We start from the raw sequence: 60948 nt of genomic DNA on the forward strand, positions 1-60948 counted from the left end.
GTTGGGTGCTACACTTGAGCACGTTAGCACAATAAATGACTCCTTTTTGGACGGTTGCAATGATAGAAATTTGTGATATTGCAAAATATTTGAGCAAATTCATCATCAACTGATAAAATATGACAGACATTCAACTTATAGCTGATTTAATCAAAGCTTCTTTTTTTAATCAACTTGCAATCCAGCCTACAAGTAATGAGGGACAGTAGATTGCTATAGGTAGCTAAAATGAGCAGCACAAGGCAACATTGGTGAAAAAATCCAATGGGTTTCAATTCCAGCTGTGTCATCTCCCCTCTCTCTCTCTCTCTAACTTAATTTCCTGTCTTGTCTTAGCCATCCACAATCAAAATAAAGGCAAAAATGCGCAAAACATATTAAAAGATTTACAAGTGATCTCTGAAAAAAAAAACACCTCAGTATTTAACATAAAAACTAAAAACAATGTAAAGAAATGAACATCCTCCTATAAATACATGAAACTGAACTCATAGGGAGTAGAGGTTCAGGCCTGGAAGACATTCCAACACACACATACACACACACACACACACACACACAAACACACACAAACACAGAGATTAAGTAGTCTCAGCAGCACACACACACATTTATTAAGGGGGGGTTCACAATACGATACACCCACCACCACCACCTTCCACCGAGGAATGACATCTTATCGTTGGAATGTGGGGAATCTGGGAGACATACAATGAAGAAACCAGTGAGCTGCCCCCTCCCCAAACACAGACACACAGACAGAATAAGAGGTGACCACAAAAAAAGAAACAGGAGCTCACTTGTGCGTGCGTGTGCACACACACACACACACACACACACACACACACACACACACACACACACACACACACGCTCTATAGACAGATTAAGCAACACATACTGCAAAAAAAGAGACCCGGAGTGTTTTAAAGCAAGCAGTCTGGATGTGCAGCTCAGGTCACTTTACGCTGATGCAGACAACTGGCAGTTTAAAGACTTGATCTATTTTAGACTGAGGTCACACGCACACACACACACACACACATAAGCACACACACACTCCTACATCCCTTTCATACAGGAGGTTCACTGGTCCATTGAACACGCCTGTTAGACAAAGCAGAGCAGCTGTGTTCAACCAGGTCCGGAGGAGGGTTGTAAAGCCAGGTGATATGATGTATCGACCCGTTCACACCGACACTGTGATGTCATTTAGATCTGTAAGGAGTAGCCGACATTTGAGCAAAAAGGACAAAAACATGAATGAAAGTGAAATGGGGTAATAGACCAAGGGAGCCACACAGATCCTTTTTATTTCATGAATATTTATTGATGACAATGTTTCCCAAAATAGAAATTGAATACAGCATTTGGACATGAAATCTTAATGTCCTACTCTGTGTCCTTACGGCATTGTTTGCTTGAGAAGCAAGTCATCAACATCCCAGATGTTAACACTAGTGTGGTGATTTCCCCACATTCATTCAAACCTGTAGTTTCGTCATTGCTTATCCATTAAAAATAAACATATCCTCGCTTTGTCTGTCTGATCTCTTTACGGTTTCATTCAGTTTATGTGTAAATGTGTAATTTTCCTTTTTCCTGCCCTGTAATTTAACCATAAAAGTTTTAATTCAACCAGAGTCACTGTGAACCTGTCTGGTGCTGACACGGTAGACCTGTGTTCTTTTATATATATATAACAGGCCCACCAAGTAACGCATGTCATACACTCTATGGTGTCTTGGGTTTCTGCTTGGTGCATTCACAAAAGAGAAGCTGTCCATCTGATCCCAGATTTGTCATTTCAGGCTCAAAACAACGTGACCCAATCCCCTGCTTCTGAGATCTGCAGCTCTCAGCCAATCATGGCAGTGGATTTCTAGGAAGTGATTATTCTCACAATGTCAGTATTGTCTAGCAGTTTCCTTGGCAAAAAAAATATAAAAAAGGGGGAAAACCATGACCCTCTTTTCACTAATCAGGAACACACTCGCACTTAGTCAAGCTACTGTGAGTGTGTGTGTGTGTAGGGTTGAATCTGGGTTGCTGTAATGGTAATGCTGGTGGAAATGCATGTTTTTCTACACACACAGGCAATATGTACAATCTAAAAAGTATCTAGCAGAACCGAGGTGCCTTGAAAATAATCTACAAATTGAAAATTACAAAAAAAAAAAAAATCAATGATATAAAAACAGTGGTGAAGGGGGAGGAATCAGACAAAAAAGATGCTCCTCCCTCTGGTGTGTAAAATTTGAAGAGGGGAAGAGACTAATGCCAGGGAAAGAGGGAGGGATTAAGAAAGGAGAGAAGAACAGATGAGAGGAGGAAAATAATGACATGAGCAGAAATAGATGAAGGAGATAAAGAGAGGGAAGCACAGATCAGATTGGAAAGCACAAAGCTGGGGCGGGAAGAAAAAAAAAAGAGTGAGGACAGAGGTGTAACAAGTCATCTAACATCTGCCCGATACATTCAGTGTCCCGGAATCACCTCTTAACACACACACACACACACACACACATATAAAATCCCCTACATCAACTGTAGGCACACATTGCCTTTCCATGAGTCAGCAACACACACAACCTGTTTCCAATTAAACCACACTACAATCATTATAAAGTACACTAACATGCTTATCAACACACACACGCACAGATACATCTAATGTGATGTAATCCCTAAACACGCACCCTCAGCACTTTGTGAAGCATCTTTCAGCATCTCTCTCGGCTCTTTTGATTTGCTGGATGACTTTATTTAGAAGTGTGTGCCAAAGCACTTGAGCGTCTTCATCTCTCTGACTCGCGCAAACACACACACACACACATACACACACACACGCACACACTCAAAGTTCAGGATAACACTTCTCGCTTCTAAATAAACAGAGAAAGGGAAGGAGAAAGGTCAGTCATTTTTTCCCTGTGAACACACACACGCACGCAATCTCACACATAACTTGGTTGTTAGCACACACATCCAAAGGACTCAAAGCCATCAAGTTAGATTTATGCGTGTGTGATAAAATGCTTCACTCCCATGGGTGGAAGGTCTAGACTACATGCAGTATTTTTAGTCATATTAGTGACTTTGCACAAACACATGACGCTTTAAGATTGTAATTTTATTTAACTCCTCCCTAATAACATGACCTAAAAACAGCACTAGGACCATGTGACACTTTCACCTCTCACTGAGATCGATGCTAATGAAATTCTCTGAAGCAGGGTGACTTGACCTCATTATGCAGTATTAGGGGAAACTCTGCTATAAACACACTACACACAAGGAAGAGCGGGGATGCTTTGCATTATGAGGAAGTGTCAGCTTCTCTGTCTCTCTCTTTTTGTTGGTCACAGCTGGTTGCTGACATGAGACAGACTAGAGCGAGTACTAACTGAGGCGGGGGAACGACAAAGCAAGCGGAAGACTACGCAATACAGTAAGAGAATGAGCAATAAAATGAATGAAAAAGAGATTTCCTCCATGCCCTCTCTGTATCCTCTCTCATCACCGGATTATTCAACATCAGAGCTTGAACACCAGGTGACCTTTGCCTACAGCATTTTCCTGTTTTACCACTCATATATCCAACCCGCTGGGCTTTGGGGCCTCTATATATCAGAGCTACACATCTTGCTGTGTGTTTTGAAACAGGGTAGGGCAGATAGGTTTGATTAGTTGGAATGCCGTTTGTGTAAAATGTTGGTTAGGGGTCTATTAGGGGTTAGCGCAGTCACACTTTGACTCCCAAGTCTTAATAATTCCCTCCGACACCCTTAATCAATGCACTTCACATGTTTGTTCATGGTGGCTGCTAAGATTTCGTTGTCGAGATGCAGCATTCACCCGTTTTACAAGTAGATTTATTAGAGAACATTTGACAGCTTTATGAGTGACGTTATCATGATGACGGATGGCTGAGCTACACAGTCGTACAAGCCTTTTAAAAACAAGCATGGTGGCCCTGCTGGTGATTTTCCACCCTGAGTACAGTTGAGAAAGTCATTCCAGCTATAAATTCTTTAACTACTCGGTCCACAAAACCATCTGTCTGTTTGAAACAAGTAATATCCTGCAACTTCTCCACAGTTTTATTAAAACTAAACAGCTGAGATCAACAAATGAGCAATCTCCAATGCTAGCTGCAGCATGTACACTACAGCCAAACACGGCCGCTGCATTCTCACACAAACTCATATGCAGTCTTATATTGACATGCATATGCACACGCACGTGAGCTTAATTGCTGAAAAGGAACTGAGTAAATTATTTGTAGCCATTTAAAACAGTTACGAGAAAATGCTTAAGCAGCGGGCACACTTACCATCTCTTCAAAGTCTGTGTTTTTTCGGAAGGGGTGAGGGGTGGGGGGGGTGGGGGGGGTGATAGTGGTTAAAACTGCTTTATAGCAACTTCAAAATCAATCAACAGAGAGAACCTGCCTTTGCCGAAGGGCCGACACAGCTGCAGTCTGCTGTTTTGTCAGGGAAATCTGAAACTCCAGTCTAACGGTTTCACCTCGGCCTTGCTGCCCTGGAGAAATATATGATGCAGCTTTTACACTCAATTCCACCTCTAAACATTTACATGATGTATTTCAGCAAGTCGAGCAGCGTCGTTTGACCTAAAAAAAACTCTGCAGTAGAGTGTTTTTAAGCTCATAATATGTCAGATATCACTTTTTGTAGGACAAGATAGAGTGCAACAGAGCACCCATTGTTCGCTGGAGATGCCTTTGGGACATCACATCTTTTAAACGCCTTATAAACTATCTTGACCAAAACATCAATACCTTCTTCCTTCTTCCTGTTACCCCTTATTTCATACCTCCCTCTATATGCCCCCCCCCCTTCCTCCTTCCTTCCACCGTCACATGGACTGATTTCAGGCCAGTACCAGGTTGAATTGGGTCATCGCTACCAACAAATAGCCGCAATGCTAAAATTGGACACTGTGAGCCATTATTAACCTTGTTAGGTTTATTTGCTTGATGTCAGGATACTATGGTGATATGATTAAGCAATGTTTATGATTTAGCAATATGACTTGCTTCACAGCAAGTGTCAAAGTATAAAATACAATAATAAAATGTTGATGATTTTCAGAAAGCGAAACATGTGTTGGTGCAATACTTGAATATGACGACAGAGCTGTGTAAGCTCAGAGGCCAGTTTCCCCTCTTATGACGAGCCCAGAACCCCCCAAAGAGTTTGTGTGTATGTGTGTGTGTGTATGTGAGTGTGTATATGTGTGTGTGGGGTGGGGTGGGGGGGTGGGGGGGACTAATCCGCCTTGTGTTGCTGTTGAGAGAAATTTGAAGGTCTTTGAGAGCCAGTGAAGCTAAGAGACTAAGGTCACACACAAACACACAGGGTCCCCTCTTCTTTTCGTCCTCAGTTTCTCCTCTCCCTCCTCCTACTCCCTATTCATTTCCTTTGTCTTTTCCCTCGCACTTTTCCCTCCCTCCTTCTCCATGTTTCCCCTTTCTCTATTCTCTCTCTGAACTCCGTCTTCCTCAAACTCCTGCTCCCAATCTTTCTCTCTACCTTCATTCTCTTCTTCTTCCCTCTTCAGCCAAAAGTTATTTCTGTCATTTTAGTCAATCTAATTCTCTTTCTGCTCTTTACATCTCACTCTAACCCCCCCCCCCTCCTCCCCACCCACCCTTTTTGCCAAAGGTGGTCGAATGCTAGACAGGCTCTTAGTGACAAAACAGGGCTGAACTTTGACCTTCACCCCTCCTCCTTCTATCATGCATACGTGCCTGTTCTTTCCCTCCTGATTTTTTGAAGTTCTTCTTACTGGCTTGTACTTACCTCAGTCTCATAACTTAACATCACTTTAATGGAGCGTAGATACAAATCTGTTGTCACTTATTGGAAGTTGTTTTGTGTCTCTGTGCCTAACAGGAACAGACAGTCTAGAAGTATTTTTCCCTACAAGCCACAGTGATGGCTTCATCCCAACAATCTTTCACCGCTTTCACCATTTCACGAGCCACAGTGTCAGAGATAGTTCATGACTCGTTAGATGCCAATGACTGACTCATAAAAATCTACCCTGAGTCATTTCCACCCATTTTCAAGACACTGTATGGCTTTTAAATGATTTAAAAAAGTTTTAATAAGTTAGTAACTCTTGATCAAACTGACCCCTTTTCCATTTTATCTCATTCCAGCAAGGGGGGGGATCAGCCTCCTCTTTTCTATCCATCATCCAGTCTAACAAGGAACTTTAAGATAAGCTACCGGGTGACCTCTCTCTCTCTCTCTCTCTCTCTCTCTCTCTGTGCACTCACTCTATCTACTCATCAATCGAAATTTCTTCACTAAAGCTCAAGCAAACTATCTGCTCTATCTCCTTCCTCCTTCTCCACCCCCCAGACCTCCCCCACCCCCTTCCTCCCTCTGTCTATCCATTTATAGATTCCTCTTAAAACAAAAGTTAACCTGCTTTGGATCAAAATGCCCAAGAATGTAAAGACAACCTCCCCTGACAACCCTTTACATATATGTATTCATGTTATATTTTGCTTTACTAAGTTAAGAAAGCAATGTTTAACTCAAGACTGTTTTGCCTTTCACATAAAAGAATGATCCCATTGTCTGTGAGGCTACATATCATTAATTAAATCAGTACTCGGTTTTGGCTGATAACCAAAGGGAAGGTATCGGTATCTGGACTAAAAAAGGGCAATAAATGCATCCCCAAAACAGACACTAGAATTTAAGTATGTGCAGCTTACTTCCATAAGTATATTATAATGACTCAAAGGGACGGACAAATACTCACACACATACACACGCATATGTAAATCTATGCATTTGTGCATACAGAAAAATGGACAAAATCATGTTGATCCTGGCTCCCACAGATCTCCAGTTGCCATGCCCACCCAGTGAGTGACTGTGATTGGTTGTAGCGTGTGCCTATGTGCGCGTGTGTGTGTGTGTGTGTATGTAACTTTACTCCTACCATTCTGCCACATGTCAGCAGTTGCTCAGTCATCTTTGACACTGACACAGGATTATAGCCTGGCTCTGTAAAAAACTACTTGTCTCTGCATGCATTAGTCACCACATGCCTTCAATACCCTTATGTAACACACACACACACAGTATATAATGTTTAATGGAACATTTCATTCCAGTAATCCAGGCTATATTAAATAACATACTCAAATTTGAAAAAAGTGATGTGTCAGCCGGTTTACATTTCGTCTGCATCTGACCTCCTTGATATAGAACCTTTCTCAGAACTTGCGGGGTTTCCTCTTATTGAAAAGTACGGGAGAGACTGAATAAGAGAAAGAAAGAGGCATGTGTGTCAGAGGGCGAGAGCTCAACAGACGCATGACGTTTGTTTTCTGATAAACAAACTGGTGTTTCCTAGACGCGGGGCATCAGGCGAGGCTGATTTTAGCAACTGGGATTCAAGAAGACCTAAGGAGCATCTTGTGATGGAGATGACAGCAAAACAACCACACACTCCCACAGGAAAAAAGAATCATACACGGAGAGAGTGATATTGACAGAAAAAAACAGATCTGCAGAGAAAACATTTCACTGAACAGTCTCACCTTGTCTGACTTTTCTGGTTGCTTTAAGGATCATAGAAATGAGTGAGGGGAAGGGACCACAACAACTAACCTGTCCATTCAAAGGAAAAGGAGGAGTTTAGGAACAGGTTAGTTTTGCATTTCAACTAATATCAGTTATTCAGTTACTTTTTCAAACAAGCAATCAATTACTGTTAAAATACCATAGCAGGCCAGGGATTCACTGTGGCAAGAGTTCAAGTAGACAGATGATCTCACAACACAACGGCGTGGTTTTATTGATAGCAACAGACATCAACACTATGATGCCTTCTCACAACCAACACCAAATATGCATTCTTTCACAACAGTGAACTACTAGAAAACACTGTACAGCTTCACAACATGAAGAACAGTAACACTAATGACTGTGTACCAAGTAACATCTGTGAAGGTATCCACAGAACTGAGCTCAGAACAGCCTAAGGAATTATAAAAGGGTTTTCATTTTTGGTGATGTAAAAGTACTCTAATGAATTACTTTTAATACTTTTTAATTGCAGTACTTTATTTAAACTACCCTCAGTATTTTGTCATTCACTCTTTCTATATTATTTACTGTCATTCTGCAGGAAAACAGCCATAACAGTTGGAAGGTACCATTCTTTTTTAATTGTAAATGTTTGTTTTTCTCTGGAAAGTGTTTTTCATCAGGGAAGTGGTTCCATGTGACTCCATGTTTTCTCCCCTCTGAAAATCTCAGTGCCCTGAATGTCACATGACCAGCTGAGACTGTTAGTCTGCATCTCAAACTGCTGAACACACCTTCGTCTCTGTGCTTACTTGTCAACAAGATGAGCGAACAGGACTTTTTTAAAACTTTTTTTTCACTTTCAGTCAGCTTCACCATTCCCGCCAAGACGCACACATGCGACTCATCTACACGTCTTCTTGTTCACACTTTCTCTCTCACACACGCACACGCACGCTCGCTGCAGAAGTTTCATCAGAGTATCGTAGTGTAGCAACAGCATCCTGTGGTAAGCTATGTGCCATCCTGTCTCATGCTTCACACTGTGTACAAGATAACCTGTATGCATCTGCAGGTTTATCGCTCTGCTTTGACGTGGGGGCTGCCCTGTAAAACCACTACTGGAGCAGTTAGGAAGTAATGTGTGCTGCTCAAGGGCATCATAACCAGGCCGAGGTGATGAGAGATGCACACAGACGCTTTCAGTACCCTGAATTCCCCAGACTGTCTGGGGATTTCAACAAGGAAGTCTCTAGTCAAAATGTACCTTGTTTAACCTTTAGGATAATGACACCCTTCAATCGATCTTATACAGACAACGAGCACGTAAGTTTATGATTACTGGCAGATTAAAGTACCAAAACTATCTGGAAATCAAAACCCACACATTAACTCCTGCATTTCGGTCTCGATGGTTCGGCATTCTCTTCCTCATTCAATAATCATTTACGCAACTTGCGGTAGTATCTCGTGCACCACAGCATCCGTTCACACACAGATATATCAACCGTTGAAGCCAGCGACTCAGAGCTGGTAAACTGAGGGCATGCAGCGGTGAGAAAGAGAGAAAAAAAAAAGAGAGAGCAACATGAGTAAGAGAAAAGAAGCGCTTCAGCTGCAGTGACAGGCAGGAGTTGCATCATACAGTAGCAAAAAGTGCTCTCCAGTTCTAAAGCTAAATGAAGCATGAAGTAATTGTTCGTTGATTATTTCACAATGTCTCAGTCATGCAACGCTAAGGCAACACCAGAGAATTTGGCAAAACATGGTAAAACTGCGCTTCAGTATTTTCCAATTACAAATTTCGGACCCCAAGGAGCAACTACAGTTATTTTAACTCATCAAGTAAATTCCAAAAGTAAGTTGAAATCTATCGTTCATTAGGAAAAACAACTAGGGCACATAACGATGGCCATTGTGATGCCAGCATAACAGCAAACCAAAGCACGCCAGCTCAGAGGTAATGTGAAATTCATCTCAAAGCAACTCAAAGCTGAGACAAACAAATCCCAAACCAAATTAATCTCATAAGCGGTAAGTGGACAGACCGAGTTTTTGAGCATGAAATGTGTCCCTGTTGCTGCATTAGATTTAAGGAACCATCTGAATTTTGTTTCTGATCAAGTGTCTCACTTTGCTTACTTTTGTTAAGGCCCCTCGAGACTGGACAAAAAATAAACTGTCATGCAGCAAAAATCAAGACATCAAAAGGAAATCTTAGTCAGGATGCAATCAGCACCAGTATCTCAATCTCAATCAGATTATGATCTCATAGAAAAGCAGCTGGCTGAGAAGGAGGCTCACACATATCAGTTTACCACAAGAACTCAGTGTACAAATAAGATACAGTAGTACAGATTAAATTCAACACCTGGATGGAATTTAGACATCTCAGAGAAAACTAATGCCACAAAATGATTAAAGCTGCATGAACAGAAAGAGACAGAGCACAGACACTGAGGAGGTGACAGCTTTATGAGTCTGCACTTACCTGTAGCTCACACCATGCCACTTCCACAGTAGTCTCTGTATCCAGTCCCTTGTACACGGTCTTGAAGGACCCTCTTCCAATCTCGATGTCAAATTTCAGGAAGCGTCCGTCGGGTGAAGTCCCTACAGCTTTTGTCTCCACCTCCTCTATATCGTCTTGCACTCGTTTCTCGGCCTCTCGCTGCTCCGCCCGTGCTTTCGCTAACTCATTCTCCCTCTCCTTCTCCTCGCTCGGACTACTAATGCTACCCTCATCCACCTGTTCTGTCGCTTTTCTGTCTTTTGCCACCTCTTGCGTGACCTCTGACCCTCTGGGACGCAACGTGACTTCAGGCTGTTTTTCTACTGTTTTGTTGGTAACATCCAATACTGTCGGGCTGGGCTCTTTTACTGCCCTGTCTCCACTATGTTCAACACTGCTACTGGCGGGTACACCAACTGTGACAACGCCTGCACTTAAATCTTTCTCAGCATTTTGTATTTGCCCCTCTGCAACTGCCCCACCAAGCCCAATAACAGGCTGCAGGGTTGTACATTGCAAATAGGGATCTTTTAGTGCATCCTGACTGTCAGCGTCTTGTGCCCCAGGTCCAGGCCCTGAGGGCTGCGGAGGGAACGAGGTGGAAGACCCTTCACAGTCAGGAGGCGAGGTGAGTATCACAGCTGCTTTGCTGGGCAGGTCCAAAGCCGTGGCATTGGAGTCACAAATGACGCTTCGACGGAAGAATCGGTGCTCTGCTGTTTTGGAGTCTCTATCCATCGTGTGGCGTCGACGTTGGACCTCTGGGTGTCCATCGAGCTTCTCCACCACGTGCGTGTCTGAACTGGCAGAGCCGTTCACATTCTTGTGGGGGGTCTGAGGTGAGGGATGGAGGGAGGCAGAGGGAGGAGGGGGGGCCGGAGCAATGAATTTCACTGCTTTGCTGCTGCTATTGCTTTCAGACATTCCTCCCCGAGGCGAAGACCACAAAAAAAGGAATTGTGTACTGATAAATAAGGATTCTTGATGTGGGTTATCTTACAAACTTAAGTTTAAACTATAAATACACTGGGAAAAATCTCGACCAGCAAGCTTCTTTTTTCAAATGAAAAGCTCGTCAACCTCAAATAAAACTCCAGCAGAAAAAAGCAAAGGGGATGAGCAACAGAAAAATTTCACATCAACTGAAGATGGCAATCTGTTGTTGTGGTTTGTAGTTTGTTAGAAAGGGTTTCTACTTCCTCTTTGAAATATCCACTGTCTTAACAAGACAATCTACAGGTCCTAAAAGGCCCTTCCATACAGGGCTCAAGGAAGCCCCGGGAGAGAGGAAGGGGCTTTCTCTTTAAGACTGGGGAAGGAAAGGACAAACAGCAGCCACTGGAGAGGAGTTGCAAGCACTGCAATGAGGTGACACCCGTCAAATCAACACCCGAATCCATCCTGCTGCCAACATCCAGAGAGGGACCACCAAGACATGGAAAAGCTAAACATGTAACAGACAAGTATGGCCTCCAAAAGCCTGATGAGATGAAATGTGATTGGAATCCAATTAGTTAAAAAGCTCGACTTGGAGGTCTGGTGAAGTACGAACAGAGTTAAGTCCTCTCTTCTCCTTGAAGGTAGGACCCCTGGAAATGTTGCTGGCCTGCCTGGTAAGGCCAGACAGAGGGCTAGGTAGGCCTAGCCTGGCCTAGCCTGGCCCAGCTCGGTCTGCTTCGGTCCGTGTTACTAGAAATAAAAAAAGAGAAGGGAGAGTGTCATGTTTTTCATTTGTTTTCACTTGCCTACATGACCTGATATACTTCAAAGGAAGCTCTAAATGATATCTGGTTGGCTGCTAAAGTGGCTGGAAGAACATACAAGCTGTCAAATAGCGTAACCTTTTAACACCATTTGACCAATAATCACAGTGTTTCCCCTACATGCTTTCAACAGTAGCGCAACGCAACTGCTAAATGATGAACACCAACACTGAAATTTCACATTGTACATAATAATCACAACAAACGCACAACACACACACACGTTCTTCACTTCGAGCAGATGGCTGGAGCTAGTGGCGTTTCAACCTTTCCTCTCTGTGTCGCTGTTTGACCAACACGGGGGGCTCGGCTCGGCACGCACACGCACACACACACACACACACACACACACACACACACACACACACACACACACACACACACACACACACACACAAGCTGTGGTGGAGACAGTGAGGTAAAACATAACATTTTACTCAATAAAACCTTAGTGAATAAAGAGCCAATAAGTACTTTATCAAACCACCTTTTCAACAAACATGAATAAAAATTATGTTGTCAGCTGGTTTGTCCATAGCCTCCATCCACCGCTTTTATATTTTACACAATCACATCACTCTGATGAATTGTTATGAACAAACTAAAAACAACAGCTGTCTTATGTTGTCTGTAACTGTTTACACATATTTTGCCACATATTTTAAAATTCAGCAAATTCTTGTAACTTTGGGTGCTAGTTGATTCCTATATTCTTCATTCTTAATAAACTTCACTTAGCATTCTGATGTTAGAAATATTATTTATTATATGGACATTTTAGACATGTTTTTCACTGAGATGTTACTAAGCTTAAATAGTGAATTTGTTGTTGTAAACATTACCATTGCTGCTCTAAAAACAATATTAAATTATATTTGAAATTTAAATCAATTCTAATCTTATTCTGAATTACTTCAGGGCATAGTGAACATACTTGTTTGACTTTTTTACTTGCTAATGATTACTGTGAAAAACTGCAACCTGTGTCCTTTTTTATAATGACATAATTGTAACATCATATCACCACACTGTCCACAGCCCACTATCAATGTGCGCAAATATGAGCCCTAGCGTCACTCATGCCAGCTTTGTGGTATGAGTGACGGGAGCATGATGGGAAATGAACACCAGTAAAACCCTGCCACAACTTTGACTGCAGTTGACAAATCTTCCAGCTCCTCCAACCACCAAGCACAGCTCAATAATTGGTGGGCTCTTTTCAGGAACTATTTGTATGACTAAGAATTGGAATTCAAACACATATTTGGGTGCAAAAACACCTCATGGCTGCATTTGTAGTTTGGAGTTTTATCAGTGAATATGTGAGCTTGTTTTCAGCCTTGGGCCAATGTTTAATTCCTGTACCCCCCACCCCACCCTCCCCGTCAATTGCCCCTGTGTAGTTAATGCAGTGGTGTGATGCAGCAGAGTGTGTTCCTAATTGCTCCATGTTCCAAATTTATCCCAAGGTCACCACAGCCCGGCTGACCTCAAGGTTAGAATACTCTGTAGCAATTCAGCAGCTTAACATGAGATGGTAGAGGGCACTCAAGAGTGACAGAGATAGATCTGTCGGTACAGCACTGCACACAAGCTAAAGGCATATCAGAGAACAGTATATGACTCTGCATATTGCATTACAGAGAACTTAGCAAGTGCTGAGAAATATGCTTAGTGAATATGTAATTCTCCTTATGTAACATCCTACAGATAACTTCCACTCACAATGTATCATGTTTTTTAAATTTCCTCTGCAAGGAACAAATAAAATATATAACATGCTTTTATTCAGAACATTTTCATTTGGTCCCAAAGGGCTACTACAGCCTCAAGTAAAGGCAGTGTGTTGCCTTAGACACAACTAACCACATAGTATAATTTAAATGGTTCTTTCTCTAACATTAAATAAATATCTGCCACATGAAGCTTTATATGCCATTCCATTATACATATGATGATGATGTCATGATTGTCATGATTGGACGGCTTTAAATTTGGCCTGAAATGAGCCCTCACAAGTATTTTGCCCGCAATGGCACCTGGTTGCGCCCTGGAGGTTAAGATAAGTCATTTATTCAACCAGATGTCTCAGGCTCCAGTCCAGGTGTAGACTACAGAGAAAGGCTCTACAGGGATCAATTAGGTAATATTGGATAATACGATGACACCGACTGAGGAGATGCAGACTGATGACTTCAATATGAGAGAGTGTTTCATCTAACTCACTAAACAATCTCTCCAATCTAAAAATCTCCATGCTGACCCCTCTGTGTATATCTGTTTACTGAATGTGTATGGGGCCTGAAATGTGATGGAAAAATCTGGCCACTGCATATGGAGTATCATTTAATTGAAATAATCTCATGGGGATACTGTGGTGAAATTAATTAAGCCTATCGCAGGTGAGACATCGCACGTCTGCCTTCTTGTTATTGTGGTCATGACTTATGGCTTATTTAAGAAATTAGTCATGAGGCAATGTGTTTTTACAGTGATTTCACAACAGCTAAGAGGTATTCTAGGGTAAAACATGGAGACTTACTGTTCTATACTATTCTTTATTAAATAGCATAATAAAGCCTTGCCTCTGCTCTGATGTTTTACTTTTAAATAAGGGCAGAGAAGAAAAAAAACACTTCATATAAATCTTATAATTTTTTTTAACCTAATTTCTCATCAATTATAATATCAGCAATAATCACAAATAGTGACATTAAAGTTAATTAGGCAACACAATGTTTTCAAGAATCATACCTGCATTGACCAATCAAAGTTGTCCATTTATAAATTAGATTATCTATCTTACACTATATAATATACTGTAAATGCTACAATCATAATGTTATAATCAGTGGGCTAATAGCAGAGTAACTCTTTAATGATACTACATAAAGATGTCAGGTCCTCTGTTAAGGCACTCTGCCAAACATAGTACACTATATAAACATTCAAACATGGTCACAGTCCGATGGTCAAACTTCTTTTTTAATATAAGTAGATTGTATCAACAGGAAGAAATGCTAAGATTAAGAATCAAGGAAATGTTTTTTATCGGTAACATCAACACATAGTCTATGCCAACAAATTAAATGAATCCCATTAAAACCTGAGGGGAAATGAAGATGCTCATCTTGTTATATTGAGCACAGGGATGATTAAAACTCCCAGGAGAGATGCAGGAATGTCGTTAGCTTTATTTTAAAAAATAATCAAGGAAAAAAATGAGGTGTTTATTACTGATATAGGCTATAAAATGTAGCTTTCGGGTCTCCCTCCACTCAGAAATGTTCTTTTTGTTCTTCTTCCTACAGTTCAACATTTGAGTTTCACTGTGAGGTATGATGAATATGTGAAGTCTGACACTAAAAAGCTGTTTTAACATTCATCTTCAGGCGTGATTAGCAGCAGTTAAAGATCCAGTGTGGGAAGATTTAGGGAATATAATATAATGGAATATAACAACCATACATATGTTTTCATCAGTGTATAAACACCTGAAAAATATGAATTATTGGATTTTCATTATCTTAGAATGAGACCTTTACATCTACACAGGGAGGTCCTCTTCCACAGAGCCCACCATGTTTCTACAGTAGCCCAGAACGGACAAACCAAACACTGGCTATAGGAAGGGCCTGTCACGTTTTTCGTGAGGTTCACAGCCACCTGAGTCTCCTACACACTTACAAAGGAAAGGATGAGAGGGTTATCTTATAATAAAATCTGTAACCCCCCACCCCCACCCCCAGCTAAATTCCATTAAATCCTTCATACTGGTCCTTTAAACTTCTGAAATGATACATTGTTGCATATTTACAGATTCTGGTATTCTTCATGTGGGAGGAAGAGGAAATTTAATTATATAGTTCTTAATTAGATAATTTAACTTTTTTTTGGTGGGGAAAAACACATTAGAGACGTATTATTATTTAAAATAGAGTAATTTATAGCCTACACATCTTAAAAAGTGTCTGTAGGGGATCTTTAAGTTGTGTTAAAACATTACTGGGGGAAAGCAATGCATGGAATAAAATATGTCTCTGGGCTAGAATAGAAGGGGTGAAAGCCTGTGATACAATGTCCTGAACAGTGAGCTCTGCAGCAGAGAGAGCCACACTGCTGCCTGTTGAGGAACTCAACTGAAGAAAACGAGGCTATGCATCTAACTTTGCCTACAGGCAAAAACAAAACGAGCAACAACCACTCACGATTTGGATAAAGCGTTGCAATAAAACACAAAAAATGAACAGTTACCTTTTACATGAGTGTGGGTTGTGATACCGTAGATAGATGATGGGTAGAAACTTGATTAAAATGCCTTTAACTCCTCTGCAGTGGGGGTCCGCTCCAACACACAGCACAAATGTCAGTGTAGTGCGTCACATTAAAGCCACAGTTGGTTGCCGAAAACCCTTAAAAAAAGACTATTTACAAAAACATAACTTAACTACAACCGTATATCCCTCTAAAAAAAGAAAGGTCCGGGCAACGACGCGGTGAGCGGTACGTGCAGAGAGCCACAGCCGACAGACAGACACCTCCCACCGGGCAAAGAAACCAAGTTCGCTCGCTGGTGTCTCGGCGGCTCCGGTACTTCTTTCTGTCTGTCTCTGTGTCTGTGTCCTGGTGTGCAACCGCAACCAAAACGGCAACAGTCTCACTCAAAAAGATGCTATTTCCTTATCCGTGTCAACATCCAGGCCGCTGCTCTTGGCTTGTGTGGTGCAATGAACCCGCTGTGATCCACAGTTATTGCCCGTTTTCAAGCCATCGGACGGCCGCTCCGTCAGCTTTGTGCTCCTCTTCAGCGATGACTCGACAAGGCGACGGCTGGGCTTTCACACAGACGTGCAGCGTCAAGTCCGCCACAGTTAACCCGCGAGGTACAGGAAGACACACACACATGTACTTTCAGAATAATAACAAAATCATCCAGCACCCAAAAAACAGATGAAGTTTTTTTGTGTGGGTGTGCGTTAAGAAAGACCTAAATTGAGTAATAAACAGGGGCGAAGGGACATTAGGCAAGCGCAGGGGCCCCAAATTTAAAGGGCCCCAAACTGCTAAATATTTATTATGATATTTAGAAATTAAACATATTGAATTATGTTACTATTCTAACTCATTGTACCCCCAAATAACTTACAAAACAAAAAAAACACTACTTACTTACTGTTCACTCCTACTTTAGAGAAAAACATTATAGGCTACTACATTTACCTGACAAAATGTTACTGTTTACATTGCAGATTTCAGATTTTATCACCGAATATAACAATTAAATGATGATGTATTACACATGAAACTACGCTTCATTATTTCAACAGACGTGAGGTATATGTCAACCTCAGAATTCATCAGTTATCTGTCTGACGATGATTTAGCCTACAGTCCAATTACCAACCTGAGATGATGCAGACAATATTTCAGCTACTCTTTATAAACAGATGCATGCATATGAATGAGGATACAGTTTTTTAAAAAGCTAAATCATTGATAGACGATGGAATCCGAGAATGTGTTTTGGACATTGCGTGCTGCCTCTTTTGGTTTCCACACGGACTGTTTTCCTGCCCACTCACACGTCATTTGTTAATACTACTTGGGATTACGAACGGACTACAAACAGAAACCAGAGGGCCCCCTGAACCAAAATCTTGTCCTGTTGCCTATAGATTCTGTATTTATGTGCAAATGATCTGATCATACATTTAAGTACATTGTGCTAATAAGTCCTCTCTTTCAGCCTTCTCTTGAAGTAAAAGTATGAATGCAGGATATAGTTTTGAGTACTTCTTCTACCACTGCCAATACCAACATTTCCAGTTAGAGAAAGGCTGAAAAGTAGTGCAAGACAGCATTTGCCAGAGGCCCCCACTAAATCCACCCATGGTTATATAGATATGAGAAGGTGTTAAATCCAGTGACTAGGGCTATTGTTGAATACGTAATCCCATTTTCTGGGTTATGTGAGTCCTTATATCCTGCATCTCTCATGCACTGATTGCCAGACTCACACAATTTACTTGCACCACACCTTCAATTTACATTTTGATGCATTAATCTGGATAGAGAGCCAGCTGTGCTCCCGCTGTGTTGATTTGTTCAATCTCATTGGAGCTGGGGAAGGAGAGGAAACAGCTCACTTGGTCATTGCTCAGAAATTTAATTTATTTTACTAGATCATTGATTCTGACATTTGTTGTCATGGTATTAGTTATAAAATGAGTACAGAGAGAGAAACAGGTTGGATTTTTGTTTTGATCTACTTATGTTCATACAATAAGAAAACTACAATTCATTGCTGAGCCAAGAAACTGTGATCATTAACTTTATTTTAAGTAACTAATTACTTTAAAATATAAATAACATAAAGTTGTGGTTTCCTAAAACATTTTAAGCCATATCATATTTCACATTGGCCTACTAATCCATTCAATCCAGTTGTGTCATATTTATATATAGCTGTGTTTTAAAACATTATCCACATTACTGTATGAAACTCAGCTTCATTTGCACACTGTCAGCTGCCTGCCAAGAGGAGTTAAGCTTGGCCCTAAAACATTTATCAAGAATGATTATATTTTGACAGTTCTAACCGGAAACGTAGTTTATTCAGCTGTGCTTGACACTGGCAGGCAAACTCCAGCACACTGAGTGAGTCAACGTCTGCAGTGTGAGCCGACATGTGTCCTTCATCATGATTTTATTTTACGTCTCATTCATGTTTGACACATCCACAATAAACATTTCTGATTCATGCCCACCCACCCTGTGCATGTGTTTGAGTGTGTGTGAATCATTGTACCAGGTATTCCTCATGTTGTGGTGACGTAAATGTGTTAACACAGTCATGTTGTGGGGACTCGTCTCCCTTGTGGGGACAAAAATAAAGTCCTCTTAATGTAAATCATTCATTTTAGGATGAAGACTTGGTTTAAAGTCAAAGTTAGTGTACGGTTATGTGGGGTATGTATATTTGTGTGTGCCTGTGGTCTGTCATAGTCTACTTTTGAGGACACATTTCAGACATAGGACCAGTTAATTGGGGATGGGGCCGTGTTCCCAGTTAGGATAAGACAGATTTTTAGGTCAGTGGTTAAGCTTATGGTAAGGGTTAAGTTTAGATGTTGGTTAAAGTTAGGGTAAGACTCCAGGAAATTAATGTAAGTCTATCTTATGCCCTCAAAAGTGACCACGATCTGATATATCCAATATGAGTGTGTGTGTGTGTGTGTGTGTGTGTGTGTGTGTGTGTGTGTGTGTGTGTGTGTGTGTGTGTGTGTGTGTGTATGACCTTCACTCACTCACCGTCTGAGGCCCCGTGGCCCTGTGGTTGTTATCACTTTTATCACACCTGCTGAGGAAGTGTCATACAAGCTCCTCTCTTTCTTATCCCTATACTACATAAGATGCATCTATGGTCAGTAGTAACTATATAACAGTGCTTTAAAGCCATGCCTGGATATTACGTTACTGCAGATTTACAGCATGTTTAAGGGCGAGAAGCATATACATGTAAAGAGATCATGAAGGGCTGATTTTAGTTAAATCATTCATGTTATCTGATTTTGTTCCAAAGTCAGCTTCTTATCATAGACTGCACTGCAGGAAATGTTATGAATCTGGCATTTTTTCCAGTCCATCAGATCTACACACCCTGATATTGAGCTGCAATGCCTCTGGCAGGAATAATCAAAACAGGATAATGTTTTTTCTACCTGATCATCATGAAAAAGGAGGAAGAGTTCCTATACTTTGCAAAGCTCAGTGTGTGATAAAGGCCCTGACCTAATCCCGATAATCACACACATACTATTGTTCATTTTTCTCTTCGAGTCTTCCTGTTAGTGTTTGATAGCGGGGGTCTAAAACATCAAATAGTGATGGCAATATCATCTCACTGACATAGTTTTAAATAAATAAAACGATTCGCAAAGGGAACAACCCACAAGCATTTGTCCAATCAGGCATTCAACTGTTTCAGCTGTAACTTTTAAAAGTGAATTAGGGAAATTAAAATGAATCCCAATTTCAAGGATGTCAGCACAGAATCTGAAATATTGTTTTATTTTTAACAATGTAGCCTCACAATTTTCTTTTTTATACATAGTAATGGCTAATTTTACATTACCATCTGTTTCAGCACACACTCAAGTACTCTTCTTTCCACCAAATATTCTTGCAAAAGTAATAAAAGAAAAGAAAAAAAGTCACCACAGGCTAATGGGGTGTAAACCTTACTCATACAGACTGACTGATTTATACAGTCATATCTTATCAAGTATAGATGTTATCTAAGCTTCCAGTGTTAATAGCTGATAGATAGGCACAGCCTCCACACCATCAGCAAACACTTGTGGAATGATAAAAAGTTGCAAAAGGTATTTTCATACCTGCCACTCTCAGATATTCCAGTGTTTGTTATTAAGCAGTGGGTGGAGACAATAACTGGGTTATGGACTTGTTGTTTCGGGTCTCCACATGACCACCAGCAGTTTAACATCGCAGCAGAAAATGAATGAGCCTGTACAGTATATGTGTCAACAAGGACCAAATAATTCAATTAGGGTCCTAACTCCTGATGTGAAAAATGAATGGTGTGTGGAGGGGTCGCCTTTGTGCACACATGCTGCACTTTGCTTAAGGCTGTAAAAGACTATGCGAGGTTGCACAACTTTACAGCAAGTTAGGCCTAAAGCACTTTTGTAAAGTATACAAAGACGTCACTGAATGCATACAGTGTACATACAACTGCTGAAAGATAGTTTACAATGTATTGCATGTCCTATATATGCTGTATTTGTTATCAGTAGTCTCCATTACAGAGATTTCATTGTACTCAACTCAACAACTTTTCCTTGAACAATTTATTTTGCCTCTTTTTAATGTTTTAACAAGCATCTCATTAACCCCCTCCCCCCGACCGCACCCAAAAAAAGCAACTAAATTTAGTGATTAATTAGCATATTGTTTGAACTCTTATTTCATTGTTCTTTTACTTCCATAAATGTATATTTGAATGAATTTATCATATCTATTGTATTTTTAAGGGTCATGAACATGAGAGCTTTGTGTTTTGGGACATTCAGAGGTTAATACTTGGACAGAACATTATTTACAACAAAATCCTGGAAAGCAGCTTGAGTGTGAGTGTGTGTGTGTGTGTGTGTGATGTTAACAAATGGGCATGTAGTTCTTTTAAACTGACAAGAGTTTGACCTCATCATTCCTTCAGTACACACACACACACACACACACACACACACATACCATTGCCTCTTCTTCTAGGCAGCTGTTAAACTGCTGAAAAGGACTCTGTCAAAATTGAGTAATTCATTACACTCTCTCTCTATCTTGTTGTCTATTTTTTTTTTACCTTTACCTGGGTTGACTTGAAGGCCTGCAAACTAGAACAACCAAAGTTCCAGCAGAATCACACTGAAAATGGAACATACTGCAGTTGCACCCTCGGGCAACTCAAGGTATCTGCAAAAGCATGAGGCCTCAGTGAGGTGACAGGAATGCTGAGCTGCTAATGTTGGAGGCACTTTGCTTTGCCTTGTATCAAATTCATATATCAAATTCTCTTGTTTCAATCACATATATTGATTTAACGGATGCTTTTTCTTAAACATAATTTTAACATGGTGATCACTTCCTAAATTGGGTATGGCTTCAGCTGTGAAATTACATATTTAAATGTAAATGTCCATTTTCTGTTCCTATGGAAATGGTATGGGGATTGTAATCTTTGGCTTACTCTGGAATGAGCTGTTATTGCCACACTGCATTAGTAAATTATAAGCTGAAACTTATTCCACTGCACTCAAATTATACTGTAGAAGTGTCATTATTGAACAAAACGTAAATGTAGCTTTGAAGTCTTAATTTCTTCATGGCTGTCCATTGTACTTGCAATCATAGGACTTGTATGTTAAAGGAAGAAACATATTGTGTTAGTTTGACTGACAGCTCGAACAGCTGGATTTCATTAGTTGAGAGAATCTGAACATAAGCTTTCACTCTGACTTAGGACGCTTTCAGTAATAAACCAAAAGTGACATTTCTTGCTTCCTCTTTTGCCATTTCTCTCTGTGCCCCAGTCACCTAGTTTCATCTTACTCTCCTTCAAACACACTGTAATCTAAACTTGAATCAGTTTTGCTCCATACAACACCTTTTTCCGCCTTCCGCAGAACTCTACTGTATGTGATTTCTGAAGAAACCCGTAGCGACGTAGAGGGTTGGTTTTTTTTTAAGACAGAGGATGATTCATGCATGTGATTGAAGTCATGCCAACACGCATACACTGTTATCTTCATGCCTCGTTGATAAAAGTGAAGTATTTGGAATTGTTTTCTATTCAAGGTTCCTCTCAGTTAACCTTTCTAATGACAAGATATTATGCTGCATCTGCTCAAAATACCATGTATTCAAAGTTTATTTAAAGTGGCAGTGCAATGCAGTTTCTATCACCTTTTCTTCTTCTTGCCCTACAGCACATATTATAAAAGCAGTGTTTTAGATGTGTTATAAGAGCAGCTAAGTGCATACTGAGGGAACATATTTACATGTGGCCCTCTGCGACTTACATGCACACCAAAACACAAGCAGTCAAAAGAGGAAGCTTGATAGTATAAATAAAACCAAGAATATGAAGAAGGGAAATATGCAAAGAAAGGCTGCTGACATGGCAGTGTGAGTGTGCGTCTAAGTAAGCGTGCGTGTGTGTTTGCTGTTCTTCCTCCCATATCAAGCATGCAATCAAACTCTTCAGCACTTCAGCTGTCATCAATCAGTTCTGGATGAATGCATTTCCATGTCTTACTAAGAAGAAGAAGAAGAAGAAGGCGATGAAGAACAAGATGAAAAAGTAAGATGTTTATGGTTGACAGCGTGAACTTACAGATACCTGTCAGTCATTATCACTCAATACTGATTTCCCCATGTTCGTAGAAGTTGTATCATCTGTGTCTCAGTGTGTGCATGCGTGCGTGTGTGAGTGTCAAAACCTCTCACTGCACATTAAACATACTAAAGATTCTTGTTTGTTCCCCCATTTCTGCAAGTGTAAGTATGTGCATACGTGTGTCTTTGCAGGTTTGAGTGACTGGAACATATAGATTGATTATTCTGTTAAAAGTCAGAGTGTGACCTTTGACCCAGTTTATTAATGTCAGTGAGCCTTTGTCCTTTCTCAACAGGTTGCAACAGGTTGGAGAACTTCTCAAAACTCAGCTTAGGTAGGCAAATTAGGCCCCTCTGTGTGTGTGTGTGTGCGTGGGTGTGTGTGTGTGTGTGTGTGTGCGTGGGTGTGTGTGTGTGTGTGTGTGTGTGTGTGTGTGTGTGTGTGTGTGTGTGTGTGTGTGTGTGTGTGTGTGTGTGTGTGTGTGTGTGTGTGTGTGTGTGTGTGTTGTTCTCTAAAATGAACATAGAGGTAACCCTATCTCCTTGCTTACATCGTCTGCAATCTTTCTCTCTTCCTTTTCCCCTTTTGTCTATCTCTGCTCTTCTTTTCTTCTTTGCTTCATCTGTGTACTATCGCCTCTCACACATGATGGTGGTAGAATCAGGATAAGCTCACATTTATTTATGAGCTGAATTGACCTCTTTAGTGAAAAAGACACATTTAAATACACATGGACAATCTGTCTCACACCATTTGCACTACTTTGTAATATATTTGAATATGTCAGCTGCCTTGTTGTTCTACTTCAGTGTGGGTCCGAGAGAAACACCATATCTCCTGTACATGTAGTTAGAATTGACAATAAAGTGACTTTGACGTAAATATCACATTGATTTAAAATGTCATATAGAAAGCCTCACTGGCTATGACACCTGTAACCAATCAGATGCTGGTACATTTTGCCTTTGTTGTTGCAGATAATTGGCAATTTGCCACAAACAACAAACAAATAATTTAATTTAACAATACAAATGGCCCTGGAGCAGAATTATTCAAACAACATTCAACATTCAAATTAATTCAGACATGTGCTGACATATAAAGACATTCACACCAAAGGGCTTCTGAGTACAACTAAATTCAACCGCTGAAGTACCCGATTGAGTTTTTTGCTTATGGGCACTTCTTGACTTTATGACTGCCAGTAACTCAGTGTGCATGTGTGTGCGGCTGTTTGTGTGTGTCAGAGGATGAGCTTTAAAAGATCTCATATTGCAACAGTGAACCTGTCACTTCCCTTCTCTGTGACACTGCATGCAGCTCTCTCTCTCTCTCTTTCTGTGTCTCTGTGTGTGTGTGTGTGTGTGTGTGTGTGTATGCATCTTGGTTGAAGGGTGGCCAAGAGATTCAAATGTATCGAAACTGTCAAAGATTGGAGCAGCCCAGCACACCCTTAGTGTTGTATGAAAATCCTGTTTCTATTGAATTATGTTTTACTGTAATCTTTTGTATTTATTGTGCCTATAAAGATCTTTACATTGATCATATATGAGCGGTATTAGACAAGGATATGTCCTCAGCAGCGATCATACTAGATATGTGTAATATAATAGAGGGAACTCAACATATCAAATAAATACAGAAGTGTGGAACAGCAGTACATCCTTCTACCAGATAGTGTCACTAAAGAGTCCAGTCTGTCATTAACAGTTTTGATTTCACCTGATCTTTTTCTAAACTTTCATTCTCCACATTTTTCTTTTTCTCCCTTGTGAGCTCCCCACAGACCTGTCAGCAACCCATTACTCTATTCAAGCCAAACAAAATCTGCACATGTTCTCACTCCTCCCAGTAACAGTCCAAATTGGAAGCAATTAACATAAATGAGGTCTCTCTCCCTGCGGGGTGAGGAGTAGGTTAAATATGACATGGTGGTTTAGTTCTGAACTGTAATTGTGGGAAGGGGGTGCCTGAGAGGAGAGGAGAGGAGAGGAGAGGAGAGGAGAGGAGAGGAGAATGTAAACCTCAAACTAATACAAACAGTATATGTCCTACATACATAAATACTGAAGTATGGCCTTGAAATGCAGTTATTAAGACAATAAAACATTGTTTAGCCTGCAGCTGTTTCTCCCAGTTAGTTTGCATTAGTTAGTTGTAATTTTAATTGGTGTGGCTAAATAATGTTAGAACATACAATATGTGCAGACTGCAAAACCTGTAAAAGCAAGAAAACCCATTCAGGTGGCTCCACAAGACTCCTAATCAGACACACAAATCTTCATCTCATCAGAATACTGGTGCAGTATTTGATAATACACAATTTTAAGATTTTCTGCGGTTCTGTTTTAAAATCCAATTTCCTGTTTCCCGGGAAAGAAATAATAGGGAGTTATCATTTTAAAGGCACAAGCAAACATTTTACCCTGATGTGTTTGTGTGTGTGTGTGTGTGTGTGTGTGTGTGCTTAATGGTTGGAAAATAGGTCTGTTTCCATTGGTTGCTGAGAAATTGGAGTAATTTAGCAACAAAAGCAGTTTTACTAAATAAAGAAAAAGGCACATTTTATTCGTAGGCGGGGGAGAGTCATGTGTGTTCTGTTTGCAGTCACATCTGTATTATTAAAGCCCTCCTGCAGTGTCTCAATCATTCAAATTTCATTTACAGCACCTACAGAAACTTGCCATCTCCATCAGTTGGTGCGGCTTCAGTCCTCAGCGTATAAAAGATTGTAATGGTTGCAGCAGGGAGCCAGGTCAAAGAACATACAGTTATATAGTAGAAATCAATTGTTGACCCATTTTCTTACATCATAATAGTCCTGGTTTCTTAAGCTTTGTGTCAAGATTACATCCTCTTGAATGATTTGACATTTTCCCTAAAAAGAGGATTGAAAAAGGGGTGTAATAATGGTAAGGAAGGTATGTCAATATTTCTACTGCTTAAGCTCATAAGGATTAAGTTTAGATGTGTGTCAATAATGTTCAGTAGCTAGCTCATTAGAGAGATTTTGGTGCTGAAGTCACAGAAAAAGGTGTAGAATACATCATATAAAAAAGCCCAACACACACTCTGATGGAGCAGGTGAACAGCATGAAAGCACATGTGCACCTGCTTGTCTGTCAGTGAAGCACTTTGATCTGTGCTGCTGTTGTACCCTCATCTAGATAGTCCTTCACTCATGCGTGTTTGCATGAGCATATGGGCATGATAGTGTGTGTTTACATTCCTGCTGGTGTGTTTGTGTGTGAGTGTATGCATGCATGCATGCACGTGAGATATAAACTGTTATCAGCTGGTATTAGGAACTCAGAGTCACACTGTTAATTTTGAAGTGTGTTACCTGTTAGTCAGTGTTTGTGTGTCTGCATCTCCATGATGAAAATTCTTGGAGCATAAAGGCCTTTTTATCATTGCCAGAATGAGAGACTGGCACTGCCTGGTTAGTGTTTGCATGTGCATGTGTGTATGACAGGCAGAGGTAGAAAGCGAGAGGTCAGCGCTGCCTGGTACTCAACTGCTGAAGCCCTATCTTTGTGTGTGTGTGTGTGTGTGTGTGTGTGTGCGTGTGTGTGTGTGAGAGTGAGAGTGAGAGAGAGAGAGAGAAAGAGAGAGAGAGAGAGAGAGAGAGAGAGAGAGAGAGAGAGCGAGGGGGTGAGGGGAGAGGGGAGAGGGGTGGGTGACAGAGAGTATGAATTGACAAGACAAAGACTGAACACTGAGCACAACAATGAGAAATATTGTATATGTCCCAGTCAGTGTCACGAGTCAGCACAGCTAAGTTCTTTAGAGCAAGTCCAAGTCTCAAGTCTTTCCAGATGAGTCTAAGGCAAACCCCTACTCTTAAGTGTCAAGTCAAGCTTCAGGGTCTTGACCTCTGGAGGTCCACACCAACAAATTACTTGTTTAGCAGATGTCATTCAAGTCTTTCAGGTCATGACCAGGGGATTTTGATAAAACAAAACATGAGACTGTCATCATTTTTCTTTTAAGTTTCAAGCCAAATCAAGAATTTAGAACAAGTTTCAGTTAAGTTAAGATTCAGCGCAGTCAGCATGTCACTTTTTTACTCACATCTTTACTGTGACATGGTCAAAATTAGCTATTATATTAAGATGCACTATACAAATGAAAGAAAAGTATATCCTAATACAATATTCACATGCCCATATGTACATTTAAAGAGCTACTGTTGACTAAAATCGAATGGAATAAGACTGTAACTTTAAAAGATACACACTTGATTTGTCTAATTCAGAGTGCTGAAGACTCAAATTAGATTTGGCTGAACTTGGACTGTCACACAGAACAAGCACTGTGGATTTTGTCCCTCATCTTTTACATTGGAATCACAAGAAAGGGATCTTTTGTCTGCCTGTCTGGACTAGGGGGGAATGATTGCAGTGACCAATAACTCTTTCAATGCACATATGGGAAAGAAGGATGGCCAAAAAACAAAAAAGAGGGAAAAAAAAGGAAAATGAGAACTTATCCTTTAAACAGCATAATAAATAAGTTCTTCATGTTTGTAGGAAAAGATACCAGATGTTTGCAGCAGTTCTTTTTGTTTTTAAAAGCAAGTTAACAGTGTAATACAAAGCCATTACTTTCCCTAACCCTAACCCTCATTAACACCTCACTACCAGACAGTGCCATGCCTGTTAATGTAGTGTGAGTAAATTTAAAACAGCACACAATGTTACATAAACCTTATTATTTCACTTAAGTCTTCATGTGAAATGTAATGTGTGTGATGTGTGTGTCTTTCACCTTACATAACAACATAAGACTTTTTCTTAATGGATGCAAATGACTGCAGGCATGTCACAACTGAAATCTGCTTCCATGGAGTGCCAGCTATTAATAACATTTTACACAAAAGATATTCCCCTTCAGGAGAGTGGGCACTGTAAACAAAAAGCCTGTGCTGCAGGTTTTGTTAGTGTTTTGCAACACTTGCCGAACTCACAACTTTGTTTATAGTCAAGCGAAACTGCTACATCACGAGAAGGAACGACACGAAGCCCCTGAAGGCTTAACTTTAACGGACATTATGTTATAATACCGGGTTTTGCAGCGTCACTTTTGGCTTCCTCATGTGTGTAAGCATAGAAACATTCAAGAGTTTCCCTCATTAACTCTTTACACCACAAGCTTTATCTGAAGCTACCTGTTCTTCTTTACTGTGTTTTCAGACATGTACAAACTAGAGCAACCTTTTTTAAAGCAAGAGTCAGTAAAGATGTTTTATCTACACAGCTCTTCATATTTTATTTACATAGCAGATATTCTTTTGAGGAAGTACTGGGAAATGTCAGTACATACTGCTATTGGCAATTTCTAAAGACTCTGTTTCTAGGAACTGAACAATGAGGAGGTTTGGCTGAATGACTGGTGTCCGTGAGTACCCTGTTTCTAGGAATAATTACACAAGAAAGATCTGTGGGCAGACCGGTTTGTTCTTAATCTCTCATTTAGGGATTAACTTGGAGTCAGTTGCTTAAATAGTCAAAACATACAAGCACAAGTCAAATACTCCATGATGTGCCATAACATAGTCACTATACAACCTTCCATATTCCAGAAAGACAGCAGAGGTATAATTTTGGAAGGCCGCAAAAACAAAAGAAGTTCTCCATCAGTGTCAAATGAGATTGGGAAAGTTCCTGGAATCTTGTTAATAATAAAACAAAACAAAAAAAATTAAAGGGTAGATGTTTCAGCTTGGAGACAGCAAGCTTGTTTCTGCTGTGGAGAAAGCCAACACTTTATCTTAGAGATCATTCTTACACAGAGACCTAAATGTGGACTACAGAAGAAGTATATCCATGTATTGTGTAGGTTTTCAGAAAAATAAAAGAAACAATTGGGAAAGCACACAAAATGCATAATGTATGTTGTCTTGTACTTTTCTGCTTGTGCTTACCAAGTTCTGCCTTGTTAGTCACGCTGCCGTGGTATTAGGGCTGATGGAGATTAAGTTATAGTATGATACTTATCTTAGGAGATGAATGAGAGCACTCTTTCATTCTATCAATAGTTAATGACCACAGAACGCTGCAGGCTAGGATGCAAGATCATTACAGAGAAAGGTGTGGCTGCATAACTGAATGTGAATTTTTTTATAACCACAAAAGCATTTCATGGAAAGAAAAGTCAAACATTGAAAACCACCGCCGCTGTCACTGTTTGGACAAGAGTTTGCTGTATGTGAGTGTAATGCTCTGCTGTTGTACACTTTACCTAATGAAATTCCTGCAGGTGAGGTTGATCATTGTGGTGAGGATTATGAATGTGGAGCAGTGTGTTTGACAACTACCATTCACCCCCCCGGGGACACTCTGTACGTATGTATTTGAACAAGAGAGGAAAAAAGGAGAAGAAAACACACTTTCATTTATCTGCTCTGTTTGTCGTGCATGTTTGACATTCAGCGTTTGTGTGGTTGGATGAATAAATCTGTCCTTTCGTATTCATTTGTGTATTTGTTTGTGGTGTTAGTTGTGTTATTTTTGGGTCTGTCTGTTTTCAGTTCCTGTATTTTCCAGTAGGGCAGGTAACCACTGGGTTTAAAGGGTTTTGGTTTGCCTGTCTCTCTGTCTCTCTGTCTGTCTGTCTGTCTGTCTGTCTGTCTGTCTCCCCCCTTCTCTTTTCAAAATCAAGCACATTCCTCTGCCCCCAGTTGAACAAAAACCCATTCAGCCTTATAATCTAATAATCCTCCATTTTCATTTTAAAACACTTTTTTTTCCTTCTAGTCTCAAACCGCCAGCTTTTGTATTCTGCACATCTACATTCTGCACTCTCAATACTGGCAGTAAAATCTCACAGTTTCACAGTAATGTTTGGTTTAGTTCACCCATATGACACAAAAAATAAAAAAGAATTTCACTCACCTCTAGCAGTATGCAGATTTGGTTTTGGTTTTATTTATTTTTGAGATATCCATCTCTGAGATTTCTGGTGTTACAGTATTTGCCTGTCTGTCTCCTTCAGTGCATGGTATCTTTGGTTCTTGCTGCAGTTCTCCATGTTATAGAGCTTAGAAGTTCCCTGGTTTTAGAGAGCTGTAAACTCCTAACAGTGGCCTCTCAGTGTTTTAATAGGAACATGTCTGACCTCAGTTAACTTAACAGAAATACAGCAGAATGTTTTTGTTGAGCAAACAGGCACAAATAGACATAACTTGGTGTGCACTCACAGGGACTAACTTTAAATATGGGACAATATTTGCTGGGTGTTCAATTTGGTATTATAGCATTTTTTTTATCCTAGATTTTGCACAGTGGTAGAATAGAGAGAGCGATGGAAAGAGATAGAGACAGAGAGACATGCAGAAAGAGTGTAAAGTGAGAGAGAGGGAGCAGAGTGAATAAGCCGTTTGTTTGTCCCTCCGCTGTCCTCCCTGGCCTTGCCTGGTGCTTGGTGCCTGCCGTCCAGGGTCATTTCCTTTCATAACGACCACGGCCATCCTTGCATTTGCATTTTCACGGCTGTGGGGGCAACACTCAGTGTGTGTGAGAGTGTACGTTGGTTGCTAGCTCGCTACGGGCCTCATTATGCAGGGACTGGGGAAGACAGAAAGAGGGGAGCAGGGCCGAGACATCGACCTGACATCGCTGAGATCCACCATGCCAGCCAGCGGCCCTTTGCAGGTTAGTGTGCTTAAAGGGAGACCTGTGTGAAAGAGGGGGAGAGTGAAGAGGGGGTGACAGAGTCAGGAAAGGAAAGAAGAAGGAAAGAAAGTTGCATTATACAATAGATGCAACTCTCTCTCTTCTTTCCCGTTTCTCCTCATTCTGAATCACTCTTCCCTTCTCTCTTTCATCTCTTTTTCTGTCAGTCCTGGTCTATCTGTGACTCTGAATCGCTGCTCCTGTCTTAGCTTTGCCGCAGAGTTGTGGTATGTCCTGCCTATGTGAGAGCTGAGGATCTGAGGTTTGCTGTGTGGCTCTCTGATTTAGGCTCTCTATTCTGAGACCAAGTTATGCTCGCAACATCCATCAAATTTCAATTAGGGCCTGGGTGCAAAGGCTAATAAAGCCCTCTAATGTAGCTACGGGTCAACAGAACAGGTACTCACCAGTGCCAAGAAAAAGGGGTCAAGGTAGGGTTGGGGTCTTGATAGATCACTTTTGAAAAGATGCTTTTATAAGCAGCATTTTAAAACTATTTTTATCGCTTGAGCGTATTCATGTTTTGTACTTCTTTTTTTTTTAAGAATCAGCTTTCTCAAGTCAAGATTTGTTTGCTATTGCTTAAAACAGCTTCCTACTTCTTTATTTCCTATAATAATCTTCTGACTCCTCATTCACTACCTCCCTAATACCACCAACCTCCCACACACACACACGCACACACACATACACTCCCACCCCGGTGTCTGTTACAATTCATCTTCTGTATCAATGTCAGGACCAGCAGTGTTCCTGCCCATCAACCAGCAGGGCTATCAGTTACTGGTATATTTAGCTACATAGTCTCCGAAGAACAAAGTGCTACTACTGCTCAAGAGTGTGTGTGTGTGTAGGGGGGTCGAGGGGTCTCTTTGAATGGGACACTGCAAGTGGGAGAAAAGGTGTAGCAGAGTGGATGAATGTTAATATGCTTAACGTTAAATATATAACTGTAGTACTGTGAAGTGTTTGAAACAGTGTCTTGTTATTTTTTCCAAGTTTTGCTTACCTACTACTGCTGTTGGTTCAGAAGCACATATTGTACGTGCAAAAATCTGATATTACTCAATAGTAACATGTTTATCTTGTTCAATAAATCTGAAAATTAAACTTTCACTTCAACTTTCACAAACTGTAATTGCATTTCCTCACTGTAAGCACAGTGGTGGGAATAGTTGTAGCAAAAATAAGGTTGTTTACCTTCTTGCTACCACCTCCAAATGTACCACTCACATGAATACCAGTTCTGTTCATTCATCCAATTTAACTCAGTTTACGCTGAGATTATCGCTCCAGCACACTCTTTTCACAATTTTCCTGTCATGTGTTGATGAGTCACATTTAAATGTCACTGAGACAATTAAATAATATAAAATATGTTGGCAATGTACTACGTTAAGTGCACTGGTTACAGTGGTTATGGTAAGCACAGTTAGCTCATACAGTAGCTGAAGCAGATGTCTGTTGTGTATTTTAGCAGCAATTAGCAAGAATTTAAGTGACACATTTGGATTGTGAGTGATGATAAAGACCACCATGACCGCTGGCAGAGCCAGAGGCACACTGTTGCATATAACATGAGAACCTGTAGTGCTATTTGGCCAGACACTGCTGCTAACTATGGCAGTAGTGATCATATCATACAGCTCAGAATGTAAATGTTTACATTCACACATGATACAAACTCGCTACAACTATTTATTTAAAGTCCGTTAGTTTAATCATATGTCGACAGATGTGAGTAGAGATTGTGGGATCTCCAGCATAACAGAAATGAGTAAATGTGGCTGTGTGTGGGTGTTTAGGGATGCATGTGTGTTTAAGAAATTGCTCTATCAGCATGATACATATCCTGTATGTCGATAGCGGCTCACACTAGTATATGTTTGTATGTGTATGATCATTATGCATCTAATATGTCTTCATGTCTATCATGTTGTTATAGCAGCCAGTTCGATGACTGGTTGCTACTGTACTTTAATGCTTAAGATGCAGCAGGTGTAGTGGTATATGAAATAGTTATTCTCATATTCAACCACTGTATATAATTAGATGTGACTTTGCACAATAATTATTGGTAAATAGACACTGTTGGTGCATACTGCTGTTAAGGCATATGGCTCATTCATATAACAAATATTGCAACCAGTCTTTCTTTAAAGGTAGAATATGTATTCGATCGTAGTCGCAACAACCAAAAAGTAATTCCAGCAGTCGGGTTGCCAGGTCCGGTGCCGGATTTTATTTTAGCTCTAATTCCGTAAATATACCACTTTATCCACATGTCTAACCTTTTTAGGCGAGAAAGTAGCCCTTTAGATCAACAATGTGACGCTAATTTGTCCAAATAACATCTGCTTAAAGTTTTGTTCCTGCGAATTCGGAGCCACTCAAGTTAGCCGTAGCGAGTAACGCACTTCCGGTCATTTTCACAAAATAAAACACCCGTTGCCTTTTATTATTAAGAAAACCATAACGATAGAGTTGGTGCTTTTATTTTGAAAACAGGAAGCGAACATACCCTCGCTGTAACTGACTTGAAACCACCGAGGTACATTTCTTGTAACACGCCAGTGGGAGTAGCAGCAATGTCTCTGCATGTACTGCCTAATCCTAAGCACCGATTGGCTTGTGTGTGGTGTCGTCAGAAGCAGAAGAGGCTCACGGTCGTAAACATCTAGTCACGTGTACTCTGAGATGGACGCGCAGGTCAAGAAATGACGTAAACGGACCGTATATGGTTTGTTATTTGTGTTATTACATTACGTGTTGGACTAAATACATGGACATATTGAGGAAAATATTCCGGTTTTATGGAAACGGATTTCATATTTCACAAGAATGGATACTTGGCGAGCTGTACATAAAGTCCTGTGTCATAAGATGATCGTTGTGGATAAAGGGAAGACTTTGAAGGTATGTAGGCATTATAGCTTTTCTCACTTAGCTGAGTGGCTAGCCAAGCTAATCGCTAATACTATTACGGCTGTGAGCAACCATATAAGTCGTGAGTGGTCTTGAATGAATCAGAACAATCTAAGCTTTCCAACAATGTACGGCATGAATATATATGTTTAAGGGTTGGTGTTTAAAACATTCAGAAGAACGTGTGGCTACCTCCTAACATCCGTCCTGTCCCGTGAACGGAACAGCGTGCGTTAAGAAGTTAATGATCAAATATCAAAATCCGAATAGCGTCAGAAAGTCAACCCACTCTCCACATTTCCATTGCTACCGTTTTGATACTTCATGGTACACAAACAAATAGCATCTCATATGAAAGCTAATACCCTGGCGAGTTCAACAGTACCACTATTATTGCGCTAAAAACTCAGTGAACCAGCAGCATACAAAGGTAAACAACCACTTATTTACAGCGACTAACAGATATTCTGTCTTACCTTCGAAGTTTTGTGATGAAAAGTTGTACTTGAGAGCAAAAAACGCTGGTTTTAGCAAGTCCAACACGGCCGTGTTTGTTTACAACTCCATTTCACCCAGTGCCAACCTACAGTAGCTGCACCGGAACAACAAACAACCCTGGCAATCCGCAATTCCGGCCGCTAATTGGCTGGTACAATGTACACAAAACGTCATTGTCGAACCCTTCAAAACATTTTAAAAATATTAATTCAGACTAAATATTTTTTTTTATGGAAAAGCAACACTTTCATTCTGTACCCCTCAAAACGCCCCGTGGCTGTATTATTTAAAAAAAATATATAGCTTTTAATAAATATTCTACATATTCAACCTTTAAGCTCACCATCATCTTGCCATTTCATAGTTTGTTCATGGCAGAAGCATCATTTTTTTTGAAAACTTCCCCTACAAGGTTCGACTCCTCAGGAGTTGCAGTTGCTCATATTGCAGTGAGATTATCAACTGAATTTTCAATCTCAACTTTTAAGCCACAATGTAGGAGAAGTCCTCAAAGTGCAGATAATAAAAAATGCAACTTTGAACATTTATGTTTGCATAAAAGCTTGGCAAACTCCATCCGCTGAGGAAGATTAAGCAATATGATCAAAAGCTCCAGAATTTGTTTGACTGTGTGGTGATGTTGTTGTTGATGTTTTTAGCAACTATTGTTTTCAAGGTCAAGAATACACTTTCAATCTCAATCATGTTGGTAGTTTTTGGACTACCAAAGTTTTCACAGCCATATATTTTTGGTATTAGAGATGATGGATGGGAAGTCATTGGCTTCATTCAACAAATGTATTAAAGCCTTGACAAAGTAAGTTATTATAGACACCTTGAATGTCCTTGCTGCTTGTTAAATCACATGTTTTGTCTGTAAGATATTTTAGTTATAAAATTAGCTTGACCTGAAAAATCTGGATATACCCTTTAAATCCCATTGGGATTTGAGCTGGATATACATAATCTGCCATGAGATGAAACCCCTGTATGTCAAACAGTCACATACTGTAACACGTTGAATACCATTTGGTGGACATGACCTGTCTGATTTTGAATGGGTTTCATAGTCTCATAGTTCATAACATTTTCTCAGCATCCAGACGTAAAGCAGTCAGGGTAGCTTCAAATCTTCAAAGTCCAAAGGGGAAGCATGTCATTTTCTGAAATTGTATTTATAAGGCTTTCACACAGCGTCTGTGTAAAGCTGCCATGATGAATCTATTTCTATGGTGCGAAGGTTTTACACCTCTCAGTCACTCTCTATGTATAGAGCACAGCAACAGGGTGTGGAGCACTGACACAGAATTAGGAATCACACAGCATCTCTCAGCATGGCAGTCGTATTTCTAAAGTAGACTAGAGTAGTAGAGGATGGTTCCTCAGTTACTAAATAGTGCTTGAAATTATAGATTTGTTTGTGGACAAATGCTGTGTCCACACCTACGGTAGCTTTCAGAGGTTTAATAGACTTGTACATTTCAATGAAAGGACAAGGGCCAGAGACACATTATTAGCCTTTTTATCTCCAAGTAGGCACATAAAGGCTTTGGGAGGTAATATATGTACTGTACTACTGTATCGTAACCACTTTGAAAGGTAGTAAGGTAATGTATTGATTTTTTCCAGTAACAAGTAGTGTAAGGGATTACAATTAGAAATTCAGTAATAACAAAATAGCTACTAATGGATTCATCTGACAGACTGCTGTGGATGAGGAGAAATGTTGTTTGCAGTGTTCAGTCCTGCACCTTAGTGTGATCAGCCTATGACTCAAGGTGCTCAGCCGAACAACCTCCAAGGCATGGAGTGGATGAGTTGCATTGTTGTGGTGATAGATTTCAGATTTGAGAGCATTCCCCTCTCTGCTACCTGCTGAGTCATGTCCAGTTCAGTCCCAATGATTGAGCTTGCCTTTTTTATCAGTTTGTTGACTCTGTTTCTGTCTACTGTGCAAGCGCTCTCCCCCCAGCACACCGCACCAAAGAACAGAGCACTGGCTATAATAGTCTGGTAATCTGTGCTGGTAAACTTATCTCACCTTAAAAATACAGTCACATTATATAAGAGGACATGTGTGAATGTGTAATCAATAATAGAGTTTTAACAGAGTACAGTTTTCAGATAATTTGATCAACACTGAACTCAACATGCCACATGTATCTATTTTAAGAAAAAAAGTTATTTGAAGACTGTTTGCTAATTTAGAGGTGTCTGAATGACTCTTGACAGATCTGTACAGAGACATAGCGTCATATCTTGTTGGAAGCGCATGAAGCACAAAATAAACTCACAGCAGTCCAACAAGAACAGTAATTATATTTCAGAGGAGTGCAAAGTCACTTGCATGTAACAAGCCTGAACTGGCCATGAACCAACTTTAGGGTCACGGTCATGCTGGTAGTAAATAGTACCAACTCTAATGATAATCATAATCATAATAATCATAATATCTATGATTATAATAGTAAGTATATATGTGTCATAACAATGGCAACAACTATATATACCTATATTCTCAGGTGTATTCTTCTCTGGACAACTTTAATTATTTTTCTTTTATTCATCTGTTTTAGTGTCTTAGTGCTTTTTGTCCCTCCCTGACCACCATCCCTCTCATCTCCTTCCCACTTCTCTCACCTCTCAGAATACATTGCTGCCTCTCTTTCACATTCACAACTGTGTGTGTGTGCGTGTGTGTGTGTGTGTGTGTGTGTGTGTGTGTGTGTGTGTGTGTGTGTGTGCACGTGTGTGTGTGTGTGTGTGTGTGTGCGCGCGTGTGTGTGTGTGTGTGTGTGTGTGTGTGTGTGTGTTTATGTGTAACCCCTTCTTGGCCCCTGCATGGCAAATGCCACATTCTGACTGTGGGTGTGAAGAATGAGAGAGAGAGAGAGAGAGAGAGAGAGAGAGAGAGAGAGAGAGGAGAGAGAGAGAGAGAGAGAGTGTGTGTGTGATTCCAGGAACTTTCATCCAAGACCGACATACGGCTCAGCCTTAAATGACTTTAGTTGTGTAGTAGGTATTTCATGTATATCAAATGTATGGTACACCTGTTTCAGGCAATGTGTGTATGTGTCGATCAGTAACATAAAATTACACAAGTGTAATATGAGTGGACTGATGCTCTTCAGTTCTACTATAGTTTTTTGGATCCAGGCTACTAGATTGTGTCCAGTTATCAATGACTGCAGTTCACACTTGGCGTCAGATTTTGTCTCAAGTCTGTCTCATCTTCATCAGCTGAAGTTTTTATAGAGATGGATCTGTTGACATGCTCAGAAACTCTTATAATTTCATAAACCTGTAGGACTTGTCGTCCATTTTGAGTTAAGCTTCATTTACTAGTTTGTTCTGGGGCTTTGACCCTGATGAAGATGGTTGAGAGCACAGTAAAATAATGCCTAGTGAGTGCAATACTCTTTAACAGTTTTTTAAAAACCTTTTTATTGCTTTAACTTATGCTCTGCTACTTTACTGATCACTGGTTTAAATGCAACATCCCATAAAAATGTAACTTTATGGTGTTTCTCCATCATACATTGTCCCTCATCTTCTTCTCCTTTTTCTCTTCATCACCCCATCCCCCGATTATTTTCCTTTCTCTCTATCCCTCTTCTTCCTCTCTCCTCTGTCCAAGGGGTAGTGTGTGTTTTCTTTTCATTTTGGGGGGGGAAATGACAGTGGACCGATTTTGAATCTGAAACAGCTTTATGGGAAATGGGCCGAATTCGCTGCCCTGTGTGTGCGTGTGTGTGCAGAAACGTGAAAAGATTTTTTTTGGAAGGTTTTGGAAGTGTGTGCAGAAAAAGCCAAGATGAGTGATACCAGACGAAACTTTAGATCCTACCAGATATAAACAATTAGATTATCACACACACACAGACCAGTCACTCTGTCGCCTGCTCTCTCCGTTTCACAAACCCACAATTATATTGTCACAGAGTGAAACACAGCAGATATAACGCACAAGTATTCTCATTACACACATACACACACACACACACACACACACACACACACACACACACACACACACACACACACACACACACACAGTGTTTGTCATATTACTGAAATGATCATCTCTAAAACCTTGAATTGATTATTACATACAGAATAAATCACTGTCTGCAGCTTCAAGCCAAGAGTGTTGTGTCACAGTTCTGTTCCTCCTCCACTTGTTCCAGTTATATTTGCCAAGAAAGAACAGGAAACCCCCTTTCTGGTGCTGACGCTCCCCTGCAGGGACATATAACTCACAATACTATAACTCACACACACACACACACACACACACACACACACACACACACACACACAGATAAATCACAAACTAGAGTTATAAATCTAAGTCCACTGTATATCAGTCTTTTAAAGCTTTTCACAGACTTTCCGTGTACCCCTGTATATACATCCAGCTCATAAAAAAACTGCTGTTAGCTGTCAAAAGTTTTTTCTGAGAATTCACAAACATATATTTATATTCAGATAATTGTGTGTTGCTTATCAACTGCATATATGAAATAGCCACAGCGGTTTAAAGTGCCAAACACCCTGTTTAAAACTTTAACTCACAAAGGTCGCTTATTGTATGTGCTACACTTGGATCACAGCCAAACAAATAGGCATGGCACACATGTAGCCACACATCTGCGAAAAGCATATAAAAAATAAAAATAAACATAAACATGTACAATGTTATAAATATATACATATACAATGCTGTAGAGGCTATGTGTGGTGCAGTAAGTCTGTACATTAAGTGCAGAGCTTGACGCATAGATGTGGGATTGATATGCTCTCGTCAAAGAAAGCAAACACACATTTTTCCTAAAATGTTGAACTATTCCTTTAAGAGGGACCTAAAGAATGACAGAGGAAAAGTGTGTGAAATGATGGAAATCATAAAAAGAGAGGAAAGGGTGGAGAGAGAAGAAATCAAGAGGAAACAAGTAATTGGGATACAAATGGAGATACACACACACACAAACACACAGAATCTGACCTCTTGTGTTTGTTGATAAAACGTGTTGCTATGTGTCGGACAGCTGGCCAGTATAGAGTCTGTGTATATGTATGTGTTTATGTTAATTGAAGGGTCATCTAAAGGTAAATAGAGAGAAGTCAGTATGCAGAGTCTCTGTTTCTCTTCCCTCCAGCACCAGTGTTGGGTCATCGGATAAGACAAAGTGTGTGTGTATGTGTGTGGGAGGGTGAGGGGGGAGAACCCAGGTGTAAATGTTGCTGGTCATTACTGTGTGTGTATGTGTGTTTGTTTGTTTGTTTGTTTGTTTCTGTGTGTGTATCAACTGTCCATTTGACATATGCTTGTTAACATGTAAATATGTGGCTTGAATGGCCTGTGTGTGTGTGTGTGTGTGTGTGTGTTTGTGCTTGTGTGCCCAGAAGTAAGCACAGCAACCCCTCTGAGATGAAAACCTTTGTATGTTGTGTATTGTGTGTGTATCAGTGTATTACTTAAGGTGGTTAGTTTATTGGCTTCAGTATTAATATAAACAATATAAAATGCATGTAGTCCAACCCTAAGGAGTCCAAAATGAAGAACTGTGATTGAGCTAGTTAATTAAATCAGTCTGTGTAGCCAAATCCTGATTTATCGAATTCCTCTGTGTTGCTGTATGCCAAAAAACTATTAAAAGCTCATCAATGGGTTCCTTCATTACTATGAATGTTGGCACTTTGGTATTTTCAGTCAATCCCACATACTGTATGCTCTCCTACTGCTGTAAATATTTAGTAGAATGTTTTAATCCATGGTTGAAAATAGTCCCCAAAAAATGTACAATTTATTCCTGTTTGAGTAAAGTTTGCCAAAAAACATTAGTACCTACTTGTAAAGGGAAATTACTGAACCCTTTCCCTAAAAATAAAACTGTCTGTGACACGTTTTTAAATATTTAAATAACGAGTGTGTAGAGTTTAGTGGAATGGGCTTGACCCAAATGGAGTAAGATATTCATAAGTATGTTGTAATAAGTGTTTAATGACCTGAAAGCAAGTATTTTCTGTATTTGTTAGCACTTTATATCTACATAGGGAGCAGGTCCTCTTCTACAGGAGTTACCATGTTTCTACAGTAGCCTAGAACAGACAAATCAAACACTGGCTCTAGAGAGGGCCTTTTGCTTTTTTTGCAAGTTTTACACCCACCATAGGTTCTCCTACATGCTCAGAAGTAGAGGGGTATTCAGTTGGTTACAATCTGCAACGTCACCACTAGATGCAACTGAATCTGACACACTGGTCTTTTAAGTCCAGAGTGGGGACCAGTTGGCTATGGATTGAAAGCCACAGACAGGATAGGGAAGTCAAACAGTTTGAGAGAGACTAACAGTGCTGGTTTTGGTCTTTCATGGTACACCAGCTTTAACCTAAAAGCAATTCATTAAAAAAAGTTAGATCCCAACAATATTAAATACAACAATTCTGACAGCTCATAAATACTGAAACAATTTATAAATACTCTCAACAACAAGCTTTGTGTTCAAGTGCATAACCATTGTAGTAATAGAGTAAACGACATAGCTGCATGTATGAGGTCATATGTGATTTTCAGTTTGTTTAAAGGGAAAAAATGAGAGTAGGGATGGTTCGATGGAAGGAGAGAAAGCATGTGGGAGGTGGGTGAGGTTCTGTCTTACCTCATCCAGCTCCATCGCTGATGTGTCTTGGTGCCTGTGGTGCTCATGGGACTATTGTTGATTTAAACACAATGAGCTCACACTCAAAGTGAAACAAAGGCACTCTGTCATGAATTGCCCTCTGTCTAAAGCCACTCAGGCTTTGACCAACACTCAAAGTGGTACACACTGTCATTTTATTAGTGTTCAGCATCCAGTTACAGTAATGTGAACATCTTTGCATATTTACACAGAAATTTGACTGACATTCTACCATGACTTGACCATGAAGAATGTTGTGTGGTATCATGCTGAGTGTTGTTTTACCAAAATGTCATACATTTCTTTTTTTAAGGGAGAAAGACAAAGGAAAGTTTCAACTTTTGACTGAAAATGTTGGGTATGACATTGCAAAAAGGCCTCATGGTTGTAATTAGCGCTTCTAGCATATACTGATCAAACTACTATATATAAGAAAGATTTCATTCGTTCCAATTAGAAATTTCCCCATGACTAGACACAATAAAAGGTTTCTTTTGTCTACATAAATCTTCTGTTTAAACACATACATCATATGTAGTAGCCTCTGAAGACCTACATGGATAAGATGACTGAGCTCTTTACTCACCCTCACTGATCTACTACATTTTTGTGTGTGTGTGTGTGTGTGTGTGTGTGTGTGTGTGTGTGTGTGTGTGTGTGTGTAGGAGAGAGTGGGTCGCTTATTCAGGAATATCCGTCTACCCTTTGACCCCTTGAATGAAAATAAACAGCTATAACTCCTCTCAGACAAGTCGTCATTCATTCTCACAGCCACACACACAGCCCACACACACACACAGGCACAAACACTAACAGCAAAAAGCACAGTACAGCACAGCACTTTCAATATGTGTATAACATCTACAGCAAATTTTAGGGACCTAATAGTGGCACTAAATGAAAGATCAGTGTTATCTAAAATTATTCATAATCATCCTCTGGGTACCAAGAATATATGTAAAAACTGACTTCTATTGACTACCAAAACTCAGCGGCTTTGACTTGCACTGCTGCTTGCAACTGGGAAATAACACCATTTTTTGTCCTGCAATGTATTGTGGCGATGCAACTAGCCAATCACTGCTCTCCCTGAGGCCAAACTTTGTGTTGTTTTTTAAATTTTGCAACAGTCAAGCCACATGTTATGTGACGTGTGTTATTTTGGACTCATTTACCTTGTTTGCTTCATGAAGGTTGATAAAGAAAAGTAAAGAAGCTGAATGGAAATTGATTGAAGTCATCTGATTTAAACTGATGGTGAGGACATGCAGCTGCTGTATATACAGTACATGAGAGCAGCAAGCAGACGTGGCACTGAACATCGAGAGGTTTGTCTGAGTGGAAAACTTCCATCATAACGATTAAATACTTTAATTTCCATCAGTGGTGAGACATCACAGCATTGTGGTTATCTGAAATTATACGAGTGGTTACTGAAGCTTTGATCAGAGAGGTCTTAGATCCATGTTGATCATTCCCACATTGTATGCAGTAATACAAACTCTGGTGGTAACCAGGGAACATGATGGTGATTCTTCCTGCGTCTTTGAGCATACATGTGTTGATAGTGGTTGTATAAAAGTGGCAGAGGCTGTTTTACTTTGATCATCACACCAGTCATACTGTACCACCAACCAGTCATATATGTGTGTGTACATAGGCTACTGAGCTGCAGTAGTTACGCATAAGTCATGTATTGTGTGTGTGTGAACTAGGGTAACAGCCCTTTCCTGTCATAAAGTCACAGGAACTAACATGAGATATAACCATGATATAACATGAGATATAACCAAGATAACCATGACTGTGTGTATGTGTGTTTGACAAAGAAGTATGTCAGAGAGCAATGTGTACATTTGTGTCATCAGGACACCTTTTCCACAGGTGTGTTTTAAAAATATGTGTGTATGTGCAAATATTTGCTAATGCGTAATACATCTTTGGTGTGTCAAGTGTGTCAGAATAGTAATATACACACATACACACAGTCACACTTCACCTCATCCAGGTTTCTATGTCTCTATTTGAACTCGTAATAAACAAAACAACACGCACATCCGCTACCCGGTTAGGGATGGGTGCTGGACCAAAAAACAACTATAAGAAGAGTAAAAAGAAAAGTCTGCACACAATACTGACTCGAAACGTCATGCTTTATTAAATGATACCTGCATGGGAGCTCCTATGGTGTGCAGACTTTTCTTTTTGCTCTGCTATTTGAACTCTTGACATACATATCTTACTTTTGCCTGACAAATAAAAAACATTTCCATCACATTCCACATGATCAAGTTTTATAGGCTGGTGAGGCACAGAAGGATAATAAACTCAGGTACAGGTACAGGTGTATGTGTACCCAGGGTGACAGTGACCTCGCTTCATGGTTGGTCACGTCTGACTGGTTGAGCAGGCATCCAGTTGCAGGTGACTAGCGTGTACAGCTTACACTACACCTGGAAAACATTTGGCTTCAGTAGAATTCTGCCTGTCACAACTCAAGTAAATACAATGTTGGCAGAGATGGAAGTTGAAATTGCCAACTTTAAAGCACCATAGTGGACTCATTTTAACTTTATAAGCAAATCCTGACAGAAATATGTTAACGGTAAACATAATTTGAGGAATAGAAAGATAAAAATGTAATAAAACCAATAAAATGTTTATTTAACAGAAGCAGATAGACTAATTTTAAGTCCCCACGGTTGAAATGGATTCTACACTTCCAATAATAAAAATTAAATTGTGTATTTCATAAGAAAACCCTGGAATGCTAAATGTCCATGTTTTTCAAACACCATTAACCCTTGTTGGTAATGAAGTTTGATGTCAGTAACGTTTTGTCTCCAAGCCAACATTGATAACTCTCACTTTGAGTCATTTTCTTAGATTTGACAAAGATCGTTTTTACAATACTAAATTGACTTTTTTCAAGAAAACAATTAACATAACCCGTCAAAATTGAAAAATTACTAGTACATTAACATCATTTCAGTGTTTACCATCTGCTGTACTGTCTGCGTTACTGATACTTTGCATTACACTGTGCAGTGGACACTCAGGTGGTCTCCTTGTTTTTCTCTGTGTGCCTTCCAGTATCAATACCTGTCTGTCTCTTTAAATGTCTCATGTTTGGGAAGCAGCCTCTGCACTCTGCACAAACAGTAACATTCATGGAATTCGGGAAGTGGTAATGCCCACATACACACAAAAACACAGCGGAAGGAAGTGTGTGTTGTGGATGGTGATGAAGGCCAAGCCATAAAAGCCAGGAAGGCGTAGGGAGGAATGTCCTGTGATGTCACACGTGGCCATGCCTGAAACCTTGTAGGCCTGAGGGAGATTTTAACTCCAAACAGCTTTGGCTCATCTGTGAAAAAAAAACATCAACTCAAAAAGAAAGAGTGACACCTCAAAGAAAAATGGTTAAATAGTCACTTTTGTTTTCCATTCTGTTTTTTTATTTCACCTGTTCACACCACACCTGAGCCCCTAGGGCACAAGTCCAAAAGACAGCCACATATACAGATATTAGTATATATACACTCACAACACACACACATTAACATTTCTGCTCTCTTGACTCTTGTCTTGTTTATTTTGGATACAGGTATTACTTTGATGTGACTATATAGTAAGTCAAGATCAAACTGTGACAAAGTGACTCAGGTCAATGGATTAAGATTACACCAAACCACAAACACTGTTAAGACTTGTGTAATCTCTGTGGTTGTAACTCTTCTTGAAGGCTTAAATGACTCATAAAATTGCTCTACCTAACAAGTTTTTTGCTGCTTTTGATGCTTTAATGATTTTTTCTCTCTTACTGACGGTATGCCAAACACACACACACACACACACGCACACACACACACACACACACACACGCACGCACACGCACACACACACACACACACACACACACACACACACACAAAAACATACACTGGATTCTGGAGGAAAATTGTGGCAATCCTTATCGCAGAAGGAATTTGAATTTGAGGTATAATATATTATTGTTTGTATTTTTGTAGGATAAAACTATTTTCTTCTATATCCATGAGGGTCATCATGGGTATTAAAATTTCAAGCTGTTTGTTGGTGTTTTCAGACAAGTGCTACATTTATTTATTTTTTAGCTTGAAATGAAAATAGTGAGAAAGTAGGTAGAGATAGAAAATGGAAAGATGGTAAGGTCCCACAAAGACTTAAAATATGACCATAAACTTTTCCTGATTTTCAACAAATCAACTAACTTCTGATCTACAATGCCTCCATTGTGACATTAACATTAACCTTTAAGTTGCACAACAGAGCAAAACACTTTAACATGAATTTGCATATAATTTCTTTGTCATCATGGTAGAATGCAGCACTACAGCATTCGTGAGGTCTGAGATCTTTTTTTAGAATATTCCTAGCATTTGTTTCAGTGAAATAAACTGTCTCAAGGTCTAAACATTGTTTCATGGAGCATTTCACTCTGAAATTACCCGTGTGCTGCAGCAGCGGGGTGTCACCCTGTGTAGAGACAACATTCCTTTAAATAGAAGCAGATCCCACAGGAGCAAACATCTGCACCCCTGAAGGGTCTTTTTTCAGCAACTAATTGTTGACCTCTGACCTCCTGAAAGATGGTGGGAAGCAAAAAAAGGACCGTGTCAATTTGACAACTGCAACACAACACAAGATAATTTGAGTATCTTCAGGCATATTTGTATGGTTAAAGAAATCACAAGATTCCTCTAGATTGACATATCCATCTGTCTAAAAACTATATTTCCAGTATTTGTAAAGTCCTGGTTCACTTTTATGACAGTTTAAGCAAAACAAAGAAACACAGGGAATTCCAGCTATTGTTGCCATCTATGTCCTCACAAAGACTCTTTGACATCAGTCTATTCACTTTCCAAACATGCTTTACCTATAATAAAAGCTTCAAGCAAATATTCAACAATAAGTAGTATATCTTCACAACTACACAGATCTTGCCGGAGGGGACAAGGTCTTTTTACGTGCCATTGTGTAAAGTACACGTGTGTTTCCTCTAGTAATTGAAGTACTTATGACGTGGTCTGGGTGTTTTGTTCTTACCCTCTGGATAGGTCAGAGAAGGTGTTTGACCTTTTGAACACAAGATCATAACTCTGTGTGTGAACTGTGTGTTTATGTGTGTGAAAATCAGATCAGCTCCAGGCGTGTTTGAAAAATGCACACATACTGTCTATCAAAACTGCTTCATGTTATTCTATGAAGTTGAGCAAATGCAGAATATGACGGAATGTGATACTCTATTATAAGGAACCTTGAAAGCAGTTGCTGGATGATTACTAACCTGGGCTAGAGTGTAAATTCTGGTAAGTTCTGAAACTTGCAGCATTACAAAATCTGCAAGTGACTGTCAAGGACTTCAAGTATGAAGAAAAGCTACAGTGCAGCATACCAGAGCATACATTTAAGTAATCAGTGCAAATCTTCTGTTATTAAAATTCCTTGACTCTAGTCTGACTGAGCTATAGATTCAAGAGATTTAAAGTTGTTATGTAGCAGTGAGGTGACTCTGGCTGTACATACTTGTCATTCCTGCTTGTCAACACTGAAGAGAACTAAAGTCACCACTTCAGAGAGAGCAGTTCAGAGGCAGTCAGAACATTTCTGATCATGCGTGTGTTTGCAATGTTGCCATGGCAGCACATAGTGTCTTTGATAGTGAATGCACAACTGGCATCACACACACATACACACACACACACACTCACACACACACACACTCACCTGGCATCCACACGTATTGCTGACAGACACACGCACACACATACACATCTGGCACACATTTCAGGGGCATTTAGCATGCCAGAAAATGCTATAACAATAAGCAACACACGTCAATTACTTATGCAAGAGACCCTCACAGCATGGCTGACGTCAGATGAGGACCAGGTGTTTATGGGTTCTACTTCTGGAAACACACACGTAACAGCACCTGTAGCCATTGTAAAAGTCCACCTCTATATCTTGCATAAATACTATATATAATGGCATGATAGTGTCAGTGCTAGTTTATTACTTAAAAAAAAACAAAAAAAAACTTTTTGAACTTTTTTTTCATAGTTTTGAGCACTCACCAAGTTAGTGTAATTGCTGAGATTTGGGAACATGCCTGATTGGACAAGAAACAAGCCATCAGTTTAGTCACATGATCTAAAATCACTGTATTTGCCTTTATTTTCTCTCATGTTTCTTGTCCCATCAGACCTATATTTTTTCAGGGTAGTTTCTCTGAGAGCAAGCTGTCATTTTCAGGAAGGCCTTAATCACATTCACACTTGGAAGCCGCCAGTACAACCACAGTCTGATTTGCTGGCCACTAAGCAGCTCTAGAGTCATGCTCAGGGGCCCCTCACTGGTAGTAATGTGGGAGTAGCAAGTTCTACTTCTTCACTTTCCACATCCAGATTTAACCTGCTGGTCTGGGGATTAAACCAATGACTCTCTAGTCACAAGCTCGCTTCTCTAACCTAGACCATCACTGCCCAACTTCAGACTTTTAATTGATATGGCTGTGGTCCTATAGTTCTCAGCAATAATATCAGTGATTAAAATCTTATTGTTAATGTTTGTAATGATGGACAACATCACAAATACATGAACCAGATAGTAATAAAATGTAAATGATTCTCTAAATAACTGAAAAAAACATGATTTTTCCAAAATTTCTGTCGGCTATAAAGAAAAATTAAAAGTTTTTCTTATTTGAGCATTAAATTGGCAAAATATTCATTATATAATAATAATAAAAAGGATCCATCAGTTTGGAAATAAGACCCTTTGTAACGTTTCCGTAGGATGCCTCTGCAGAGCTGGAGGGAGCAGCTGGCTGAGTCATTGATATGGGAAACTCTGCAACACCATGTGGTTATCGTCAGGAATGCAGAGAGTCAACTGATATTAGATGACTGCCACTCTTCCTACTCCCAGATGGCAGATTGAGATCCAAATGTGGGTACACACACACACATACACGAGTACACGTCAGTTGTGCATAGCTCAGCACTTAGATTACAGTGCTGTGGTTGCCAAGGAGTCCTCCATGTGCTTTCCTGTGTTTGTCTCCTGCTACATGCACATACTCACATCATCTTAAATTGTGCTTTAAATCTTTAACATTCTATTAGCTGGTGGGTGTTATTGAAGAGTTCGTGTGAGGGCCAGTGTCCATGTCAACAGCATCTCTCATCACCAAGGTTCAAAGGTCATAGGTCACTGAGGTTATGTGTCTGTGTGCTATCTCTCTCACACACATAACATTACTGTTGTCAAAATATTTTTATTGAATTTATATTTTATGTTTTTGTTAATAGGTTACCAAAAATGAAAGATTTTAAACATTGTGTTGGTTCTTTTGTTGTTGTTGTTTTTGCATGAAACAGCAGCCAAATATCTAATATAAACGTTACTTCTATTCCTCGTTACAATCAAACATGCCACAAAACACAAATGTGACTTTGGATATTAAATTGAATGAAATTTTAGGCTGAAATGGACCAACCATGTCTGCTAGAAATGGATTTGCAACATTTTAAAAGGTTGGAAGCTTTTTTAAATCAATATAAGGAAATGCCAGGTAACTTATTTGGAAAGTCATAAACTACTGATACTAAACACATCTGTCAATGTATTCCTGTGGATTTCCCTCCAGTATCCACTCATAGCAACTAAAACATGATTTAAAAAAAAAAGTATGGTTGTGTTGAGGTATACTTGGCTCAGGTTAGACAAAGATTTTTGACTTTGGTTAAGCAATGAAAAAGCTCAGACTTGTAGCACAAGATGTGAAGCGTTAATGTATTAATACTTAATGAAAACCACAATCTTTCTCTAAATCAAGTGCTTTTGTTATCTAATTCTAACCACATGTGAATCATGGTCTCCTGCACTTTGTAAGCCCTGATCACCTTGACATGAAAAACTGTTCCACAGAACATAAGCAACAACTAGGCTTTCCTTCAAAACCTAAATTACTCATATATTAACGTGATGGATTGGCTGAGACGCATGTGTTTATACTTCTATACTTGTGACCATGATTGATATAATGCATTCTTGAGGCCCTAACTCAAACCTTCATGACCACATGCCAATCCCTGACCTTCAATTATTCTTGAAAAACACAACTTTTAAAGAAGTGAGGAGGGGACATCTCACTGCTAAAAATGTTTCTCACTCTCAAGGCCTAAAACTAAAATTGGTCGCTAACTACACACACACACACACACACACATTTCTATGTGCCCGGCAATTACAGAGGCATCCTGCTGCGTAACAGCCAGCACTCCATAGGATAATAGGAGGACACTTTGATCATCACAGAGAGAGGCAGGAAAAGGTGAGTGAAGCTGCAAACAGATGAAAGAAGTAAACACAGGATAGACTATAGTTAAAGGAAATGAGAAGTAGTTAAAGATAGAAATCAGAATCAACTGAATGCTGGATGAAATTTAATTATTTTTGTCATGCGCCCCTAAATCCAAGCATGAATTTGACATAAACAGTTGTCTATTAAAGATACAATCTGGAAATGATTAAAAAGTCCTTATTTGGGGGATATTTTGGCAATAGAGGAGGAGATATGATCTTGATTGATTCAATATTGTTCCATTAAAAGCAGGTCAGTGTTGAAAGTACTATGTATTTTGAATTACACTTTAATCCCTTGGTTTTAATGTGATTATATCCTGTGAATTTGCAGTATCAAAGCAAAAAGGCAGTAAGTGGACTGAAGATGAAAGATGATTTATGTGATAGTAAATAGGATAGTAAAAGGGAGAGGAAGAGGGGAGAAAACAGCGAGAAGAGAAGGATCAAAAAGCATGAGGAGGTTGTGTCCGGTGTATTAACCTGACATGTGGGTTCACTCAGTTCGCTTGTGACATAAAGGACACAGCAGGGAACAGGTTTTTTGGGGAGATTCACAATAACGCCACAGTTTTTGGACTCTGTTTATTCACACATTACTAGCCACGTAACCAAGGAAACACATTTCCATCTATGATGTGAAGACCAGCATTGTCCTCAGAATATGAATGAATCATGGGCATTGATTCATAAACATACACGCACCAATTTAAGTTTGTTTTATCATGCCAGCTTTGCTAATTATAGGCCAATCAGCAGGGGGATAGTTGGCCATGGTGCAAAGAACAATGGTCATTTGCTCTTGAGATACAAACCTGATGCATGTGCGTGAGCAAGTAAGGGGTCAAAAATGGTGTGTGTGTGTGTGTGTGTGTGTGTGTGTGTGTGTAGATAGCAGCCTCCTCCCTGTTTTTTTCCGTGTCAAAGTTTACCGAGCATTTTTGACTTAGTTTGTGTGTGTATTCTGAGTTTAATCACAGTCTGTTTGTCTCTAAACAGAATAAGTCTATTTACTGACATGCCAACTGCCCCAGCACATCATCAACTCATATATACATACAAACATATAACCTGAAATGCAACATTTCACTCGCTGACCCTTGTTCCTCCAAAGCAAACAGAAAAGACAGAAAATGTCAAGATGTGATTTTGGGAGGTACTCAGTGGTCTACTGAATCCAAGTGACAAGCATGGAAATTAGCATTTTGTGCTATGAACACCTGAATTTTCTTTTCTTTTCTTTTTTTTTGATGCAGTGTGAAAAAAGTGCTTGTTAATAATTTAATTTAAAGTGAAATACATCAATGAGCCACACCGTTAGTTAGTGGAGGTTCCTTCATTACAATGAACATGGGCACTGTAGTTAATTGTGAGTTAATCCCACATACACTGTCCTGTTGTTGTAAATACACATTAGAGCCCCAAATCTGTGAATGAAAATAGCCCCCAACAAATGTAGCTAAAAGCTACAGCTCTTCACTATTCTAGAAAATCATTTAGAGTTTTTGATGAGATTTAGAGTTCTGTTTACACCACAACCATACAAACCATGGATTTGTTGTGACGCACTGATTCAATAATAATGCCATAATATGGCACCAGCTGTTGCCCCCCCCCCCCCCCCACCCACCCCTCAATTATATCCAGTACATGCATCCATTTCTGTGAATCAGTTGTGCCCTCTGGACTATGCCATTAACATTGAACAGAAGCGTAGTTCTCATTCAACATGTGCTCCCTCCAATATTGAGACTGAGATTAGATGGCTTTCGGAAATTGTTAAATTATTATTTTTTTTTTCAATAAGTGATTTTACAAAATTTGCTTTACTGAAGAACTGCAGTTAGTGGTGTGATGTATAAATAACAAATCTCAGCTCATACCATAAAACAGTCTTGAATTCATCTGTAAATGACTTCAAGCTTCAGAATTTCCTTATTTAAAGTGACTTTAGCATCAGAGTTTTAACAATTACTAACAATAGCATTAGCTTGCTGCTGTCTGCCATTATTGGTAGCTAAATTATTTATTTTATCAAAACAAATTTGCAGCACTAAAATGCATCCTACAAATGACTTTCTACAAAGAGTTAAGAGCTGAATAGTGTCAGTAAAAGTGGCTACGTGTTTATGAGCTTTCTTTACTCAGAGTTAAATAATCAACAGTGCTTACTAGCTAACAAGCTAACGTTACCCAAGAGTTTGAAGCCTTAACATTTTCTTGTTTAATATTGTTATTAAATGCAATGCAGTGACATTTTCTGTCACTGAGAGAGGGGTGGTAACCATAGAAACAGATAATTACTGGCAACAACTTGGTTTTGTATAAAAATTAAAACATGCATTTTGAAATTGTGAACTCTTGGACTGTATTGATGCCCCTTACAATGTATACTACATAAGTATATGATACATTGAATGGCTATTGCTGATAAATGTAGGTCATAAATGGTTTAAAACACAGATTTTTTAAAACACATTAATTAATATTAACTTTATGCAGGTGGTATTAAGTTAAGAGAGACTAACAAACTGACCTTTGATTTGTCCTTTGAAAATCCTATAGACACCATGAGTTAAGCGCAAATCATGACTAAAATATTGATGATATCTCCCCTAGTCTTACATCTGGGCTTAAAAACATGCAAAAACTCAGATGTCATGTTTACAGCCAAAATCATTCGAGTAGTAACTACAGTCACTGTACTGTTGCCAGAAAGTCAGCAAACGAACACACAATTCGTCTCTTTGTCACTGACTCTTCTTCTTTGTGTCGCTATCTGTTTCTCTTCATCTGCTTTTTTGCTTTTCTTCTTACTTGCTCACCCTAAATGGCAGTTGCATAAAAACCAAACAGAAAGATGATGCCTTCAAGCATAGAAAGCTTTGGAAAAATGAAGAAGAAAGAAAAAAAACAGTCATATAGGCCAGAATACAGACAGACAGGCAGGCAGACAGAGTGATGGAAAGACAGACAGACAGTAAAAATAAGTTGCTAAAAGAAAACCAGAGCTCCACTCCTAGTTGGCTTTCCCCTCCTATTCGCTGTTGTAGAAACCAATAAGGGTCCAGGGGAGGAGCACTTCCTGTGAGGTCGAGGGGGGCCTCCCACGTGGCTTAGTGTATATTTGTGTGTGTGTGTTTGTGTATGCGTGTGTTTGTGTGCACTTTTGCAGTTTGAGAGGTAAAGGTGGGTATGTTTTGTTAATATTGTATATATATAAAAATATACCCATACATGTGGAAGAACACATACTCATATGTGCCTCATACTAGACAGGTTAACGTCACGCATACATTGTTTTTCTTTCCTTTTTTTGTATGTGTGTGCGTATAGGGCTGGTGTGTTTGGGTGTGGGTGTATACTTTATGTGATATGGACCTGAGCCCATGTTTGTGGATCAGTGGATTTCAGGAGGGGAGTTTCACAAGGACTCTGGAAGTTTTTTTTATATAAAACCATAAAAAAGAAAAAACATGTGTAGTGCTTTTTACTTACCAGGTACAATACACAGAGTTTAAAAACAGTGTCTACTATTAGGCTGACTTTGACGAAGGACATTGCCTCTGTGATTTTAGCTGAACTGGTGGCAACATCAGTAATTTCACCACTTTGGCCCAACATATCTCAACAACGATTGGATGGATTACCATAAAGGTTTGTACATATATCCATAGTGCCCTGAGGGTGGATCCAACTGACTTTTGGGATCCCCTGACTTTTCATTTTGTGTCATGATTAGATCAAATTGTATTTTTCCAATAACAAATTATAAGCAAGTACCTCAAATGTACCTTATGTTTAGTCCTGAATTACAAAACCAGTGTCTTCTGTACATGTTGAGGCAGGAATTAAACTTGCTACAATGACTACAATCAAGTCAATAAACCATTGCCAACTGTGTGATACTGTATGTGCAATATGAATGCCAATACAATATTAATATATTGTATTGCCAATACAATATTAAGCATTTTATATATTTCCATAATATCAACAAATCTGTGGATGAGTGATGACTGAGAAAAAAGTTTCCTTAAGTTTATATCCCTCCAGGAAACCTTAGTGTAAATTCAGTCCTGTGTGACTGTATGGAAAAGATAAAGAACAGTTGTATATATACAGTTTGCATTGCTTTTATTAAAACAGGAACATATTTTTTCTTGGATTGCCACTCTATCAGATCATTGCTCTGTTTTCAAGTCATACAATAGCTGGCTGTGCTTAGCTAGAGACCATGTGAACCAATAACTCTGTCCATTCTTGATGTGAATTCCTTTTTTCATATGTTTTCCAGCAGGGAGTCTGTGACATGATAAATGTCTTTCAAGATGTTGCCTGATATTTTCATGATGAATATCATCAATCGTAGATTCCAACTTTGAGGCTGAGGTCAATTCAAATACAGTGGGTATAATATCCATGGGGGCAGTCTTGAAAGGGGCAATGATAATCCATAAATTGATTTCAGATTCTGGGCAGAAACCACCCCCCCCCCCCCCCCCCAACAAAATACTTACACACTGCTTTTTTGTTCACAATTATTTTATTCTTCTGTATGGACATGATTGATTTTGTGCACTTATAGTAGTATTTTGTCTTTTAGAGGAATGAGAAGTGAAAATAAGTTTGTATTGACTGCTGTGAAGTACGACTCAAAGAGAAACCTCCACATCTACTTGAAACTATGACAATATCCAGTAAACCCAGAATATCGAGATAATTGCTTTTTTTTTAAAGAAGTTTTGACTGATGTTTCCTCAAAGAGGTGTTAAGACATTTTTCTCATTACCTCAAAATCAAATGTGGAGGTGCTGCTGATCCAGGTAGTGAACTGGTTGTAATTCACTGCTTCTGAGGGCTAAATGTATGTAACCCTAGTGACCTCCAGTAACCACTTCTCCAGACTGCTGCAGTAAATAAGGATCTATCTCTCTCCTACCTGTCCGGCAAAACAAAGGTTAAAATAGTAATTTATGAACATATATTGAATAAATCAAGATAAGTGCAGATTAAGCATGATAAACACACAGTCAGTGCATTTAGTAAGACATTACACTAAGTGAACACACATGGGCCGTAAAACTGTATGTAGGCCATTCAAATGTTTTGGTTGTGGTGTGTGTGTGTGTGTATATGTGTGTATTTGTGTATGTGTGTGTGTGCTTTGGCTGCCTGCCCAAGGCTGATGTTGATAAAGTGTGACCACGAGTCCCCAAAGGAGAAAGGATGGAAACAGGCCAGTATATATATACTGTGCATACTTCTTCTCTCACTCTCTCCCAGTCTCTCTATATCTCCTGCTGTCTTTTTTATATCACTTCCTCACTTTCCTCTCTGTCTTCCTCCCACTTTTCATACTTTCTCTCTTTTTCCTACGCAGTTCTCTCTCTCTGTTTCTCACAAAAACATACCAAAGCCCATGGTACACGGTACATGTGTTCAGGGTGTTCTGACAGCCTTACGGTTCTAGGAATTGCTTCATACTTTCTTGGAGATTAACCCAGTGTGGATCAAACTGTACTGTAACCCAGGCTTTATGGGGGAGAAAATCAAAGTTTCCAGCACAATGTGTATCAGATTCATGGGGTTCACTACATCATGACATATAAATTGTTACTCACAGAAAGATACGAAATTACATTTTTGATATGTAAACATTTGGATAAACTGCAAGGTGCAGATTATTCAAAATACCCCATAAAGCATACTTTTCCTCTTACTCAGAGAGCCAGTTTGTTTTGGTTTGGTTTGTGGCACTTGAAGAGTCCAAAACCTATATTTGAAAATGTCAACATCTTGTTCTACATATCATGGCAAAGTTAAGAGAATCCACAGATATCACATGAACGCTTTCATTATAAAAAACTATTTGTTGCCAAAGTGCACTGGCCAACTTGTAGCCTGCATGAAGAAGGAAGTGTGCCAGCTTTGCTCACGAGTACAAAGGAAGTGGATGTATACTTGGTGAGCTAGCTAGCATTGTCAGACCATAAGGAAGACACCGAGACACATGATCTCAGCCCACAAGAACGCTGTGTTTATATCTACCACAGTGTCACAAGCACTTGAGCTATTCTTTGTGTGCACTGAAAACATAGTGCAGTGATGACTGTTAAGTGTTCAGTATGCTTCAAACGAACCACGTAACACGTGTCGACCAAACAGCAATTACACCTGTTGTAAATAGTGACAGTAACTGTGAATAACTAATTTTGGTTGTTACTCCATACAGTTACTCATCCATCTTTATGATCATGCACACTGTTCTTGATTTTCAGCAAGACATCCAAAAACTTTGGTATTTTTCAACCCTGACCCTATCTCATTCAAGAAGACATCTTTTTTCCAGATTTTCTGAAATCTCACAAGAGTTGAGATGTTTGACGAAGTCAGCTAAAATATTCAGCCATGACTTTAGAAATGTTTCAGATAAAACTAAGTTACGTGTTCTGTGCACCAACACAACACACCTCTCCTGGCACTCCTCTTTTTAACTCTGTCATGGCTGAATTTTTTTTTGAAAACAACTCAAAATATTTCAGAACAAGACTTCTACATGAGCAAGACTTGGTTAGACATAATAACCAACAGACAGGATCAAGTGGAAGGTAAAGAAAAATGTTTTAGTTTTCTTTGTCCTTTCCAAATGTTGCCTATCAGTGGCAAAAACAAGCACTTTTAGTGGACTGACAGGCATTATTGCCCCAAAAGATTACATTACAGCTCATACCGCCCGCAGCTGCCAGCTGAAGGGCTCTGGCTCAATGCTGGACCAATTTCAGAAATTGTTGTCCCCATTAATCACTTTAACACAAAAAGATGTGAAAACAGGGTCCAGGTTGAAAAATACCTAAGTTTCCCTTTAAAATCCAAAAAGTGGCAAAGCTCACTTGTTGTCACGACTATTTGTTATAGTTTCAGGTTATTAATTTCCTTTTATTGTGTATGGAACAACTGTGTAGCCGCACTGCAGCAAGAAAACAAAACATTACACAGCGCCACATAAAAACAGAGGCAGTACATGGAAAGAAACAACAGCGCTGAACAATTACTGCACATGTACAGTGTCGACGCTGTGTTTATTTTGGAGCAGAAGAACACATTACAGCACAATGAGGTCATGAAGTACAATGTCTCTCTTGTGTGCACATGATTGACTTTACATATATGTCTTCCTTAAACACATCTCTGTTTCTGTGCAGCCTAAAGGAAAAACAGACTGCACTAATTCCAGCTACACTGACACAGCCTCGAGTAAAAGGATCCATTTGTGGACAGAACACTTTAATCTATAGCTTTGTGTTAAGTAATCCAATATGTGTGTCAGTAGTGCATGCGCTATAGCAGAACAATAATTAGATCTAGTAAATGTTCATCTCTGGCATATGCTATGAGTCATTGTTAAGGCCTGAATGATGTTTAATGTTTCCTTCTCTCTGTCTTCTCCCTGCACAAACACACACATCACTTCTTTCCTTGGCAAAACTCATACACACACACACTCTTCTCCTCACCTCCTTTTTCCTGCTTGTCTAATTTAAATGACTAACAGTAATACACATGTGTGCACACACACACACACACACACACACACACAGTCAATTTCTGTATTCCCTAGTGTGCAACTCTTGATCTAAACACAACTACTTTCCAACCACTGGAAAATTAGCCGCAGTTAGAGCTCTCATGATTAATGAAGCATGTAAAAAAAGGAATTTTCTGTTTCTGAATCAACATGATTAGAGAAACACTTATCTCATCCCAGGTCATCTGGAATACTGTGGTGAGGCTCCTGATACAATGATATATGTAGTATTCATTTCTTCTGGCAATGATAAAGGTTGGATTTATAGTTTTGGTAGATCACAAAAAATGATGTCATATGAAAACAGCATCTCATTGACGTTGACTGTGACTCACATTTCTGGTTTGGATTTAGTTGCAAGAACAAAATCTGCAAATAAAAATAGATAAACCAATTAACAGATGTCATCTTGTCACCTAGATCATGCTTTTTCTGGCAGTGTCCCACATTAGTATGTACAGTCAATGCTGCCCTCTCCTGGTTAGTTTCATCTGACTTCAGCAAAGTAACTTAGAGATAGACAGTGTACTATTTTTCAGAACAGATATGAACATATTGCACAGTGGTTTATAAGACTCTGGGAAATATCCAAACAATAGAAAAGCAAATTAGTCATTTTATTTTCATTTGTCTCGCTACATTTCTTATTTTCTGTCTGACTCCCTCCTCTCCAACTCTCTGTTTATCTCTTCTCTCACACTTTCACCCTCCCAAATTTTACTTTGCCTCTGTATCTGTCCTTCTCATATTGCTCTCACTCTCTCTTTCCATCTGTTTTCAGTCTGTTATGGGTGTAGATGAGGGCTCATTAAGGAACTGCAGTGATGGTCAGATGTCCAGGGGGCTGGTTTGCTTGCAGTTAGACATCAAACAAGATGACGTAACCGCGCACTCATAACTACAATGACTTTAGTTAACAGATAAAGTTCAACATTTCAGAAGACATGCTTCTTCAGGATAAAATACAGCAGTCACCCAACTGGCTTTCATATCAGCTGTGACATGTGTTACCAATCAGGGCAATCAATCTAATCAACAGACCTTAGGGAGGCCGAAGGCCAAGCAGGTGCACATAAATCAAGAGACCAAACAGTACAAACCAAAAAACATGTAGAAAAGAAACACTCCTACATCTAAATCATATTTACAGATTTACAAAATTAATGAATATATATGCAAAAAAAAGACCTACAAACAATCTGAGGCCAAACCTCAACCATATTGAGGCATTTACCTCAATTCTTAGTTATTGAAGAGAGAAAATAGGATGATAGCTTCAATGACAGGTGCAGCTACTGGATACATTACAATTGTGTGCCTCATAACGCTGCAGTGTTTCTAACTTAACTTAACTATTTTGTCTTGCTGACATAGGCTTTTCCACTGGGACAGTGATAAAGTATATCACTGATTTTTAAGAACATGTGATGGTTCAGTGAACCTAATTTTTTGTCCAGAGATCCAGGATGCTATTGTATTTAGTGCATGCGTTACATCTGTAATTGCCATCTGGTACTGGAGCTAATAGACATTGTTGAGGAGGAACAGAGGAATCAATATGTGGAACCAAATCAGAGCTAACTAATTTATCTTTGAGATTAGAGAAACCAGAAAATACAACTAAAGGAGGTTCAAAATGTGTTTTTGCACATCTGGAATATTTTGTAAAAGAAGATTGATTAACATTTTATCTTTGTCTGTAAAAACAGTTCAGATCTTGGCTTAGTTTGGATTTTTTCCGCAGCACTGATGATTTGTGCATTTACGTAACTCCTTTCTCTGAATTTGGATGCCATGGTTGTTGTTTTTTTAACACAGTTGAGCACTGGGTAAGCTATTTTTCATGAGAAAACGAAGCATTTAACAAAGTATAACACTCTGTTGGCTTCACATAAAAATCTGTACATAGCAGATTATCACCATCTCAAGTGACTGCAGGTCTAAGTAGTCATGTTTTCAAATTGGATTTAAAATATTTAAAAGTAGTGCACTCTCTGATACTGTGGTAAAATAAATCCACATCTCAGCTGTCTTGACTGAAAACAGCTTTGACCAAACTTTGTTGGCTTGAATTTTGCCACAATAACTTGCTATACACATTTGATACACATGCCATGGCTTGGACATATGGAATCTATAATGCATTATTGAGGGTATGAAAAGGATAAGTGTGATCTCAAGTCTAAAATCAGTATCTTTCTCTCAGGGGGGTTCGGCCTCTAATCTGAACATGAACCTGTATGCCACTAAGAAGACAGCCGCTGAGGGCATGCTGGATATCGCTCTGTTCCTGGCTAACATCACGCACATGAAGACTGTCATCGAACAGGGAGCTGGATACAGGTACTGTATCAGTATGGTGTGTGTGAGAGGAAAATGGGGATAACAGGATATTTCTTCTTCAAAATGTAAATGAATGCACAAACATTCTCTGCCACTTTACTCTCTGGGCTTTTAAAATAATTTTGGTGAGTTTTATTTGTTTTCAAGTTCCACTTGAATTCTGAATGACTGCTTTTACATTATTTCTAGCAAAATGTTGCATAACTTTTTTCTCACTTCCTCAGGTACTACATTGCTGTCCTGACCCTCATCTCCTTCTCCCTGGCACTTCAGATAGTAGCTGGAGTCCTGATCATCGTTATCGGTAAGCCAATTTCATCACAGCATTGGTCTGTCCAGAGACCACCCATTACAGAAATCCATCCTCCATGTTTTAACCACTCATATTAACACACTAATACACTCACACATTGATTTATTGCAAAAATATGGGCAACGCAGTTCTTATTCCAATCACTTTCTTGCGTGTTTTTGGCAGAAAATAGTTTGGAGATATAAAACATCCACACCATCAAATACATTCTCTGCTCAACACAAAAAACAAACATGCATTTTAAATGAAATCTTGGAAAACCTTTTTGCATCTTTTGTGTAGTTTGTTATTTTTGGTGTGTGTGTGTGTGTACGTTTGTGCTTGTTGCAGCTCGGCGAGACATCAACGAAGAGGCCAACCAGAAACGCATGGACAGCCTGAACAACATCATAACCGTCATCATCTTCCTTGTCTTCGTCGCCAACATCTTTATCTCTGTCTTCGGGATGGAGCGTACCGGCCTCTTTGCCAGGATGCATTTCTGACATTCTGACGTAGGGAATGATTTTGATAAATAAACTAGAGAAAGAGCCTGACACAGGAAACCACACACACACACACACACACACACAGAGTGACACAGTGACACAAACAGAAGAGTGTGACTTACTGTTCTACTTACAGTACTAATCAGTGACAGTATTACCGTACTCTGATATCTTGATTTGATTCAGTATGAATGGGCTGCGCCAAGAGACCAACTGTGTGTGTGTGTGTGTGTGTGTGTGTGTTTGTGTGTGTGTGTGTGTGTGTGTGTGTGTGTGTGTTTGTTTGTTTCTGCTTGTGTTTCTGTTGTCTGTGTGTAATGGTGTAATGTACATATGCACTATCCACATACGTGTGTGTGCAGCTCGTATTGAACTGACCCGCCTCCCCTCTTGGCAGCGGTTGTTAAACTTTCTGAACAATCTGGTCACTGGCATCTTCTTCCTCACCTTAATCGTCAACATCATCAAAGCCGCATTCGGCACACAACGCAGCTGCTTCCTTCGATGGATGTTTCAGCGCTTCATTCTGTGAAACACACATAGCTGACACTCGCACATAGTGTACAGTATGTACATTCATATACACAAACTGAGCATAATCATGCATGTTTACATTTTTTAAAACTTTTATGTGAAAACATGTGGCTCTTTGCTACAATGTAATTCTTGATACTACCACCAGATGGCACCAAAACACAGACATTTAAAATCCTACACACAGCAGCTTTAATCTTATTTCATCCATGCAATCAGCTTTAGCATCAAACACTTGTGAACATTCACACTTTGCTTCAACATTCAGCCTCAGAGTTAAACGTAGAGGCAAACTCCCAGTGTGATTGTCTTAATGTTCAATATGAAGCTCCATAAGTTGCTGATCTTCTATTGGCCACTAGATGTCAGCATCATTAAAAAAACTCAGCTGTATTGAGCAATCCTAGTTGCTAAATTGACTATTTTTTGCTCAAGTTGAGCAAAAGCACTATCCACTTCTGTTTTTTGGTTGTGCAATGGTTGATGCACTTCCTTAGGGATCTTACCCTATGGCACACAGAACTATTTAATATAAGGCTTTTAGGGAATCAATCTGAACACTGACAATGTTGTTATTTTATTATTTTATATATTATGCTGTCCAATCAACCTTTACTTCATAATGATAGGTGAAAGCAAAAAGTTGTCTATTTCCACTTCAAGGAAAGTGTGTTTCTATCAACTACCCCACGTCAACTACCTTTTTTCCATCAACTGTATA

The 60948-nt window shown here is 39.5% G+C and overlaps 2 protein-coding genes across 4 annotated transcripts in view; one reads left to right on the forward strand and one right to left on the reverse strand.

The window, feature by feature from the left end:
* wnk1b (WNK lysine deficient protein kinase 1b) overlaps nucleotides 1-11357 on the reverse strand; it is an 84952-nt gene extending 73595 nt beyond the window's left edge. The window contains exon 1 of the mRNA XM_053344194.1: nucleotides 10072-11357. Coding sequence (XP_053200169.1) covers nucleotides 10072-11016 — 945 coding nt within the window. The 5' untranslated portion in view covers nucleotides 11017-11357. The remainder of the gene's footprint in view (nucleotides 1-10071) is intronic.
* An 18969-nt stretch (nucleotides 11358-30326) lies between these two features.
* LOC128353315 (ninjurin-2-like) lies at nucleotides 30327-60225 on the forward strand. Of its 3 annotated transcripts, XM_053314006.1 has the most exons (4): nucleotides 30327-30422; nucleotides 58756-58892; nucleotides 59117-59196; nucleotides 60056-60225. In XM_053314006.1, the coding sequence occupies exons 1-4, from the start codon at nucleotides 30327-30329 to the stop codon at nucleotides 60223-60225; spliced, it is 483 nt and encodes a 160-aa protein (XP_053169981.1). The 3 variants fall into 3 exon arrangements, 1 of the variants encoding a protein (XP_053169981.1); XR_008320848.1 differs by lacking the exons at nucleotides 58756-58892; nucleotides 59117-59196; nucleotides 60056-60225 and adding an exon at nucleotides 47392-47540 and having other exon boundaries at nucleotides 30408-30422; XR_008320849.1 differs by lacking the exons at nucleotides 30327-30422; nucleotides 58756-58892; nucleotides 60056-60225 and adding an exon at nucleotides 59536-59600 and having other exon boundaries at nucleotides 59114-59196.
* The last annotated feature ends 723 nt before the right edge of the window (nucleotides 60226-60948 follow it).

This window comes from Scomber japonicus, chromosome 23 (genome assembly GCF_027409825.1).
Source record: "Scomber japonicus isolate fScoJap1 chromosome 23, fScoJap1.pri, whole genome shotgun sequence".
NCBI classification, from domain to species: domain Eukaryota; kingdom Metazoa; phylum Chordata; class Actinopteri; order Scombriformes; family Scombridae; genus Scomber; species Scomber japonicus.

What these genes read in the sequence shown, in the direction of transcription:
- LOC128353315 (XM_053314006.1), top strand. Translation starts at nt 30,327, where the DNA reads ATGCAGGGACTGGGGAAGACAGAAAGAGGGGAGCAGGGCCGAGACATC. An exon ending in CAGCCAGCGGCCCTTTGCAG is followed by an intron (nt 30,423 to 58,755) that starts GTTAGTGTGCTT and finishes TCTTTCTCTCAG; the next exon opens with GGGGGTTCGGCCTCTAATCT. An exon ending in GAACAGGGAGCTGGATACAG is followed by an intron (nt 58,893 to 59,116) that starts GTACTGTATCAG and finishes TCACTTCCTCAG; the next exon opens with GTACTACATTGCTGTCCTGA.